The sequence below is a fragment of the Perca fluviatilis genome, chromosome 2 (assembly GCF_010015445.1).
Source record: "Perca fluviatilis chromosome 2, GENO_Pfluv_1.0, whole genome shotgun sequence".
Classification (NCBI taxonomy): Eukaryota; Metazoa; Chordata; class Actinopteri; order Perciformes; family Percidae; genus Perca; species Perca fluviatilis.
The window spans coordinates 22,188,151-22,245,337 of record NC_053113.1 but is presented as its reverse complement, the minus strand read 5'-3'; the positions used below and the strand labels follow the sequence as shown (position 1 = coordinate 22,245,337).

The 57,187-nt window shown below is 40.4% G+C and overlaps 2 protein-coding genes across 9 annotated transcripts; one reads left to right on the top strand and one right to left on the bottom strand.

Annotated features, from left to right (window-relative positions):
- The first annotated feature begins 11,558 nt into the window (after positions 1 to 11,558).
- On the top strand, positions 11,559 to 45,204 carry fli1 (Fli-1 proto-oncogene, ETS transcription factor). Of its 8 annotated transcripts, none has more exons than XM_039790251.1 (10): positions 11,562 to 11,782; positions 13,626 to 13,737; positions 23,256 to 23,467; positions 23,795 to 23,946; positions 25,049 to 25,252; positions 32,442 to 32,510; positions 40,530 to 40,589; positions 40,942 to 41,001; positions 41,771 to 41,818; positions 41,967 to 45,201. In XM_039790251.1, exons 2-10 carry the CDS (start codon positions 13,672 to 13,674, stop codon positions 42,494 to 42,496), a joined length of 1,401 nt encoding a protein of 466 aa, XP_039646185.1. In that variant the 5' UTR covers positions 11,562 to 11,782; positions 13,626 to 13,671; the 3' UTR covers positions 42,497 to 45,201. The 8 variants fall into 8 exon arrangements, with proteins under 8 accessions (XP_039646239.1, XP_039646185.1, XP_039646202.1 ...); XM_039790268.1 differs by having other exon boundaries at positions 11,563 to 11,782; positions 13,626 to 13,710; XM_039790240.1 differs by having other exon boundaries at positions 11,564 to 11,782; positions 23,792 to 23,946; positions 41,967 to 44,945.
- A 4,315-nt stretch (positions 45,205 to 49,519) lies between these two features.
- On the bottom strand, positions 49,520 to 53,797 carry kcnj1a.1 (potassium inwardly rectifying channel subfamily J member 1a, tandem duplicate 1). The gene is made up of 2 exons (XM_039790227.1): positions 53,669 to 53,797; positions 49,520 to 51,630 (listed from the first exon to the last, which is right to left on the bottom strand). Exon 2 carries the CDS (start codon positions 51,610 to 51,612, stop codon positions 50,491 to 50,493), a length of 1,122 nt encoding a protein of 373 aa, XP_039646161.1. The 5' UTR covers positions 51,613 to 51,630; positions 53,669 to 53,797; the 3' UTR covers positions 49,520 to 50,490.
- Between the last annotated feature and the right edge of the window lie 3,390 nt (positions 53,798 to 57,187).

The following is a 57,187-nucleotide window of genomic DNA, read 5'->3' as shown; positions in this document are numbered from 1 at the left end:
ATGGCACTCACCATCACTCACTTAGTAAAATCTTACATTGTTCTTATTGGTCCATCTCTACCAGAATATGTGAAATCTCAAAAATAATGCTTGAATAAATTATCCTCACTACTTTATTTTTCTCATAGTTGACAGCATCAGTGCCACATTCCTCACCAAAAACCACCAGGAGTTTAAAACCATATCATTTAAACTCCGAAAGGTGACAGAAAGGTTTAGTGACAGGTTCATTCTCTACCTTGAAAGATACAGTATCTGGAGTCACGTAGGGGTCATTTTACTCATCCTTACCATCTGTTCCAAAGTGACGATCCCACCATACACTGCAGAATTCAAACCTCATTTAGAATTACTTATTTTTTGGGGCTTTTCCCTTCATTTGATAGTGACAGTGGAAATGTGGGATAGAGATGGGGGATGACACACAAGATGTCAAAGGGTCGCAGGTCGGATTCGAACCCGGGCTCCTGCAAAGGACTCAGTTTACATGGGGCGCACACGCTTACTGGGTGAGCTAGAGGTTGCCTCAAAAGATAAACAATTTTAAGCTATAATTTGCTCAAAGTCCGACCAAAACGAGCAAATATGCTTTGAGACATAAATTCCACAAACCAAATGTTTTGTCAGTGAAACAACGGCAATGATAAATGGGACAGTCCTGCAGCCCTTGTGTTTTCTTTCTCTTGTGACGTTAATGGATCTCTTCATCCAAATGCTTTATTTAAATCAGAACACCAAACCATAGTGCTGTCTGTCCTCCCCTGGTTTCCTGCATCTTGGTGAGCAGCTCCAGACTGCGAGTCCTTTTTCATTTTCCCATTTTGGATCTTCCAAAGATAGCGCTGACAGGTGATATTAATGGTCTTTTATTAGCATCGTCCTGATTGCTACAGCTTTTTGGAAGCAAGAGATAGAGGGAAAGAGCGAGAGAGAGTATAAAGAAAAAAGAAAAAAAGAGAATATGGAAGTCCTCCGCCCACCGCTTCTCACAGGAGATCGCCTCTCTCTTTGATAGCCTTCCCGAATCTGTTCCCCCCATAGAAACTGCCCTGCAGATGTTGTTGCTGTATGCCGACTACAAAGAAGGAGCCCTTTATGAGAAGAACATCTATTTTGGGCCTGAGTGTTTCCGAGCTGTGGTGTTCAGTGAAAGAAGCACAGGCCTAATCTATGTGCCGCTGAAAACTCTGTTTTATTCCCTGCCCATGATATTTTTAGATTAAAGCCCAGTTCTAATGAATAAAGTGAGGATGTAATATTTTATGACAGTATCAATATGCCATCACTGCGGTGGGCTTGGGCTTGGAAAAGCCTGCGTTGCTATTGGCATCAGCAAAGAGAAAGTGGGGGAATATGGGGCAGTAACCTCAGTGAAATAAAGAACATGGAGAAGCCTTTGTGTCAAGCCTGCCTAGATTCATTTAGAAGTGTGTGCCGTTAAGGCTCTCACCCTCACCCACAGAACCGTGACTTTGTTGCACTGTTGACTGTGAGGCAAAGGTCTCGGGGGCAATATTAGCTTTTGATATTATCTTTAATTAAAGCACCAATCCCTTAGCCAAGTTGTCCAAACAGTTCTAAATAGGCCCTGTAAATCAGACAAACATCCTCAATATTTGATAGGTCGAGAGTGTGCACTATAGCCTCCAGATGGTCTGTGTTTCTCAAGAATTTCACGAGGGATGGTACGGGACAGCGATCTTCTGTTCTGAGTGTGCCTCTTGACAGAACGAGTTCCTCCAAACCACATGCTGAGCCGTTGGATTTCTGCCTAGGTTGCTCTCTCTCCCTTTTATTTTCTGTCTCCTCTGTGCGTGGGTTTATCTGTAGGCCACAGTACATGTGCGCATGTATTCTAGTTGGTCATAATTTGTTTAATTATGACCAACTGATTCTGCTATTGAAACTAATACTGCACATTTAGCATTTCATGCAAAAGCCAGCACAGCACACAACACAGTGAAGAGTGACAGAGAATGGATTTGCATGTATTTTACATTATACTTCAAAGACAAGAGAACAAGTGTCCTTTTCAAACTTCTTACCATCTATAATAAGCGTAAAGTTAACATTGCTTGGTAAAATAACGCCCTTATGCTGATTTTATATGGGGGAAAAAAAGATGAGTGTTGTAAGATGAAAGGAAAAAGCAGGACGAGTAGGGAGGGAGAGAACGAGATGCTGAGTCCAACATGCCCCGGTTGATAAGCTGTTGGACTGGCGCCAGAACACTCCCCCCTCTGCCCCCCCCAACACACACACAAACACTCCACCCAGTGGCCATCTTGACCCCCTCCCCAACAAACCCACACACACCACCACTCCAGTGGCGTCTACTGCTTGCTATTCCTCTTCATTAGGGCTCCAGAACGAGATGCTTGTCATGTAATTAGCAGAGGTTTTCTGAATGCCTGTGTAACACACGCTCTCATTAGAGAAGTGAGAGAAGGCTGAGAGGGGAGAAGAGAGGTGGAGAGGCAGGCCTGGGAGGCAAGTAGAGGGAGAGCTATCTGTAAGACAGATGGGGGGAGAGAAAGACAGGGGGGGGAGAGAGAGAGAGAGAAGCATTCCAGAAAAAAAGTGTTAATAGCAGCAAGAAAAAAAGAAAGTGACATGATGAGGGGCTAGATTTCTGATTTGAGTGTGCCAAGTAGGGATGTAAGTGACAACTAGTTGGTCTGGACAAAATGATAACGCCTTGCCTTAATCAACTGGCATTATCATTAAAATTCATAAAAGCACGTAACCATTTTTCTTGCAGAGTCATTCGATTTAAATGCAAAGAGATGAGAATCAATAACAAAAGTGAATACAGATAACAGGACATACTCAAATGAATACATAAACTATAATGGCTATTCCTTCAAAGAATTACCAATTATGTTAATGTTTGTCCCCCTTGAGGTGGCATAAACCTCTTACACACACCACCTAGGATGATTAGAGTTGGTTCATCTGAATTCATCCTATGTGAGAATTAGGGACCTGGTTGTGTTTCAGTATGTCCCTGGTAATTTGTTGTGAGAAAGAGGTATCATTGGCTCCACTACATCCTTGTTGTGTTCACACTGATAACAACATCAGCGCTCTAGTAAAACTGTCGGCTTTGTTCAGTGCATCCAGCCTGTGACGAGGAGTGTGGTTCAGGCTGCAGAGGAAGGCTTATCAGGGTGATGAGAGGGAAGAAGGAGCTGCTTGTCGGTGGCTGCTTTTCAACAGAGTCTGTCTTGTGTCCTGTGTCTGGTCTCCTTCCAGACACAGGACCTTCATCTCCCTACCACCAGACCTGGGCCATAACATATTTGACTACCTATTATGCTTTATTTTTAACCCAACAAGGTGACAGGTGGTGAGCAATAAGTTTGACAAAAACTTTTATCAAGTCCAAGCTCCAATTACGAAACAAATGCTACAAGATTTATTTATTTATTTGACCCAGGTCTACACATTACCTGTATTCTGAGTAAATATTTCTTCCCAAGCAGGAGGATTTAAGGTATCTACAAGACATTTTGTATAAGAATTAGGACTAAATGGCACTTTGATTAGACTGCATTAAGTACACACTTGTTGGTAACTTCTTGTTTCATGTGCTATAACCTGTATCTTTAAACTATCTTTTAAAGACGTGTAATGCCATTGTATATTAGCCATTTAACATGTGTAGTTTATCTAACATGGTCAGTATATTGTGCGATTCCACTTACCATAAATCCAATAGTGTGGGTGTGTTTACTCACTGGCACCTGTTCTCAATAGTTGAATGCCACTGGTAGCTGTGTAACTTTTCCAGTGTTTCAGAGATATAGCCATGGTAGATTAGCTCAGCGCTCCGCACAAATATAGTTTGTTCACATATATGCTACAAATATATATCCTCTGCATGAGCATGTACTGTATGTGTGACATTTGGGTCCGATATGTTGTGGACAAGAGATAAGAGACGGATCACTTTCTTGAGCAGCTCTTTACTGTTCTTCACCACATCCATGTTCCCGAACACTTCATCAGCTTAAACAAAAAAATAATAAAAACAAGGTATATAATCTTAATTTAATACACAAATACAATTTATTTTAAAAATTATTTTCTAACATTTTAAAAAATACTATAGACCAGCCTCACAGTGTGAACATTTAGCAAAACACAGATTTTTGACGTGAAACTTGGTCCGTTTGTTTTGGGTCTGAGGAGATCTTTGTGAATAATTTGGCTCCCAGTAACATCTGCCAACGTCTCGATCTTAAGTTATCACAGAAAAAAGGTGAGCAAAAGTTAGCGGCTGAACTGAAAAGCGTCGGAGAAACACAGATTTTGAAACTGAAACTGCTTTATTCAGTGTTTTTACTAGTTTCAATCACCTGGGTCCGTTTGTTTTGGAGAGAAGGAGACCTCTGCGGATAATTCGGATCCCAGTAAAAACCTCCTGAACGATAGGAATCCTAACCGGGTGAAACTGACTGCAATAATGGTATTCCTCCATCTTTTAGTATTGTTTTGATTCAGAGACCACTAGCGCTAGAAAATTACTTTTTTTTTAAAGACATGAGGGACAAAAACTTGATGTAGTACTGACTTAGAGGATGGGTTGCTATGGACAAAATACACACACAATACACTGGTATGAGCAAATTACGTTTAACCATGTATCCAGCTAATTTAAATAGCTCCCGTTACTGTATTGTGTAAACAGTTGACTTAATTTAATATTTTAAGTGCCGTTTTCTTTTGCAGGGTGCAAATGCTTCCTGAGACCAATTTCCAGACATACCGTCTCTGCGACCGGAGCTTAGCGCCGCCCAAGACGATTGTGATTGGTTTAAAGAAATGCCAACAACCCAGGCCGTTTTTTTTTTTTTCTCCTATCCACGAGTGTATGTATGGAGGGGGCCAGACCTTACTCCGCAGAGATGGCACATAGGTCATGGGGTGTTTATTCAAGGCAGGATGAATATCGAAAATGCTCAGAATGGAGACAAAAGAGCCAAAGTCAGGAGTTTGTCATCAGTAGGACAAATCACATCTGTTCAGAAGGAAGAGTGTGTGGAGAAAATGCAGTGGTTGGTTGCAGTGCTTCCCCAAGGTTGTCAGCAGCAGGTTCTCTGCATGCATTTTTGACTGTAAGGTTGGGTCCAAGCTGTCAACAACGCATTTTTCACCTTCTAGTGCATTGTGGTCACATGAAAAGGCTTCTAGCACAAGCCTGCAGCTCATCATGTGTTTTGTAAGAGAAATCCAAATATTTAGCAAATTGCTTATAATTCCCAGGTCAGTCAGCAGGTGAATCATTGTCTGCCCTCATCAATGTTCAAGAATAGAGAAATGGTATTTCCTACAAAGAGTGTTTACCAAGTGAAAGTACTGGGATAACTCAGTCCCTCAGGTCTAGATTGGGGTTCTCTCTCCTCCACTTTCACTCTCTTACTCCCACTCTCTAGCTCCCTCCATCTTTCTCTCTCTCTCTCTCTCTCTCTCTCTCTCTCTCTCTCTCTCTCTCTTTTTTTCTCTCTATTTTTTTTTTTTTTTTCTCTCACACATACACACACACATGCACAAGCAGCCACGCAATCTCTGGCCCATCTCTCATCACCACTGTCTGGCAGGGTGGTGTTTCTTTGTTTCTATCCAACTTTTCACTCCCAGTCTCATGCGCTGATTCCCATTTCCAACCACCAGCCGCCCCCACTCACCCACACCTCACTCACCCCTACTCCCACCTCTTACTGTGCAGAAACAGGGTTATTTTTAGAGCTCAGTTGATGGTTTAAGGATGTTAAGTCCATATTGTGCCGTGGATTTTCAGGGAGGAAACAGGCGGTTTCTCTTTTTGCCCCCTAACCTTCATTTCATTTCCTTCTCTGCATCCTCTCTTTCCTTCTCAGAAGCCCTCTCTGTAAAACACCCCCTATTAACACACTTTCTTTTTTTCTCTCTCTCTCTCTTTCTCAAGACATTATCAACACACCATCGCCATGCTCTCACCTTCCTCCTCACGTACACAATTCTATCATTTTCTCGTTCTCTTTCTCGTCTTCTTTCTCTCTCTTCCTAGCAGCGAACTGTTTTTCTTCCTCTACATGCAATCTGGGCCTGTCATCATGCAGATTGCTCACCCACTCTGCTGTCTGTCTATGGATGAAGATGCTTTCAGTACGGCACCTCACTGTGCTGTGTTACCAAGCCTTCAGTTTGTGTTTGTGATGTGCGCAAAACATCCCAAAAACAAAAGTGCACACACAATACCGTGTCTCGTAAAATTCTCAGACTACATTGGTAGACTTTTCTGTAAATCCAAACTCTGGTTTTGTACACTTGTCACTTGTATGCAGGCTGCTTTTTGTCAAATAGAGAATTCTAAAACTATACACCTAAAGATCTTGATACAAGAATCTTAGAGGTCCACGTAAGCTCATAGGAAACATTATTTTATTAATAAGTTGTTTAAATTACAGTTATGTGAGATAACTTAAAGTTTCAAACGTTTGTAACTTATTGAGAAAAGTTTCAAGCACAAGCCTGACAAGACACACTGCTGCTCTTACAATTGTTTCATAGCTCAACTCTGCCCTCTATCACTGGGTCTCTGAAATGCAGATACAGTACATCTTCAACAATCATTTTATCAGTAGAATGATCCAAGCCAAAATCTAAATGTCTGCTTTGTTTTGAATGAAATTCATGTGAAATTTTGATGTTTTTTTTTGTTTTTGTTTTTTTTACATTTTATCTGTTTCTGTACTTTGCCAAATTGAAACAGAAATGTTTAAACCTACTTTTTCCTCAAACACTACCTGACATACAGTTTGAGCTGTTGAGGTCTTCAATCAGAGAGCTGGCATGGCCACCTACAGGCTTCTGTGCGTCTCACCAGCCGTCTCAAATAGCCCTCACCATATGTTAACACTTTACTCCCCAAATACCCATGATGACAGCGTTGCTCTGTCTCTTTAAGACCCGCCGTGGAATGCTGTGGTTTTGCCTAGGCGTTTGGGGTAGTGCCCTCACCCACACATAAACACAACCCTAAAAAGTGACTGTGACTCACTCTCCTTCTCGCTGTCCCTCTCCTCTTTCATTCTCAGATGCCTCCCTATCCTTGTCCGCCCATGTGAGGCTGTTTCTTGTATTGTTGCGACCTGTACATTAATTCTGCTTCACTTGAGTGTTTCAAAGAAAACAAAGTCCTACTGCCCTCATCTATGTAGCTGGTACTGTGTCAGAGCACGGCAGCATATGTTTCCTGTTTCACATGTTTGTTTGTGCCACAGGTAAAAACGCAGTTTTGTTATCTTTGGCCCTAATGATCCCACAAGGCAGCTTAGAATAGGAAACAAATATCTTATCATGCAGATATTTGGACACAGTATATGTTGTTTTTAGATAAATCACAGGTACACGTATCAAATAACATTTAAAAAAAAAAATTAAAACTTAGGTTTCCTTAAAAGCTTAAAGACTTTTTAAAATAAAACATTACCTGAGCTCATCTGCACAAAATGTTAATCATCCCTGCTTGTTCATAATGTCTGCCATTTTAAACAAAAGGGTACCAAAGTCCTCAATTGGCCGCTTCTAGCTTGAGCCAGAGAGCCCTCCAGTGGTCAGAGTTGGCAGTAGCTTTCCCTATGAATAGGATCAATAGGCAAGCTCCCTTTATTAGATCCAGATTTGACCGTCTGAAGGCACAGATGAATGATTTTTGTAGTCTGGTGAGCAGCCCACATCGAGTTCAGCCTGTCAGACATGTCTGGGGGGACGTGGGGGAGGAAAGAGAGACACAGGCCTCAAAAGCCTTGAGAATGCGGGACAGGGGTGAACCCTAAACCTGAGAGCTCAGCCCGGGCTAGCAGCCTTCCAGGGAACAACACTTTTCTTATTGAGCCAGCGGGCCAGACCCAAATGAGAGGTGACAGCATATTCATTTCACTCTGTGTTTTTCTTTAAGGGCTTTTTAAAATGCTGCTGAATGATGAGCGGTCAGTGGATTTATAGTGCAAGGGATGATTTAGGCTTTCTAAATGGCACTGCTTTCCTCCTGCTCTTGCTCGCCCTGCTTTTTTCCACAAGAGCAGTCATTTTCAGAGGCTTTATTTCAGCCTTATGTTGTTCATGTAGGGATGACTACCTCCTGGCAACCGAGATTGATTTAAAACGTAAAGTGAGCACCTTGTTTCCCATGCCCAGTCTGGACCAGAGGCAGGGTGTGTCCACACTTACAGCTGAATTGACAGAAGATAAGTGGTCTGGGAAATCCATGTATACACTGTCAGAAAAGAGAAATTCACTGTGTTTTGTAGTGTTAGGTAGTGTAGTGTATATGGACACACTGTAGCTGTATAAAGCAGAGAGCCAGACACTGACCCAAATACACCCTCTTTTCTTTTGATTAAATGCATACCAGAACATATTATATGCAATGATAACATGCATTTCGTCTCGACACCACATGTCCTTCCACAAACCACCACTCTCCCAAGCTCTCATCTAAGCACAACCCCCGGGGGCAAGAATACCAAGACTGAACGGCTGAGGTCACATAGTGGATGTATCCGTGGTTTGCTCTGGACCTGATGAGTGGCAACACATCAGGAGGCATTGGGAGGTCGTTAATTTATAGGGATGCTATTACCTTCATAAATGCTTGCCTCATAAAATGACTGCCTTGCTTTAATTTAATACTTCCCCTTGCTAATTATCAGCACACACACAAGTGGGCTGCTGTCTGCACTCTGTGTGAGCTTTTTTCAATGGACAGGCGAGAGTTTTGACACGTTTCTTTGAATTTTGTTGTTGGGTTGTATCTTTTAAAGTTTGGCAAATCACCACAACTCTGTTCTTATCTTTGTCTTGCAACAAAAGAAGCTGTAGCTTTGGCATCATTGCAGTCTGTCATAGTGTAGAGAGGGGGTGTCTGTTGTGTTACCAACACATCTCCTGTTTCTCAATTAGGCCTCGGTTAAATCTTTAAAACTGTAATTCCATACATAAAAAGGATACAAATATTAAGAACTCCCACTCTTTTTTTAACATGAGCCCTGTGCTGTTCCATGTCTGGCCCATGACTGCCTGGAAGCTTGCGTGAAAAGATTTGCTACTCTGCCCTGCCTTCTCTGGTGCCACACTGCCATTTTCTCTCTCCCAGAGGAGCAAAAAAAAAAAAGGGTCTGGAATGAGACCGATCTCCATCTTCAGATCATCTCTCGGTTGCTCTTTCAACTAAATAAATAACTCATTACAGTTCAGAGTAAGGAGCTTCATTTACTCTGGGCGATGTAATCGCAGATGTCTGTAGGTTGCCCACATCATCTCAAATATAAGTGTTTTTGGTGGAATCCCAAGAGAATGAACTCTGAAATGTTAACATACCAGTGAGGAAAGACTGCCAGTGGACTGCATATGGGAAACTGTTGACGGCAGATTGTTTGGCCTCACTGCAAAGTGAGATTAAGTTTGCTAAAAAAAATTTAAAAAAACAGCAGTACAGAAGGAGATTCTGTCAACAATATGAAAGCATATATATTCTAAATAATCCTGAAAGACAATCAACAGGGAGTCTTGTGTGAGCCCCAAACCAAGAGGCATAATTACCCCACAGCCACATTCCACATGTAATGTCAATACCATGGCAAAAACAAGAAGTCCCGGATGGTGCAAGACTCAAGAGTTGATGAAACAACCAGACAATTTGCAAATATATTCAGGTTTTTTTTCAACTCCTTAAAAAAACTCAAGAAAGAGTGTTGACACATAGGACAAAGCAATCAGAATGTTGACAGTCACAGTGGATCAGTTGAACCACCTTTGATAGGTTTAACAGGCACTAATAATTAACTTATATATATATATATATATGATATGATATGAATTGACTTAGTGTAGGTCTAGTACTGACACATAACAGTTATATCCGAAATTTCTCTTTGTCTTCTTTTCAGTGCTGTAGTAGATAGCAACCTGTTTCTTCTCATTCTAAAGTGAAAATGGGATTTAACTTAACATGTGATGTTTTCAATGCTGATGGCACATTTGAGAATGAGTTCTGATAGTAAGCTCTTGACTTATAACCATCAAAAGCTGCTTTTGGTTCATGGATACACTTCACTTAGTCTGGTGTCCTACTAAAACAGCTAATGGCTCTACCTTTATTAATATTAGTATTAATATTAGCTAATCATTTTTTTGGAGAATTTAATAGTTGCTGTTCAAATGTGTTAGAAAACTTCTTCTACTGTATCCTGAGGAAGGCAACACAGCAGTCGCATGAATGCCATTTTTCAGTAAAACGGATGTTGGGATTTCCGTCCATTGTTTCTTGCTGGGAACACTATTATCGGTGTTGTTGTTTTTAATCATTGCATTAGGAAGCGGTGCCACAAACAGAAGGTCTAGCCGGTGATGAAAGAGACGACCTTTTTACCAGATGACCCCCAGCACTGTAACTTCCAAATGTTTCCAGACTTTTTTCTGTCATTACCTCACTATTTACCAAAAAATAACACATAAAGTAGGCTAATCATAATCAAAAAATATTTTTATATGATGGATGCGTGTTGCAAATGAGCAAATGAAATAGGCCTAAAGTACAGCAACAGATCCCACAACTCACACTCATCTTTGGCATGTGTTAGGGCTTTCCAATGCAAAAAAAAAAAGAAAAGAAAGAAAAAACGTTACAGGCGACTTCTCTGTTTCACTTTGGTTGCTCTGCGTGAAATAGCGACCTTGATGAGGCTGTAAAATGCTATGGTTGGGCGACTTTCCTTACCGTGAATTGCCCCACATCCTATGGGGGACTCTTCGAAGATGAGGGCAGCAATGTGAAGGAAATGAAGTTAGTGAACTGAGTGGGGTCAACTGAGCAGGAAAAGACAAACCCGCTGCAGAGGAACTCGTGCTGCTGGTTGTATTCCTGCGGGAACTGTCACCATGAGGACAGACAGGAACATGAATGAATGTCTGCAGAGAAACTCCTGAGTGCATGTTGCCGATGGCTATTAAAATTAATTGTACTGATTTAAAGTCAACATAATAGCAGGTTATGTATTCCTACTTGCATGGATATTTTGCAGAGTAGGCTGTAGAGGTGTGAAGATCAAAAAGATGCTCTATATGTTCCAGATATATAGGCTACAGCAGATCAAGCCTGGTCCTTGTGAATGATCTTTTATGGGGATTTAGATGTATTATGTCGTTATAATACATCTAAATACAATTGTCCACCTTTTATTTGCGGAGAGAAGGTGAAAGAAAGTACAATTACATTTCTTAGAGGAATATTATGTTTTTGTAATGATGTTTGTGGGGCTTTTGAAGTTCTCTGACTGTCCACAGAGCAGTTTAACCACATACACCACCGCTGTTCCGATATCTGCAGTGTTGTGTGAACTTAATCACAAATGAATACTAATAACTATTGAGACATCTAAAACTATATGTAGGCTATACAGACTTTTTTTTCGACACTTTCCTTTACCAAAATACGTTATAAAGCAGATTTATGACGCTCTTACTCTCTCTGCTTTCCCCTTATTTCATGGTTCAGTGGCCTCACACGGCAGGCAAGGGGAGGTTTTCTCTCGCTGCTCATTGGTCGCGACTCTCCCATCTCAGCAACATTTCCATGCATACACCCGGCGCTCCTTTTCAGCCCCTTTCAAAAATAACTCACTGTCATCATTATTAGAAAACGGCTTTGGCTTTGCCTGGACGGGACTAATTGTTTAGAATTGGCGAAGGAGTGATTTGATCGAAAACGACATAACGACCGAGAGAAAAACGACAGGTGAGTGAGAAAAATAACACTTCGCGTTTGCTGAAAGGCTTTTCTCAGACAAACTCTGCAGCAAAGGTGTCCATGCAGGAGGACTATAAATCATGTCCACTTGTTTTATTGTTATTGTTGATAGTCACATTGTAAAAAAAAATAAACCAAACAGATTGATATATAAAAAGAGCGGATGTTTCGGAAAGTGTATGAAACTGCCTCTATTTCTAATATTGTGTGTCTTATTGCAGTCTTGACATTTAACTTTTTTTTTTTAAAGGTCTGAGTTAAATATGGGTTTTGCAATGGAAAAAAAATACAGAACTATTGTGAGATCACCTCTTCGCTGTATCACTTTAGAGGGTTTTAGTCTACATGTAAGATGAAAAAAAAAATGGAATGCGTATTAGCTCAAAATCAGTTGGCTCTCGTTTATGATGGATAACAGCAAGGTAAGATGCTTAAAATGTAACACTAGAGGGGTCCCGGCCCACGGGGTTGTCTCGGAGGGAGGTTCACGCCGTTATTCACCAGTCCTCCTCTGCCTAATTGGCTGCAGATGCGGTGTCCTATGCACTTTTTACCGCGTAGAAATTGGATGCATTTGGGGAACTTTATGAGGCGAGCCCTGCATTTGCCTGCAGGAGCCGAGAAGACAAAAAAGCAAAAAAAAAAAAAAAAAAAAAAAACACATTGGTCCTCTACATTAAGCCGTGCCACGTTCATATATAACCCCTCTCTTTCTTGGCTAATTTATCATGGGGCAGGAATTCAATGAAAAGAAGTAGAAAAAACTTGGACGTGAAATTGTGCTGTAAAAAAAGATAAATTATAGTGCTGTTAAACCCCTGAGCGTGTGTAGGAAGGTATAAGTCCCCTTTTTTTATTGTATAATTTTTCTCTTTTTTTCCCGTTGAATTTCCCTGTCAGGTATTGGCACAAGATCACAAGGGCGCGTCTGCATCTAACACTAATTACGCTCAAATGCAGAGTCGGTAAAAGGTTCACGGTTGTATATTTATAATCCTCCTGACAGGTCAGAGCACACATGCTACTGAACAGGAGAATGATGTCCCATAGGCCTTGTTAAGATATGTTGAACTTTAGTGGTGCGTCCTGCATGCCAATATAGTGGTCTATATACGTTCATTTGCTTTATCACACAGTCTATATAACAACCATTATGCCGCTGCCTTCCTAATAATTGCACAAGGAGGGAAGGGCTAAAGACACCGTCCTCTAAGTGCCCTTTCACCCTAGACTTTGTAAGCTGCACTTATTAAAGCGAAAAGTGTTTCAATATGTGGTAAGCTTTAGGGGAAAACGTGATGGGGGTTGGGATGGGGCCCTCTTCTTCTTCTTGCTGCCCATGCTCCTATTGGGCGACTTGGAGTCATTCATCCATGTTACCAGTAGGTTAGTGGTGTAGGCTATGCATTGGTTTTGTTAATGTACGCACAGTGGTAATTAAAAACCTACCCGTGTCTAATACCTCTGACCACCGTGGAGAAAAACGAGGCATCGATATGAATGAATCAAATGGTTATGTGTACAGTCAGACATACTTTGACTTTCCCTTTATTTTGATGGAAGTGGTTACCCATGTGTAGAGGTTCACAAAACCCGCGGTACTGTGTGTATGTAGGCTACGCTGTCCAGCACGCAGCTGTCAAGTGTGTCTTACTGACAACAAGAAAATGCATTTGTGTTTGTTTTTTTGTCGTTTGAAAGTTTAACAATATTTCAGATAACCAATAAAATAATAGGCTACATATAGAAATAAAACAATACAATCGAAAAAAAGAATACTATGTTATGTTATTACGTTATTATTTATTCTCTATATTTTCCTTTTTCTCAGGGCCCATTGGACACTGAGCACCCTTGGGCCTGTCTGTCAAGTAGACATGTTTCAAACTGTCCCTGACACGTCGTCTTACGTCAAGGTAAGACACCACCGTCTCTTCGATCAGGTAATGTTGGAGGGACAAACTGGGGGTCCTTTCATTTTTTTTTTTTTTACTCAGGCTGTGATGTCCAACCATATCTCCTCGTATTCAAGTCATTCCAGTCTTACAGTGTCTTAGAGTGTAAAAACAATCAGTGATGATTATCTATAATTATTTCTATTAGAAATAAGTATTAGGCTACATGTTTACAGTTAATTTGCTGATGCTGATTTTAAAGGATACAAATAAAAAAAGGCTTCTTCTTGCAAAATGATAATTAGAAGAGCAGAAGTAGCTTAGCACAGATGCCATGCTTATTTGATTGCCACCTTGTTATGTAGTAAACGGCTGCATGTTTACGCTGTAAAGTCACTTGTTGAAATGTGGCTATTTTGTGGTCTATCTGAAGTGCCAAGATCGATTCCACTTTTGTCGATGTTTTTTTTTGTCTTAAAAATGCTGCTGTTATGGCTCATTATTATGTTTGACGTCATGAATCTCTTCTCTCTCTCTCTCTCACTCTCTCTCCCTCTCTCTCTCCCCTCCACAGTCCTGAGAATGTAAATAAAGCAAACAGCACACATCTGGTTTTCACATAAAAAAACGGCATCGCGTCACACATGGCGCAGCGTGAATACCTGCAAATGCTACATTTCTGAGGCACTGACGCCATTAAATATTTTTTATATAAAACCTTGTGTATGACCATGTAAAGTTTACCGTGTACTTAGTTAGTCAATTAATCTGGCAGTATGACGTTTTGCTCACATCCATCATAATAATCCTCCGAGGGTGACTGCTCGGATTGTGCCTGATTAAAATGAGCCATTGTGCAGAGGCGAGCTGAAGTAATATCTTCATAATCAAGGAATTTTTCCAAGGGCGACCTGTTAATGTTTTGAAGACTTATTCCCCCTTTGAATAAGGGCTCTTTTCATCCAGCCACAGCGTTTGTGCCACTGCAGAAAGACTCGGCGTTTCAGGCCTCAGAACAATTCCTGATTTGTTGTGAGAGTTGAATAGCGCGGAATGTTTGAGGAGAAAATATGCTCTTAATTGAGTCTTTCTGCTTTGATTTGCTGTGGAAATGCAGCGTAGATTATTTCTGTTTGTTCTGATTCCAATAATGTTGTTTTTCTTATTCTGCTCGGATTCAGGGTAGCGTGTATTTTTTGCGTGCAAGTGCTGCACTCACTGGCTCACTCACATTCAGGGAGATATTGGTCAGAATGTGGCACGCCTCAATACAAAATCTAAAGAAATATTCCTCATTCAAGCGAATCCACGGCCCAACATTTGGTTTTGTTTGGTTAAGGCCAGGCGAGACTGGAACTCTCCAATAAAAATAAATCTCAAATTAATTATGGCCTAGAGCGAGGGGCCAGACAGTTCGTGCTTATATGTGCTGCAGACTCCATTTTTTTGCCCTCGGTATTTTGACCGAGAGAAGGAGTGATCTGAATACAAGTCTGATGTCTAATAAACAGCAAAGTTAGCAGGCTCACATTGACTGGGGCTGTTTTTTTATTTGGAAAAGTCTCTCACAACACTCAGCACTGGAAGTAATTCCCCACCCCACCTTTGACATATCAAATGAGGTACCCATGTGCAACCTACCATTCGGAGACTACACTATAAATGTTTTTTTTGTTTTTTTAAACAGAAAAAACAAGCATGTTGACTTGTTTTGAAAAAGTGTCTTGAATACAATACACTGTTAACAAAAATGTGCCTGATTAAAGAAACCTCATACAGTTTATGTCCCTGTTTATACAGTATTCCCCTTTTGACAGATTGTTTGGATTTGTTTGGCTTATGCGAGAAATAAATACTAGTGTACCAATACTCACTTTCTCTAACCAAATTCACCATACATCAAATCTTCCTATGAGCCTAACAATTGAAACACGGCTCAACATCAACGCTGTATAGTGTCCGCCCACCTCTGGCTGCTTGCCCTAGCGGAGAGACAGAGGAGCTACTGGCTCATGGTGTAAGGAAGAAATGTCTGGCTGTCTAGTTTCAGCGTCAAGCCAGATGTTTTGTGGTTCACTGTATAAACCAACCTGCATCTGTTTATTGGCCTCCCAAAATGTTTGTTACCACTGTATTCATTATGGTCTTGGTAGGTCCTGGACCCCTAGTCTTCCTAATAGGTATGAGTGGGATGGCAGGTATTTTAATACAGAGAGGGAGTGATCTTGTCTGAGGCAAGCTGTTGGCGAAATGTTGTTTGATTAGAATATCAGACTTGGCAGGTAAACACAAGGGGTTTGTGTCATTTGAAAAGCATCCTGGAAAGTATGTCATAACACTGCATGGACTATAGTGGAGGGTAAGCTTTCCTTTTTATTAATGGAACCTAATGACATGAATCCAAATACCCACATCACAGTATAAAACAAAAAAAAGTGGGGTGTTTTAAGAGATGTGGTTCTATTACTGGTCATAAAGCCCTGTATGGTGAATCACCAACTCTCCTAAATGTGCCACTTTATCACTAATCTTCCTAAAATAAAATGCCTCTTTGAAAACCTCAGACATTGGAATGTATAGAAAAACAGAAAAATAAAGAAACCAAACCAGTCACTGAAGAGTTAAACAAGGTGTCTCCCTTAATTACACGAGTCTGAACTGGCCTCAGGCAGGAGAAGCCTTGACCCTTAGCAGGATCCAGATGTGGTGGTCCCAAGGGTGGGGGCCCTCAGCCCGACCAGACCCCCAAGTCGAGAGCAGACAGGCCGGCCCTGCTGCCAGTCCTTGTGGAGGCGCAGTCTCCGTTTGGCCACTCGAACCCCAACACTGCAAAAAATATTCATCATCATCATCATCATCATCATCATCATCATCATCATCATGATTTCAACTAAATCGTAGTATTGTTAAGCGTTATAAAAACTGGCAGTATAATGAGATACATTCACTTTGGTTCAAAGAAAAGTATTTTCCTATCAAATGTGATTTTCTTGATAGTGATGAATTGATCGCTAAACTACTCAAAATGAATAACTGAAACAATTAAAATAGTATAATCTGGAACGTGGATTTCCTTTAAATCTAAGTTATCTACTCGTTCGATTTACATGTTGTATATATCACTGAAATGCTGAATGTGCTGTGAAAATGGACGTTTCTTGCAGTGTTATTGGTCTGGTCACGTTCTGAGCTGGCTCCATGTCTAGCATCTGCACTAAAATTATGCTTGAATTGATGAGGGCAATTTCATAGAGCAGACGAAAAGAAAAAAAAAACCTATGTGGGGGTAGGGATTAGGGGATTTCTCTTTTGGGGGCTCAGGCGAGTAGATACATCATTGAATAACAATGGCAAATTCAATAAGAACAACAATAATAAAAATAATATTAACAATTTGCATTTGAGCCCTCTTTTCAAATGCGCTTTTTTTTGTAATGCAGGCTGCTTTCATCCATTCAGTTGTGCGCGGAACAGCAGACGCACACGTGTAGAGCAGACCCTCAGACTGTAGTGCGGTTAGGAGCTGAATGCTTGGGTTTTATTAATGGTGTCTCAGGAAAACTTCACAGAGAGTTGTAACATTAAAAAAGACATGGTTGCCACAACTCCTGCAAAAGGTGTTCAGGTTTCTCTCCTGTCTTGATTTAGAGCATTATCAGCAGTAAGTCTGAGAGAAACATCTGAAACTTCATTTAATGTATCACTTCCACTATGGAATTTAGGATAAAACAGAGAATATACTGATTTACAGAGGGATGGAGGCATGGCGAGATGCACGTCTAAAGTGTAGGCGTGAACCAAAAAAAGCGCTCTAAAACGTGGGATCACATAACTTAAGAGTGTCCTGCGACAGTAAACCTCATTATCGAAAACCTCAGTTAAATGTGTGCAGAAATAATTCATAAGTCGGACAAATAGAAAACCCTTCCACACCATATGTGACACAACTGGGAAAGCAAAACACGAGCCTATTCAGGCTACACAGCAATGGCTGTGCGCAACGCAGGCAGTCATCCTGTAAATATTTCCGAGCAGAAAAACATAACAGTGGAGCGAACACTCAATTGTTTTCCCTGCTTATCTCTCTGGGACAGTATCCTGCTTTTTTGAAGGCAGGGCTTTCGGTGACACACAGCTTCCTTCTCAACCTTCTGAACAGTGGTGACTTCACTTCCCAAATTTAGAGGAAAGAAAAAACTCAATCCGGTAAAAGTGTCTCTTTCTCTCCGCCGCATACCGGGGGCTGGAATTAATTCAGGAGCGTGTCATGTTTGGGATATTGTCGGGGTCCGCTGAAAATTGCGCAAAATGGACGGAACTATTAAGGTAAGGGTGGAGAACGGGGTGTATGAGTTTGTGGGAGACTGCTTTTTCGGAGTTGCGCCTCCTTTTTTTAAGCAATGGGTTGAAATGCCCCTCTGTGTCGGTCTGTGAGCTGGGACCTCCAATCTGACGACGATGAGCGGCTTTTTTCTCTCGGTCTGAAAGCGGTAACCAGATTTCCTTCGTTTTCCTCTTTCTTTGAAAGTATCCCTTTCTCAATAAGCTGCCTGGTTGTGAGGATACGCTACGGTGTGGATTCAAGGCTAAATCAGAATCACGCTTTGGATTTTGGGGACCAATAAGCGCACAATTACGCACCTCTGGAAAGACATAAAGGAGTGGCTATTTATTTCAGAACCTACGCTGAATGTACTTTGATATAGGTATATGTAATCCACGAGTTCAACGATTTGGTTTAGTCTGGGCAGCGGGGATTGAGCAATAGCCATGGCAGGATGTGCCGCTGGATACGATGTGTCGAGCTGCGCAACAGCGGTGTGGCACGTCGCCCGGCTCGTTCCGAAGAAACTGCCGTGGGTCAAAAAAGTGTGGTGGATTGGTTATTTACACAAGAAATAATCTATCTTTCTCTTTGTTGCTGTTGAATATTGTAACGTCTCACCCTCCCTTGCGCACAAAGTTTTGTGAAAGTGTAAGGAAAGCTGTCATTTGGTAATTGCATGCGGTAACTGCTCTGTTTGCAACACTTAAAGCCCACATGCTTTACAATGATACCTTGGCTTGATCCTTATATAGTTACACAACTGTTTTGAAACGGTATGTTGGTAGTCAAGAGCGCTGGTCTATATTAACTTTGGCTACTGGCCCCCGACAGTCAAATTCCAGATGCATTATGGCTGCAGCCACCAGATGTTGAATGGCAAGTCCCTATTAGTTCACCCTGCGATGCGTTCAGTCTGTGTCCTCCGGTGTAAGCTCAGAAGAATGCAGCAGTCTGCATTTGCTCGTATTGTTGCTGTTTCTTTGAGAAATGTAAAGTAACGGGTTTGTGGCGGCTGGGTGTGGTGTGAGTTTTGGAAGAGTGTAAACGTTGGCCAGACAAAAATGTCAGGCTGCATATAGTCACTAAAATCCCTTCATTCACCGCTCACAGCGCTGTGATTGTTTTGTTATGTATCGGGGACGAAAGCCATGCTGCAGGAGGACATTAATGTCTCAGACTGGATGTTTGTAACAAAGCAAGAGGTTTGTGATAATTAATGTAATCATAATTGAATCCTTGGGTGTAAATGACTGGCTGCTAGCTGCATTCCTGCTCGCTAAAAGAAAGGAAGGGCTCTCTAGCCATGAGAGCTTCCTGCTCCACACAATCTTTTCCTGACAGGTTTCCTCTTCCTCCTTAAACAAAGGACAGGAATGCCCCCCTCTGGGTGGCTCCTGCTAGATGGCTGTGTGTGTGAACGCCAAACAATCACACGTGAAGTCTGGACGTGGAGCTATTGCATATGTCTGCTCCAGGCGCGTCGTGACGCATTTGGAGAGATATACTTGGTTGATGTAAACCGAACAGAGGTGGCTCCCAGCAGGTGTCACACGCACACAATGCTTCTAATGGTTCCGTTTAACAGCTTTCCCCCCACTCTGTCTGTGGCACTGCAAAACGATATATGGCAAAAATAGAATTCAGATTACTTATTTATGTTTTCAGAAAAAAAAATTATATTAAGAACAAAAAACTTTTTTGACTCAGGACTTGTATAGAGTTTTAAGTGATTATGTTGAGATATGGTCCTCGGGAGTAATTAATCTAGATTAAAAGTGGAAATTTATCTGTGGACATTGTGAGAGACAGAAAACCGCCTGTAGCTCTTTGGCAGTATGTGTATGTTCCATGGAGATACTGGAAAGAAGGCACTGGTCTGTCATCCTTGCAGCTTCTCTTCATAAGAGTGGTGTGATCCTATTTAAAAAAAAAAAAAAAAAAAACCATCTGCAATCTTAAATAGGCACACACCACTTGCCAATCATAGTTTCAATTGCACAGGCTGATATGTCACTGTAAATATAACGTGCAACAGTCATAATAGCTCAGTAAGCCCTTATCAGGCTGCAATGAGACATTCCCTCACTCTTCTACACTTTATCATCCACAGACTAGCTGGTGTGTTCTGCTCAGATAGTGAGTCCTGCTGCCAGGGTTCAGACTATGATGGATCCACTGATGAAATCACTGGAAAATCTAATTCTGGCGAGATGGTTAAACGCTCCAGAGAGGTTCAGCTTTTTTAACCACCCATTAACCTTAAGAGTAGTATTTCATTGACATAGTAGTATAGGCTTATACAAAACATTTTTTTTATTTGATATGTCTCATAGACAAAGCTGGTTCTAACTGTGTGAAGTAAAAAGATGTATCTTGTGTTTTAGAAGGAGTTTGACTTGACTCACTCCTCACCACATTATTTAAATAGAAGACAAGTGCTTTTTATTCCAGGGTGTCTACAAGCTGTCACACTTTGTAAATCTTTGTATCCATACTTTGATTGGTGCAGACACAGACAGTAGGGGGTGTGTGGCATTACAACCAAGGGCACTACAGAGCAATTACAAATTAAAACCTTTTTCCACTGCGAAGGTCAACATAACTTGAGAAAATGAATGATAAAGAGCGAAGGCCTCACCTGTAGCATCTGCGATGCTTTCAAATATTAATTAGAAGTATTTCAACTTTAGTATGCTAATTAAGGAAAAGCACAGATTGAGTGGCTGCCAATCAGTATCAAAGTAAAACTTTTGCTATAAAAAGAGACATTTATCATCCAAACAGGGATAAGTGAACTATTTCTACTTGTATGAAATGTCTTAGAATGGAATGATACTGAAGTTATGTGAGATCCTGAGGATTTTGCTTTCATGAAAGCAGCATTTTAGAGAATGCAAACGGCTACATGTTGGAAATACTGATCAATGAATATCAAGTAGCGTTTTCCCCCCGAAGCAGATATGTGGCATTTTGGAATGAAATAATTCAGTCCTCAGGAATTAGACACGTCTCGTTCTAAGCTGTGCCATCAGATCCTATCAGATCCAGATGTGCATCAGACCCGAGCCTAATCCCCAGCAGAAGCATATGACTGTAATGATTTCACTTGATTTTCTGACTCATTGTTATTTTTGTGTTTGTATGTTTTTAACAATGATGGATGGACCAATTATAAGAAAGGCTGACTCTTTAAGTTATTGATGAGCAGGATCCCCATTCGGTGCCAGCTAAAAGTTGCCTGGCACCGGTCTGACATGGTGACATTGCCCAACTGTGTTCATTGTCAAACACTTAGTGGTGACAACTGTATGTTAAAAAGTAAACCTCAAAGTACACAATCCATGCTTTACTTCCAAGACATTACACAAGGAGCATGTTGGAAACCACGTAATATCTTGGCCAGCCGCAAGTTTCTGCATTTGTTTTCTTTAATAAACTTACATTTCTCCAGCTGAGCTACAGCAGAGGGGTCAGTGTAGCAATGACCCCCCCCGCTTCTGTTGAGTCTTCAGCTGTGGAGGGAAGCCCAACGCTCAGACAAGACAGACACATCAGGGCATGACAGGGAAGTTTTGGGTCCAAGTTAAGAACTGATAATGAGCAAGAGAAAATGATTACACAACCAGCAATCTGGAAAGATTTGGTTTAGAATATTTTTATTTGTCAGCCCATACAGTAAACATGAGAGTTTGAGAGCCATTGCTTTTGTTTGTTTTTGTTTTTGTGATCCAATGTCCAACCTTTACTGGTAGAACAGCTGTATGTATTGAATGATAATGTCGGTAAACCAGTACGTGGGTAAAGCCGAGCTTTACAACTCTGTCATACTCCCTGATTGAAGGCATCCTAACATCAACAGGAAGCTGCAGTTGCTCCGTGGGCTGTGTACACAAACTACTTAGGATGCCAGACTACGATATGACCCATAACTACACATAATTGCTGTAAACAAAAAAATACACAAGAGATTGAAAATTTGACATCACAGGTTTCCGGGTAGTGTAAAATGAAAGACTGGAGTTGTATTTACTCATGTTTGTGAGTTTATTGTTATCATTCTTATTACACAACTATGTATTACTACTGAAAACAATTTGATATTTTTGAGAAATATGCCTCTTTGCTTTATTTGCAGAGAATTAGAAAAACAGACTGATACCACTGTAATATCTGTCTGTTAACCCTTGTGTTGTCCTCAGGTCAAATTTGACCCATTTTTAAAGTTTTTTATATCAGAAATATGTTTTTTTTTCATCCAAACTGCCCAAAAATAACATGGATGCATGGAAGCACGTTGTGTGGAAGCCATAAAACATTCTTCGCAGGTAACATGAATGATTAATTCCATTGAATGTTGGGTGTTTTATTAAATTTTATAGCATTTAAAAAAAAAGAAATGGTTTTACTAAACTTTGACATAAACTGTGATCCACTCAACATCCTCTGATCTTAACTGTTAGTCAAAATAATTGATAGTTTCTGTGTTTTTTAAACAAAAAATAAATTAGGTTCATTGACCATGAATTTTAAAAAAGCGTTGGGGGAAAAAAAAGTCACAAAAACGTTTTAAAAAGTGTCAAAAGCACAGAAAAAACGTCGGAAAAAGCGCCCACAAAAGGTCATTTTCAATTTTGACCCAGAAGGACAACAAGTTAATGGTCTACAGGAAGACAACACAAGGGTTAAATAAGAAACTGCAGCCAGGAGAAGGTTAGCTTAGCATTAAAAAGCAGGGGGAAACAGCTAGCCTGGCCATGTCCAAAAAATAAAACGCTTGTGAACCTCTAAAACTCCTCAATTAACACTGAATATCTTATTTCTTTTATATGTACAAAAAAGTGTAAAGTTGTGTGCCAATCAACCAGCAGACTCCAGGAAGTCACTGTGCCCAAAATATAGCACATAAGCCCACGTAAAACCATTTGTAAACTTTAGAAGTGTTGGTAGGTGTATTTTGTTACATTTGGATGGAGCAAGGCTAGCTTAGTCCTCCTGCGTCTAGGCTTTATGCTAAGCTAAGTCAACCAGCTGGTGGTGGTAGCCTTAAGTGAAACGGACAGACTTAACTCTCTACAAGAAAGCAAATAAGCCTATTTTGCAAAATATTGAAGTTTTTTTGTTTTCTTTAAATGTATATTGTTTAGGCTGGCTGTATACAGCTTATTTGGGAGCTCACATACTGGCACTTTAAAAATGAGTTGAGAAAGACATACCAAGTATGTGTTCCTTCCACCTACAGGAGGCGCTATCAGTGGTGAGTGAAGACCAGTCCCTATTTGAGCCTCCGTACGCTGCTGCTGCCCCTCTCCCAAAGACAGACATGACTGCATCTGGCACACAGGACTACGGCCAGACCCACAAAATCAACCCCTTACCCCCACAGCAGGAGTGGATCAACCAGCCAGTGCGGGTCAACGTCAAGAGAGAATACGAGCACATGAATGGATCCAGGTATGGCATGAAAACCACTTAACTTACATGTTTAGTGTTTAGTGAGATATGAGTTGTATCTATCTTTATTAGACATATTAGACATTTGATGTTTATTACTACAGCTGCTACTATACATATTGTCATTTGTCATTTAACAGACCATTTCTTTACCAGAGCTAACCTTCACTTGTTGCCTCTAATCTTCAGTGAACTTTTCCCTGGCTAGCGTAGGGCTTATCTATTCCATTCCAAAGTCAATGACTGAAAAAACAACAACAAAAAAACACCCAATTTATTTTGCTAAATATTATTTTTAACTTCCTCGTATGTGTGTTTGTGTAGCAGGGAGTCTCCAGTGGACTGCAGTGTGGGTAAATGCAATAAGCTTGTGGGGGGTAATGATGCATCTCAGATGAACTATGGAAACTACATGGATGAGAAGAATGCTCCTCCCCCCAACATGACAACCAATGAGCGGAGAGTCATTGTACCCGCAGGTATGTAATGACAGAAAGTATTTATATATTAAAAATAAATCATATCTTACATGATTTGAAGGTTAAATATGTGTCTGCATATGTCTGTATATCCACTGCATATTTATACAGGCGCTAAATGTTTGAGGTGTTTCACTGTGGTGCTGCTTTGATTACAGACAGAATCAGTCTCTGTTTTGGTATAATTTTGCCAATGCTGTAAATGTTTTATTAGTCCCATTTTGATTTAGCTGTTTTGCAGGGTAAAGCATTGTTCCAAAGTTTTACGTCACTCATGGGAGCACGGCTGAATGCGTGCAGGTAGAGATGTCTGTTTGTCTGCCAGGCCTATATATTTCTTCACTGGTTTCACAAATTTGATCTTTCTGTATGTGAAATAGCACAATTCAGGGAGTAACAAGTGCAGCTTCAGGGTTATAGCCTTTAGAAAAGTAATTTTAACACGTAAGTTAATTACGTTGCTACACGTAAGCCAGAGAGCCAAAGAGAATGACGGTGCTTTCCCAAATCGAATGGAGCCGTGGTCAACTTTCCATTGTAAAGGCTATTGTATTCAAATGTTAGTGCTAAACTGATGCAAACGTCCACTCATCTATTAACTGAATAGAAGCTCCACATGGAGGCCCCTCCTTAACCACAAGTGGTAAGTTTGGGGTTTGGTTTCCAGATTGGCTGTGCAGTATATCAGACTTGGATCAAGTAGTACTTGCAAATGCAATGCAAAACACACTAAAAGTTTGAACAATCACAGGAAGGGATCTCAGAGTGAATATACTACTCTGTGAAAGATTATTTACCAGAAACCTAATATGAGTCATCTGGCAAATCCTATTCATTTGGTTAAAATAAGGCAAAGAATATTATTATTGAACAAGGTCTGCTACTGATACATAATTTATACATTGGCCCCCTGCCTTTACCTTACTTGGATATGATGGTCTCCCAACTCTGTCTTCCCTGGTGTCTGTCCAGTAACAATTAGTATGGAGTCAATAATAAAAAATAAAACCTCTTCTCTCTTCTTCTTCTTCTTCTTCTTCTTCTTCTTCTTCTTCTTCTTCTTCTTCTTCTTCTTCTTCTTCTTCTTCTATGTTGCTTGCAGACCCCTCGTTGTGGTCTCAGGACCATGTGCGCCAGTGGCTGGAGTGGGCCATCAAGGAGTACGGCCTTTTAGAGATCGACACAGCCATGTTTCAGAACACAGACGGCAAAGACCTCTGTAAAATGGGCAAGGATGACTTTCTCCGGCTCACCACCATGTACAACGCCGAAGTGCTTCTCTCTCATCTCAATTACCTCAGGGAAAGTAAGTACACTTTGTGCAACTCAAGTGCTACTAAACAAAAAGGTGAATTGAGAGGAACAATGGATTGAATGAAGTAATAGGGTTTTTAAACAAATGTTGGACTCCAAGTTGTTTGACAATTGATAAAAAACAGAAGAGAAAATTTACAGCAATTTGACAGCATAATTGATAAAAAACAGAAGAGAAAATTTACAGCAATTTGACAGCATAAGGACAGTAAAAGGACACTATTTTTGGTTGTACATCCTGCTGTTTGTGCTGAAGTTGAAGTCTGCACTGGCTTCCATCTCATGCCAAAGAATGGAATTGAATCAACTTTCAGTCAAGACACAAGTCTTTTTTTCATATACTCTTCCCTACTTTTGGATGAGAAGGGAGAGTGAAAAAATGCTAAACCCCAGCAAATGACATGACACTTTGTTTGTTTTGTCACCGCACTGTAGTCATATTACCGTCAATAAACAATAGAATTGCTTTTACTGGAAACTCATTTCTTTATAATGGCTACCCAGTATTAAGCAGAGCTGTGGAAACCAAAGGGGTTTCTCTCCCTTCTCGAGATAACCATCGACTACACCCCCACTTGACTTTGCTCCGCCTTATTCCACATGGTCCAGAAAGATGAAGCCCAGGTGCATTGCCTCAGGAATCACGCAAGGCCTGTGTGTTCAGCACAGTAAAGAAAGTTGATCTGCAATTTGCAATGGAGGCAACTAAATTTGAGCCTGTTGCCTTTGAAGAGTTCCTCGGTGCAATCCTGCTTCATATGTTTCGGACGGGGAAACAAAGCCAATTTTTCTGAGGCAGTATGCAAATTACATTTTGATATAAGATGTAACATCTGGCATGCCTGTTGCTTTGAATACACAGTGATGTCTGGTTCAGACAATAGCTATGTCTACCATTTACTATAAAAATAAGCAGATCAGGAGTAATGTGATTGTTGTACATACAGAGAACAGTTTGTCCCATCTTTGAATTCTTTGCATTACAGTATGTGCTTTAAAATAGTGAGAGCTGTTTCTACTGTGGCTGCAGAATATCATGACAACACGCTGGGTGGAGTGACCGATGGCTCAACTAAATTTAACATTACTCCCAAAAAAATTGCGATGGGCCTCCGTGTGATGTAATGGGAACTTTATTTTGTGGGTGTCAACAGTTTTCTCTGTGCACGGCGTCTGGGCAGAGAGAGATGCTTGTCATGAGTATAACAGCCTCATTGTGCAGCACTGCAGCGGGTGGATCCGTCTGACTGCCACTGGGCACACTCCGCAGAGCAGTTTTCATTATGGCCACTGGCTGCGTGACTTAGCCACGGCTTAGGCGTGCTGTACCGCGACTCTGCCCATTGCTGCCCTTTTTTTCGATTTAAACCCTGTGTGTTTTGGAGACAGAGGAGATGTCTCGGGAATCCTCTCCACTTGCCAGTTGAAATTACTTTGGATACGTTCCCAACAATCAAAAAGATGAATGCTCCCGTCCCGTGCCTGCACTGACTGACCTGTTTGGGGGCAGCTCTCTGAGAAGCAAGCAGTGTGTATTATTGACACTGGGAGCCTAAGGGCAAGAGGAACCATATTAGTAAATGAACGTCTAAGGAAGACTGAGATGGAGGAGGAAGAGGAGGAGGGTTGAGGCTTTATACCGACCCTGCAGGGCTGATGATTTGGAATCTAAAGCCGCTCTCTCTTTTCCCCCCGCAGCACAAACAAACACAATCATAGACAAGGAGTAACCCCGTCCAGAAAATAGACCTCTGGCTTCACTCACGAGATTTGGAGCTGAGCCGAGCTTCGAGAATACAGAAAAAGAGAGAGGAAGGGAAATACTGAGCCAAGCCCTGGAAGTATTAGTGATTACATGTCTTCCTCCAATCCCATTCACCACTCTTCCCTGTATGACCCCCATGCTCCTCCAAAAAAAATGGATGGTCCAAAGGGCTACTACTGCAATCATTTCATACACATCTGTGTGCATCATGTGTGCGTTTGGTTGTTTATTGAACCTCTGATTAACATTCCTCAGAATCACTAAGCCCTGTACGTACACTCGGCACGGGGCAGGGACACACATCCCCACCCTACAGCCATACCATAACAAAACATTCCTGCCACGTCATGTGCGTAAATATCGTTCAGACACCACACTGGTGCAACCGCGGGCACAATCTGAACATCTGTCTGGCTACCCAGCTGCTTGCAGTAACAAGGGTAGTTGCCCATGCATTATTTTGGCCTCACTGTTGGTCACTTATCCAGATTTTTATAAGTAATGGCCGCCCGCACCCCAATGTGCTTTCAATTTTGGGTGCAATTTGAGAATTTGTTCAAATTAGTCTGTCAGGGAGGGACCGCGGACTGTTTGCTTTATCGCACCCATGTAGGTCGGTTTGATACCACATGTGCTGGAAACGGAGCAGAGCAAAAAACCTCAGACAACGAAAGCCGTATCCTCCAGCAGACAGAGATGTGAGAAGAAACAGGGAAAAAAATGGAAAGGGGAGTGAGGAGGTAAAGTAAGGAGACAGAAAACTGAGAGCAAAACTACTGTGGATCTGAAGAAACAGAGGAGTAGACACTGGATGAAGAAATATGCCCTTGACTGAGAGGTTTTACATTTGTTATTTAAGGACATGGGCAGGAGTGTGTGAGCAAGAGAAACAATTATAGAGAGTGAGTGTGGGACCAAAAAAATAAGTTCAGGGGGCCGGGGGACTATTTTTTAGAAGTGCGTGGAAACGGTCCAAGGGGGTCATGATATACTGTTGTTGGAGAATAGCAATAGTTCTGTTTCCCAGCTGTCGCCGTTGCTTGTGTGTCTGGATGGATTTACAGTGAGGGAGTCAAAAAAAAAAAAAAAAAAAAAAAAAAAAAAAAAAAAAAAAAAAAAAAAAAAAGAGTCTGGGCTTCTGCACTACCGCTGATGCTCGCTCCAGAGTGGGGGACATTCTCGAGCCCTCAATAGTTTATACAGACCATAAACATCTGGGCTCGAAGGCTGAGTAGGGAAAAAGGAGGTCTGGAGAACTCTCTCTCTCTTTCTCTCTCTCTCTCTCGCTCCCCTTTCTCCCCTCACAACATTTTTATTGAGCTCCGCTTGCATTAGTTCCTTCTATTGGCAGATTATCACTGGTGCACAGGGGCTCAACAGCCTGGCTGCGCGCCCTTTACTGTTAGCTGTCCGTCTCTTAGCCACCATTACCGAGCAGTCTGCGGCTGCTCACTTGACTGCTGGGGTTTAAGCACTTAGCACTACAGGAATTTATGTGCATATCACATTTGCATAAGTGGGGGTGGATAATAAGCAGTTGCTAGTCATGTAAACACTGAGATGAGCTCAGCTGTAATTGAAGCTAGCTGCTTAGAGGTGCATAATAATTGCACTTGCAACCCAATCGTCAGATAAGAATGTTCATTTTGGGACAATTCTGCAAAACGTTGATTCACAGTCAGTGATGTTTTTTAACGTAAATCCCAAAGTTTTTTAAAGATTACTTTTTGGGCATAATCCCAACGTGTTTTAGAAGATCCGCCAACACACCTTTACAACATCGGAATTGGTGTCGCTGCGTCCAAACATTCCTGTAACTTTCCGAAACTGACAATCTGAAATTCACACAAACTTCATGCGATTGATCAGGTGTGAGAGAAAGTTTTTTTCATTCTTCTTTTTTTCATTCTTCACATGTCTATTTCTGGCACTTTTCTGAGCATACCAAGGTCTTTAGGTTAGGTAACTAAAACAATTGGTTAAGGTTAGGGAGCTTTCAATTTTGGATCTCAAAAGATCATCAAAACAATGTTGACCATTGGTAGGAAATGGGATGTGAACCCCTCCACCGCAGCCTCGCTAAAATGTTTTGTTACAGCCTTAACATCACTCTACTTACTTGTTCTGTCATTTTTAAACAAACAACCCATTATGTCCTTCTTTGGTGAGATCATTCTGGAATACCCATTTACCGGCCCAGTAGCTTCAGAAATTACGTTCATATTGGGCGATTCAGCACCGCAAGATTTATGTCCAATGCCAACATTTAGTGCCAATGCAGGAAGTATTGTGACCTTTATGTAGCAAGGTGAGAAGCAAAGTAGACTTCATGGTGTTGTGTATGTGAATTTCATATGCGAGTTTGTGCCAAGTCACATACCAGCAATGAATGTTGAAAAAAACACGGTTCTTTCCCCAAGCTTACCCAAGTTTTTGTGCCTAAACCAAACCAAACCTTAACGATAGTCTTAGTAGGTCAGAAAAATATCATAAGAAACATTTTTGTAGTATGACAATACTTATGCAATAATGCATTTCAGTAACGTAAGGAGCAGTGTAAGTGATTACAATTTAAGTTCTTGTTCTACATTACTGTTACTAATCTCAGTGACAATTTGGCATTTTTATGGGTCAGCTTGTTTGCTGTTTATTGAAGGATTTATATCCTTTATATTCAGGACGGGGGCTGGAGGGGGTCTTTGTTAGCCTCTCGTGAGCCTTAATTCACGAATCACCTGATTTTGGTCAGGGTTGGAGGTGCTCTGTGCATTATTCCGCAGCTCGGTCGCATAGGCATCTCAGCATTAACGTTTTTATTTCATTTTTATAGGCATACCTGTTATTTGTCAGGGCTTTGCATCTTCAAATGCATTTTTGTGATCTCACAAGTGTTAACTGTCTGCCTGGGGAGAGAGCAGACTGCACTCATGGACGAAGCTCACATATCGTACAGCAAAAACAACAGTGGGCCCCACTGTTGTTCTTTTTGCTGTACGATATGTGAGTGTGTAGTGCTGTTGCTGAAAAGCTGGACACAGTCTCTGGAAATATTGGATTTCATCTCTGGTTTCGCTCGGGCAAAAATATTTTCACTAGAGTAATTAGTAAAGTAATGCAAATACAACATAAATAATTGATTACATTTTTAAGTAACTTTCCCAATACTGCCAGCAAACAATGTCATTGTCACAGTTGGGGTGTCAGCTAACAACACGCTCATGGGTCGTTTTGGAAGGTGATGACACATAATCTCTTTTAGTTTGGATGACTTGTTGGAAATATCTCTCATGCACTATGGATGGCTGGTATGAAGACGGGCAGTGGTGCTACTCAGTGCAGCTTTATCCTACAGAGCTAAAAGGATGACTTACTGTTTGTTGGCTGGAGCCCATTTGTCCTCCTTGAGGTGGCAAGATTCCCAAAACTGGGTGACTGGGACCCTCAGTTTGACGGCAAAGCTCAGACCACATGTTTGAGGCAATGGCATCATATAGCTCTGCGGAATAAACTGCATGGGCCCGATGGAGGTCAATCACAATGCTTAATTAGCCCTTAAAGCTCTCAACATTATGGCCATGCAGAAACTGAAGGACAGGGCATTTTGAAAGAGCCATTGGTGATAGGAAGGAGAGAAAAGAAAATTGTTTGTGGATGTTATGTAATCTTACAGACTCTAAGCAGATGTGACTGCAAAGGGAAAGAGAGAGTGAGGGTCTTAAAGGCTGAACACTGGCCAGTCCTCCCACTGTGCTGTCAGATTACCAGGACGTTTGTTTTCTAAGAGAGGAAGAAGCCGTCCAAATAAATAGGCAGCACAGCCAAGACTCCCTCCACCAAACTGTGTGTCAGCTGTGGTGTCTCTCTCTCTCTCTCTCTCTCTCTCTCTCCCTCTCTCACTCGCTCTCCCCTACTCCCTCACAAACTCTCACTCTCTACAGCAGCCCTGGGTTTCTCTGTGGGATGGTTTGAGGTTTTCTCAGCAATGCTGCCTGTTTGCCTGTCTGGGTCAGCCCACATATGTGGCACACAGCAGGAAAAGGGTTAACAGCCCCTTCCTCCTCACTTCTCTCTCCTTCTTTTTCTGTATGTCTGTCTATCTTTCTCTTACACTTTTTCCCCCTCAATCCAAAGCTTTTGGTGGCTTGCTTGCCCCTGTGCGCTTACACTCTGCGTGTGGAATTATTTTTGTACGGGGAGCTGCGTTTGATTGCTGTGCAGGGACCCTGCCTCATACAATGGCTCCCCTGTTCTGAGGCCCCCAGGTTTCTAAACTAGACCCAGAGCATTGGGGGTGCCGTGGAGTAGGTAGTACTGGGAGGGGTGGGGTGTTAGGAGGTTAGAATACATTTGTGGAGCACCCCACTTTCCCCCCCCCCCCAACCACCCCCTAAAAAAAAACAGACCCCTAGTCTGCCACCATGGGCCCCTTCATCCCCCCAACCCCATCGCCAGCAGCACAGCAAGTTAAGTAGGAATCCTGCATCGAATCTCAAGAAAAGCCCATCACAAATTGAATTTTGCTTTGGAGTTTTTTGTTCTTTTTCAGAATGCCCCCATTCAGAAAAGGTATCTTCCTTACTCAGCATCTCTCCGTAGCCGTCTTTGTGCTAAATCTTAACACTCACCATGCAGTAGCTGCTCTTGTGTTTTCTCTGTGCATTTTTGGCTCTGTTTTTCCACTCGCTGATTTATGCCTTGGGGCAGCTAAAATTAAGAGAGCATTTTGGTGCCGCCCAGGGTGCCTGTGTAAGTGGAGGAATGCAGCACAGAGTTCTGCTCCATAAGGTGAAATAAATAGGCGGCCATATGCAGACTCTTGCCTCTCTGACTTTATTATTCAGCAATCAGGTTTGCAGTTAAAATCCTCACAGGCTACAGGGTTTTTCCTACAATTTAAAAAGACAGACAGTGTGCTGAATTTGCTTATTTGAGACTAGATTTATGTATCATGAATTCTTTTCTTTCTGAGATTATTTTTGAAGACAAAACAGGAAAACAATTCAAGAAATGAAATGGGCTCTATATGAGCTGAGCCATGTACTGCCACCTGCTGGCTAATGATATACATTTTGAACTTTGTGTCATAGGCTTCAGGGTAGGGGTACACTTTCAAATTACAATTTCCCTTACAGCAAAGTTATCATGATTAATATACAACTCTGTAAATATTCTGGAAGATCTAATGACACTAATAATCACAATGTTAATGCTGAACCTTATAAGTGAATTACTGTATAATGTGTACTTTTAATCACTGGATGCTCTTATGTAGGAATGTATGAAAGTTTGCATATGTCTTATTCAGGTTTTTAAATGCTGGTTTTAGGTATAATCGTTCGTCTTTATGCATTACAGGACTGGTGGATGAGACATTGTTTTGTCTTACTATGCTCTCTTTTGTCTCACTTCATTACAGGTAGCTCATCATTATCCTACAATGCACCATCTCACACAGACCCATCCCCACGTCTGGCTGCCAAAGAGGGTAGGGACACATATTTTTTTCATATCCTAATATCTATCTGTGCATATTCGGGCTAATGTAACAGTTTTATATCAAGGGGGCAAAGTGAGAATGTTAGACTACCTTAAAAGATAAAAAAGAAGAATGGGAGACAAAAACAGAGAAAAAAATGTATTGATGAGAGCTCAAATTCTGCTTCACAGTACCTGCCAGCTTCAGACGAGCAGATACAAACAGATACACACAAGCGCACACACTTGACAATACAGACCACTCATACGAATCCAAAGTGCATGCAGTCACCACATGCCACAGACAAAGCTCTGTGCAGGTGCACCTTTTGTGTTGTTGAAAAATATGAGCCAAGCTGCTACAGCAGACCACGCTATTCAGAATCGCTACCTGAACGTTGTGACAACACATAGTAGCTCCAAGGGTGGTGTCAGAATAGAGGCGTATTAACAAGACAAAAGCAGTGTGCTGATGAGTTCAATCTACAGCAGCAGGGGCAAGAACAGGCAGTGAATGTGGTGATTATGGGAGAGAAGCAGGAGGTAAGAAGTGTGAATGAGGTTGTTTGTTTAGATAGACAGGCATCAGGAACAGGTGCTGAAGCAAGTGTGCGGTAATCATGGCAGAAGAGCCTGATTGGCTGTTTTAGACCAGACTGGAGTGGGAAGGAGAGCGTGTGTGTATGTGTGTGTGTGTGTGTGTGTATATGTGTGTGTGTGTGTGTGTGTGTGTGTGTGTGTGTGTGTGTGTGTGTGTGTGTGTGTGTGTGTGTGTGTGTGTGTGTTTTGTACTGTGTGTATAAGTGGATTAATGGCAGAGAGGATGACAGAAGGTTAAAGGGAGAGCAGCCATACTTTATGTGCTGGATGGACTGTTGTCATTGTATTAAACTCGCCACTTCTTGTCATTTTGCACTTTCACACATTTTCCTCTACAAAATCCATATACAATACACTGTGTTTATGAAATTTGGTTATGAAATACAGAATGTAATGTACCACGTATTTTATTTTTCAAACAAGAACAAAAATCTGTACATTAGTTAAGGTTATTCACTCACTTGTTTTGAACACAAATCAACTTGACTCAAAAATGTAATTCAATCCATTTTTCTTGATATTCGTCAAGTTACTCTTTTTTGTCAAGATATAGACACTTCTTTCTCAAAAGGCACATTACCTGAAAATAAACAGGACAAACTGGTATCAGCTCACCTTATCTTGAGATTTGTCATGGAGAGTTTATTTTTTTATAAATGTGAATAAGATTTTAGGAATTAATGTAAACATAAAATACGCATTTATATGGACTTTTGGTTTGTGTTACAGTATTATCATGTGAGCTGCTTGGTGATTGTTTTTACAGGTGTCACAATTACTGGATCCAATTTGTTTGTTGAATCCGCATTTACATTGAGAAATCTGTAGTATTGTATAAATGCAGCAAATGATACCTGTTGCATTGTTGGTCATTTTGCACCAGTATATTCTTGCAAAAGCAAAGCTGAGTTTCTGAGAACAACGCCCAGAGCAGCTCTGGATGATTGTCTCTTTCCTCTGGATATGTTCACTCTACAAACATTATTTTGTGCTGACACAACACCATCTAGGCGAAGGCTGCATCTTTGAAAGAGAAAGAAAAAAAAGCTGCACATCCTTTACATCGGCTATATGGTGTCACCACCATAGACGGGAGCAAGGACTGCAATAACAGTGATAGCCTTGCTCACAGGATGAGGGGCCCTATCAAGGCAGGAGGAGAGGAAACACTAAGTCTGATAAGTGTCCAAGAATGCCCTCTGCCTCTCTCTATCTGCCCCAGTGGTGAGCATTAGCAGGCCATGTTCTAGCCCGGCTTCAATGCCAATAGACCAATGGGCAGGCCAGATACGATTCTGCTCAGTCACCTCCGACCCCGGTCTTCCTGGTTCTCAGCGCCAGGTATTTGGACTGGCAGGAATACAGGGTCACTCCCTTCAACAGCATTTCCCTTTCACAAGAGGTGACTTCTATTATGGGCTCCTGTAACACTGACTGTGCCTCTATAGTCGTGTCCTGTGATCCCAGCCAATGAACAGCTGAGGAAAGCCTGCCTCTACAACAGGGTCGATTTTCAAGAATTTGGAAATACAACCAAGTTATGAGATTGATATCCATCCAATTTAAAATGAATTGCTCTGTTTTGAAATATTTGTACTCACCCTAAAATGATGAAACTTAATAACCACATTAAATATTCCAAAGTGTTATTTTCATTCTTTCATTTGCAAAATTAAGTGAAAAGGTGAAACAATATGAAGAAGAAAAACATCAACATTGGAGTTGGGAGTTAGTGACTCAACAATAAAAGAAGTCTAACTTCAGGAAAAGCCTTTATCGACATTGTCTCAGATCAGCATTGCCAGATGTTCAAGTTCATATTGCCTTTCGAGAACAGTCAAATACCATACAGACTCTTTGGGGTAGAGTAAGCATGAGCATGCAGCAGGAGACAACCCTTAATCTGCTCCAGACTCTGTGGTGTAAAATGCAATGTTATGAATAAAAGAGAGCATATAAAACACGGAATGCAGCAGCTATGAAAGGCTGTGTGTGTGTGTGTGTGTGTGTGTGTGTGTTGTGTGTGTGTGCGTGTGTGTGTGTGTGTGTGTGTGTGTGCGTGTGTATGTGTGTGTATGTAGCTCTCAGTGTTTATCTAAAGTCTATGTCTACTGTGTGTATGTGGGTGGGTTCCTGCATGTCTTAATGTAGCATGTGTTACAGCATGTGTTACAGTGTGTATGTTGAAAAGTAAATGTGTATTGTTTGTGGTAATATCTTGGCGTTAATGTTTGCACATTAGACAGCTTTTTTCCCCTGAGTCTTTTTACCTTTTTCAATTATTAGCTCTTGTTTTTGTCGCTGCTATGACATTCTGGAATTTTATAATTGGCAGCAAGGACACTCATATTCTCCGCTGCACCTCAGTGAATAAGGAAAGATGATGATTCACTCCTGTGAATGTTTTTATTTTGCCAATTCAAAGTGGCAATACAACTATAAGGGAGCCATTAAGTGTATAAGCTGTCCTACATTTATGACTTTCAATTGCTTCCCTTTGCATTGCGAAAAGAAAAAAAGAAAAGAAAAAGTAAATGAATGATGCAATTCTCTCTTTAGAACACAAACAATAACGTTATATTGATAACTTTCATATGTTTATGTACAGCAGTGTTGCAGTCCCCTGTTGCACTGGACATATTTTTCTGATGCTTCTCTGTTCTGGTGCATCCACTGTCTCCTTACCTTGTCTAACTCCTGTACTTTGCTATCATTCTCCTCCTCTTATGGGTCCTTCCTCACACAGATGGCTTTTAAAGCACCTGTATTACGGGTATTAAAAAAAGTTTGCCTTGTCTGGGTCTCTCTCCCTGGCTCAGACTCCAGGTTAAAACAGTCCATGACTCGACTCTCTCCCTGTCCTCTTTTTCTCTGTCTATCTTACCCCTCTCTGCTCAGTTGTTCTTTCTCTCCGACTCATGTCTCCCGCTGTCTTTCTACGTCTCTCTGCCTCTCTCTCCCTCTCTGTCTAGCACTCAGGCCTTGTTTTGACTAACTGGTCCTGCAGTCAAAGTCTCCCAGGAGCGTGCACCACACCCCAGACCAGAGTGGAAACTGGCTCAAGTCGCAGTCAGAGCGAGGCCTGGAAAAATGAAGGAGAGAGAGGGGGGAGGTTGGGGAAGAGGCAGCTCTGTGTGTTCACATTTGGGTCTGTGTCTCGGTTTGCGTGGCTGGCTCGCCCCGAGTACCCCCGGCCACTTGGGCTTTGTTAAATTTACATCTGCTGCTTCTTCTGCACTTCTGCACTTCTGCTTCCCTACCTTTCACTCACTCCAATTAACCCCAACATGAAGTGATTGTATTGGTAAAAACCTTGAATTGTCTCTATTGTTGCCTTGCATGCTGGTAAAGGGAAAATTGTTTTTGAAGCTTCTTATTGTCTGCCAACAGCCACAATAAGGGTGTAGAAAAGATGTGGATGAGTCCATATTACTGGGCATCTCCTCCAGCCCATACCAGACAGTAGCAGGGTTTGCAACCATATTGTTTTCTTTTCAAATTACAAAGATGTGCTTCGTCTGACTTTTTTTCTTCTCTTTCTCTCTTCTTTCTCTTTCAAGCCTTTTTATGGACTTAGTCACTCTGTCTCCATCCTCATCTGTCTGCTTCTCAATAATCTTTCTATTTCTGTGACTCCCTCACCTTCTCTCTCATCTCTCCTGCATCCGTCTCTGCTTCTACCCGACCATCTCCTCTACTGTGTGTAACCCCTCTCTGTACGCAGCCTATGGAGGTAGCCCCGTTTTGTATTTTTTGGGGTGGTGGAGAATGGATGTAAGGCGGGGGAGGGGCTGGCGGTGAGTAGAGGGGAAAAAAGGGCCAGTAAAACAAAGAGAGGTTGTCTGCAGGCGAGGCAGGCAGGAAACGCAAGTCTCCCAGGACTCTCCCCCAGTTACTGCTCCTTGGCTATCCTGCCGGCCCACACCAGATTGAACCTGACAGGCCTGCTGAGCCACGGCAGCCCGTTTGTTATTTGTCCCTCTTCTCCCTTTTTTTTGTTTCTCTCTATTACACTCTGATTTCTTTCATTCTTTTGATCATATTCTAATTTATTCACTTTTCTTTTGCTTTGTTGAGAGCTCATATCCTTCATTTCACTTCATCCATATGTTTTTGCCCCATCACTTGTATTGACTTGCACTATTACTCATTTGGAATATCCCACTTTTTAGTCACAGAGACCAAAATCGCTCTCACCTGCAAACAGGAATAGGCCCTTTGCTGAAACATCTGGGGTTAAAAGTTGAAAAGTTAGACATCACGAGGTCCCTGAGCAGCAGGAAATTTCCATCGGAAGATTATGAAATGAGTAAAACAATGAAACACTTATGTGGAAGGTTTACCAGGCAAACGTTGCTTTAATAGTTAGATAGATAATAATCTAGGATTCATTTGAATTTTATTTAGAAAAAACCAAGATGTCAATTTGTCCTGAACCATAGGAGGGCAGTATTGTACAGTGTTTAAAGATGGTCGTACATGAGGTGGCAGCCGATGATGAAAGTTGGTTGTTGTCACTGGATGTTCCCCTGGTGTGGCTGTATGAGATTATATGGGTCAAGATGGCACACAAAGCCGTAGTGTGTATTGTAGTGAAGACATTTATTTGTGTCCGACACATTAAGTCTGAAAAGCCGCTCTTACAACATGTCATCTTTAAAGTGTGTTTTACATACCAAATTTTTGAAGCTTTTTTGAATAATTATCATAAATAAAATATATTAGTACATTTTCTAGTCTTTTTTTATTCAATGTTCGATAGCTTATCAGCATGTGAGTTATTTGACTGCCCTGGTTAAAACACAGTTACAGTTTTTTACAATCACTTTGGCGCTAATTTCAGAACCTTGACGTCATTTTTCAAAACTTTTTCAATTGCTTGGATACAATACACATAAACCTAAGATCATTTGTTTATTTAACAAAGATCATCTGTTCAATAAGACACAACTTAACATCAAAGTACTACTATTTCAAAAAGCAATTCACACATTACATTTCAGATGATTGTCTTTTCATTTCATTACAATCATCTAACTATCAATCGATACAACTACTCAAAATGATAAGTAACTGTTGCATTACTCTTAATACATAGTTGTATGGAAACAGACAAACAATATTCCATGTTTAGATCATGAAAGTTTCAAGATAACGAGATTCATTGTCACCAATTAGTGTGGAACATGAACCAATTAGACTACATAATCTGTGGATGTAATATTTCATCATCCTTCTTTACTGTAATGTATTACTGTTTATCAGACACGGTTTCTATGCTCCCATGTACCACCTTTAAGACTATTTACTGTATTGACAGTACTGCACTGTATGGATGCGGTCTTGGAATGCTGCGCACACACAACACACACACACACACAACACCACACACCACACACACACATACAACACACACACACACACACACACACACACACACACACACACACACACACACACACACACACAGGCCAGCAGATCAGACTGGGGTTGTACTGGGCAGCTTCCAGGTATGAATGTGGAACTGTGTGAATGTGACAGGTTGTCGTTGCAAATGAGAATTTGTTCTCAATCAAAATACCTGGATACTGTAAATAAAGGGTAAATACAATATATATATATATATATATACACACACACACTTGTCTGCCTTTTTGCTATGTTTTGTATTGTGCTATGGAACGTTTTTTTGTATGTCCTGAATAAAGAAGATGATTATAGATAGATAGATAGATAGATAGACTTGTACAACATTGGTCTGTAGTATTCTCTCTACTACTGCAGTACTTTTACAGGGATATATTTATATGTAGTACCATAATGAAACATGTATCACCTATTTTGTACTACAATATTTAATGATTGTACGAACGATGACACAGTGAAACTATGGGTAGCTTGTGTGTGGGTGATCTAAAGTAACGTTTCAATGGTATTTCACCATAAATTAGTTTTTGAACCGGTGATTGTGCAAGTGCAATATTTCTTTAAAGCTATGAATGCACAATGCAATGTTTTGAACATTGGATAGCCTGTGTTACAAGTGATGACCGTTTTGAGTTTTGTGTCTAGAGAAAAATGACATCAAGGTTCTACAAAGTGATTGTAAAAAACTACATATATATAATATAATAATAAAACTATATAATAAGAATAATATGCATACACACATATTAATGTCTGGCAAACACCTACACACTTGAAAGTCTGGGAATAACACACTCAATCACTTCTGAAATGACAAAACATATTCTAATGATCTATTCAGGTTGATAATAATTTATGCATGTTGTATGTAAAACACATTGCTGTAAGCCATACCTTTTCTATGTTTGAGATGAGGACCTGATGGTCCTTATTAGCCACATAATGCTTCATATTTATTTACATACTTATTTTACACTGGCCAGTTATTAGTAGTTAGTAATGTGGAGTCTTCTTTGTTGCAGTAGGTGTGAGTGTTGCTCATTCTCCTACATTAAGATTTATGGATTTAAACCGTCAACTTTGATTGTGAATAACCTGCTTCTCAAAAATTCAGCCAACACTGATGGGAAATGGGATTGTCTCTTGACCTTCCAACAACTTCCTTCCAAGCAAAAACCTCTGTCATCACTATTACACTGTTTCTATCTGCGGCCCTCTGGAGAAACTGCTGACAAATAGATTTGCAGGTCATGATAACACTGTGAATAGTCAATAGTACGTTACACAAAACACAAGCTTATCTAGCTACAATATGTGTCACATTTCCCTGTTTTCTCGCAACTGATTGAACTGTTTCAGCCCGCATAAATATAAACAATTAAGGATGCTGGCCAGGTGCACTGTGAGTGTACCAAGGTGTTTTTGAAACATTGCCAGGGGAAGAATACATCCTCTGTTTTATCTGCTCGTGTCAGATTGAATGATTGTTACTGGAACCTGTCCAACTTCACACTCAGTCAGGTTTGAACTGGCAGACACACAGCATAACTCATGCAAACTGGGCCAGTTTGGCTGTTTGTCAAGGTTTCATAAAAGCCGCTTGTGTGGGGAGATGGGTGAGGATGAATATCATGTGCATGTATTGTGTGTGTCTGTGTTATACGTTAATTTGCACCAGTCCCTTTATTTGTGGCCAGAGTGTTGCAAGCTGCTCAACCAACTGTGAAAGATTGTGCCATCTACATTTAAACCATCACAGCGAGCCAAACAAAACCACATTACCATGTCCAGATATCCTGTGAGGAGCATCTTGAACCATGTTTGATAGATTTATTAATGTTATTTGGCACTGGTCTCCCTGTTTTTTGCTGTGACAGTTGCAATCCTGTGATAGGCTAGCACACGATGAGCTGAGACGAGACACTTACTGTAGTAACAGACACACAGTTTGATAATAATTCTAAATAACTTTGTCTTCCCTTCTTTCCTCACTCTATGTCAGACCCTTCATATGATGCTGTAAGGCGGACAGGATGGTCAAACAACATGCATAGTGGCAAAGGTGAGGACACAAAAATAATTTTTGACTCAACAATACTTATAAGTATCTATGGCTGTAACCTACTGAGAGGGTATGGTTCTATATTTTCACCTGATGTGTTGAACTTTATCATCTGGTAGGCTACTCTGGTTAAAACACCCAGATTAAGTCTACATTCCACTAGCAGTAGTTCCAACATCCACAGAGTAGAAACGTGTAGGACAGACTCCTAAAGATTAAAGCTTTTGTTGTAGGGAGCAGGAACAGACAGACAAGAGAACTTAGTCCAGCTGCCAACTACTGCCTTATTTACTTTGGCCTCCAAGATGTGTCACATGGTTATCTGTATCACTGATTGCTTCTCTCTCTGCAGGTTCACCGGTGGTTACACAGAATGTAACCAAGTCCACTGAGCAGCCCAGACCTCAGCCAGGTAAACGCTTACCTGGTGTTTTTTATTTATTTATTTTGCAGCATAAGCACGGGATTAGAGCTAATTCACCAGCATGGATATCAGCTTCCCTTTATGCCAGTTGGCACGTTTAAAAAAGTTCTCTTTACGTTGATAGTCAAGACAGTCAAGCTTTATTATTCTATGTTCATAAGATAATTGTAAGATTGTAAGATCTCTAAGATGTGTAGTCTTTGTATTTGCTTCTTTTAATGTTGCATTGTTGTAAATTGGTAGTAGCCAAAGGCCTAATGTGTAAAAGCTAATTGTAAGTAAGCACAAATCAGGGAGATTAAAGTCGTCAAAGCCTCAGAAAAGTGAAAAACAATTGCTTACAAGTGGTTCAAAAGCAATTTAATAATGGACTGTTTGGAATACAGCCTACCACAAAGCTTTGAGTGTTTACTAGTATGTGTAGTTTTTTTCTTACCTCTACACATCTATTAGCATGTGTAATTGGTTTTCCCGAACAGCTAATTATCTAGAGGAGCACAGTAATCCAAACACACTAATGGAAGAGTTTATCACATTATGCTTTTTCATTTTGTCATCGTTTTGAATTATGTTGCTTTATGTACCCAACCTAAAAGGGGACATTATGAGCAAAAGTAATGTGAGTGATCATTAATGATATTATCAGCTGTTGCTCAGTGACGTGTTTATTTTGTCTTCAGTCTTCCATATTAATTAGTTTATTATATCGTCACAGTAATCACTGTGGAGACCAACAATGCCCTCCTTTCGTCCACAGATCCTTACCAGATTCTGGGTCCCACCAGTAGTCGCCTAGCCAATCCAGGTAAAATCAAGTCTTTATAATGCAGTTGTCGTGGAAATGTCCTTTTATGCAGGCCTCACTGTATAGATAATGAGTTGTGAACGGTTCATAATGAATGCTCTTGGATGAGGTGGCATGTTTGATCACTATTTGTGTATGCATCCATCAGGTTCAGGCCAGATCCAACTGTGGCAGTTCCTCCTGGAGCTCCTGTCTGACAGCGCCAACGCTGGCTGCATCACCTGGGAGGGTACCAACGGGGAGTTTAAGATGACGGACCCGGACGAGGTGGCGCGGCGCTGGGGTGAGCGCAAGAGCAAGCCCAACATGAACTACGACAAGCTGAGCCGTGCACTGCGCTACTACTATGACAAAAATATCATGACCAAGGTGCACGGCAAGCGCTACGCCTACAAGTTCGACTTCCACGGCATCGCTCAGGCGCTCCAGCCGCACCCCACCGAGTCCTCCATGTATAAGTACCCCTCGGACCTAGCGTATGTGCCTTCCTACCACGCCCACCAGCAGAAGGTCAACTTTGTATCCCCACACCCTCCATCCATGCCCGTCACCTCCTCCAATTTCTTTGGACCCACCGCTCCGTACTGGAGCTCGCCCACCGGAGGCATCTACCCCAACCCAAATGTTCCCCGCCATCCTAACACCCATGTGCCATCCCACCTGGGTAGTTACTATTAAACACCCCACCCTGACCATCCACCACCCTCTAAAACCTCTCTTTGCCCACAACAAAGTCCACATTGCTGACCAATGACGGCGAACCAATGAAAACTGAGTTGATTGAGGCATTTGTCCTCTGAAGAAATTTTGCTCCTAAATGAAGGATAATAAAATTAAAGATTTTTTTTTATTATTTGTAAGACTCTATAAACAACTGGATGCTATGGTTCAAAATGGAATACTACTTACTTTTACCAGTCTAGCAACTATTTGTTAATGCTTTTTGGACGTGCGTCTGAGTTTCCTGTGCCTTTCTCTTTCCCATCCTCCTGAAAGCTGCATCTACAGGTGTCTTTTCCAAAACCTCCCCAAACCAAAGCAGGAAAGGAAAACAACTTGAGTCCGTCTCCCTCCTCGCCACGCTACAGTACCAGACATGGGCCTATTATTTATGGGTCTCAATCTACATCCTCCTCAGTACATTATGAACATTACGCTTTAAGCATCTGCCTTTTCTGCTTGTCTACAGTCTTGTTGGGGCTTCTTATTCCCTTCACATCAAATTTTCTTTTCCCACTGTCTCCGTCTGCTCGTATGTCCATCTGCATCTTTTTATATGTGTGTGAAGAGTCTTCCGGAATTCGCTGGACAAGGAGGAGCTCTCAATAAGATGGACTTTTCTCAGCACTGAATGAAATTTGGCAACTGGAATATGCCATTCACAATTTTATTTATCCTCCAAACTGGAAGGCTAGAGAAGAGTTAAATGCCAGAGAAGGAAGCGCTGTATGTTTTGCTGACCTGGGTCAACTCATTTACTTAAAATGCTTTTTGTGCGTTGTGTGTGGAGTTCAAGATGGGCATGTGTATAGTTGACTCCACTGTGCTGGGGAAGCTGAGTCAAGATGTAATTGAAGTAATTTGCAACAATAATTCAACCCAGGTCAGATGTTTTCAGGGGGCCACACACTAGGCTATTAAATGTTTGCCATGTTGTTGCCTTTCAAGCAAGCCATTACCAGATGTTATGTTGCTCGACCATGTCAGTATTAATGTGAATGTCTTCTGGTTTGTGAAACACACGTAAAAAAGCGATACCCTGCAGCAAAATCAAACTTTGTCAGATGTTTTCGTTTTGTTTAATGAAAAAAAAAACTTCTCTGAATCTAAAACATGAAAGTGCCTTTTTTTGCAGATGTGATTATGTAGATGTTATCTAAACAATAAGACTGTATTTTTTACCCAAAGTGACTTACAGTGTATCCAGTTTTAGTACATTGCATTATGAGAAACCTAACCCTCACAGTGCCTTAACTGCTGTTTTATACCATATGTTTTCAAGTCATTATACACAAAACAGCATTACATCTTAAAAGGCGTAGTAAGATATGTGTTCATCATTTCCATGTCTCACAAGAAATCTGACAATTTTTGATTTTGAAGTGCACTCTGTCAATAACGGCTGCCACGGTGTCTCCTTCCTCTTTGTAGGCCAGTCAGGACCGTATAGGTCAGCACAGAGTGGCTTAGCAGTAATTCATGTTAATAGACAGTTAAGATGCATTTTACCAGGGCTGGATCCTAGTTTGAGAACAGCAGCATGTGTGTTTGAAAGTTAGTTTCTCACTGATCTAAAGCCCAGCAAAATGCACATGAATCTCAAGTCAGGATTTCATCATCATGTAATAGTATCATGTCAAAACATATCCATCTTCAGGTGTTCAAAACTGTTAATAGCGAAAGTATTCCTCTAGAGTAACTGAAAATGGACACTTGAATATAAATTACTTGGGAATAAGTAGTTTATCAGAGAACAAAACCAATAAAGTATGACGATATGAAACAAAGAAATCCTCAGATTCGCAAACGCTGTGCGTTTGTCAGACCTATTTTTTATTATTTTATAAGCATCAGTCAACTAGGCATTAAAGCAACTTACTGTATAAATTATGCAGAGTTATTTTCATATGTGACACAGTATAAAAAGTCAAGAGAATTAATACGAGTTGACCTCGGTCAAAAATGCAAACATTTTAAGTCCATTTCTGCTAAGTAGTTTGTTCCGCATTTTAAGCGTTTTTATATCTGTACATTTGGGCAATACATTTTTAACATTTTTTTTTATTGTTATTATTTCTGAAATTTGGTTGTAACATCCTAAGTGTCGTTATGCGCACGAGATCTTTTCTTGTATTCCCAAAACCACAAATGCCTGCTTGAATCATAATCCAACAGCCAGAAATTCTGTATATGCAACATGTGATTATGATGGATCTTTTCCATTGTGAATCATGTTTTATACCAAAAAGCCCTGAAATTGATAGCTTATCCTGAGCATTAAATCATTTCAGGTATGTTATGCAATACAATACAAGGAGTATTACAGTAATATCCAAAACTAGCTTCTCCTGAAAGTTTATAGCTTTAAAAGAACAAAAAGGGAACTTGTCATTTGTAGCATAAAGAAAGTATTGTAATGTACCCTTAACTTCCATGTTTCACAAGCATTATAAATGAAAAGGGATCTGTGCTACTTCATATATGCAATGTATTTTGGATATCAAATATATATATATATATATATATATATATATATGTGTATAATTTTACAATTAGCCAATGTATTATTATTATTATTGTCATTCCTGCAATGTATGAAGTGATACCTTTTGAAAAAGGGCTTTTGTATAGGAAAATGTGACAAAATAAATGTTTTTACCTCTCAAGTTATGTTACATTGCCTGCCTGTGGCCTCACCAGATGAAAACAAAGCTGTATGTCTTTTAGTAGCCCCTTTTGAGAAACCATGGTCTGCAAAAGTAGTATAATTATGATTGTGACATTTTGCACAATACTTGTTTCGTTGTGTCAATGTTCTGACAGCTTATTACACATTTACAAAGGGTATTATTCCTGAGCCTAGTTACATTTGTTTATGACTACTGTGCATAACACTTGCACTCTTGTATTTAGCTGGAAATATTTATATTTGCAGATAGAAAACAGCTTTTCTGCCACTTCTTATTTAAGCCAGTTTTGTTTGTATCTGCATCAGGATAAAAACAAAGCATGCATTTTAAAAGATTATTATTATTTATTATTATTATTATTATTATTATTATTATTATTATTATTATTATTATTATTATTATTATTATTAAGCCATTATGGCAAGTTGTTTGAGCTTTGATATCAGACATCAGGTTCCTCCACTAGTTGGCTCTTTGTCAGTACTAGTTGGACAGTTGTTTGTTCTAGTTGGATATTTTGTTGAACTTGTTGAACAAAATATTTTACTGTCACTTTTTTTCAGCAACTTGTGGAACATTTGTCCAACTAGTCACAGCAGAAGCCTTACTAGTAACGCCGGGCAGCGTACTAGCACCAAAGTCCAAACTAGTCCACTTTTTGACACACTAGTGGTCCTGTGGACCTGTTCAAGTTAACCAATGACATTTTAACTAGTAAACTTGAATTTAGAGTATGCAAATTTAGGAGCTACAATTCTCTGCTAGTGAGAACCACAATTGCTAGTGAAGCAATACACTTTTTTTACCTTACTAGTTAAAAGTGCTCTGAGCGATGTTGGGTGCGTTACTTCTTGTTGACGTTCAAAGTATTTTCAAACAAAACGAAGACTAGCTCGCTCCTCCCTCCTCCTCATCCCGTTCCCTCCCTTCTGTGCTTCAGCGCACTAATCCCCTGCCCAAATCCTTCTTGTCTGTTATTGGCTGAACACTGGAACACGGTTTGTGTATGTTTGCATGGTCCAGGTTGGACCACTTTGTTTTTGTTGGCGTGTGTGGACCCTGGGCTGTCTACAGAGACCATGGTTTTTTTACAGGGTGTTTAGGGGACCGGCAGCTCGCGGATAGTGAGGAGATGTTTGCTGTATGTGACAACTAGTGAGCCTCAAAATATTTACTAGCTAACTAGAGATGTCAAAAAGCCTAATGAGATACATTTTGACTTTATTAGTTAACTAGTGCGGTCCAAAATGTTTACTATTTAACTAGTGAAAGCCTCTTTTGATCTTAGTTAAAGATGCAGTAGGTAAGACTTATAAAACTTTCTGTCATATTTGCTGAAACTGACCCTATGTTCCAGTAGAACTACATAAAGCAGTAAATAAAAAAAGAAAGTCCAGCTCCTCTGGCACCACCTCCAGCCTGTAGTGCGATTTGCAAAAATCCACAGCTCCCTGTTCATTTACACCAATCAGGGCCAGGGGGCGTAACTAACTGCGTTTCAATCACTGCTCAAGCACACCATTCATTTTACATTGTGGGGGGAGGGGCTTAGGAGACTGTTTGGCCTCTAGCAGAAAGGGGGGGAGGGACTGAGAAGTTGTTGATGTTGCTTACTAGTAAACTAGTTGAAGCCTCTTTTGATCTTACTAGTTAACTAGTGATCCTCAATATTTTTGCTAGTTAACTAGTGATGTCAAAAAGTCTACTACACTAGTGAGATACATTTTGACTTTACTAGTTGTGAAGTAGTAGTAGTTAAGTAATGAGGAGGCACAAGGGGCTTTAAGGCTTTCTGTTGGCTCTCCAGTAAGAACTCCCTATAGCCGAAGTTTAAACCTCTAAAGCCTGAAGAACTTTCCCTGTTGATATCGGCAGCTCCTTAATACACTATCCAGAGGAAAACATGAATCTTTTTTATATTAACCACAATGACAATAATTTTCTGTTTAATAATTCTCTGCTTGACGTATGTTTCCTTTTTGTCTTTTTCACAGTAAAAAACAAATATATGCAGTAATTTGTATTTCATGAATCATGATCATGAATTATAGCATTAGGACAAAAATATCAAGACTACTTAAATTGACTTCATTTTACCTCAAACTGCTTTTGTTTGGCTGTTTTGAAATGAAAAAGGTTTTGCTGTTTTGATATTTCAAACAGTCTTAATAGCAACATTGGCACAAAGATATCTCTATTATTTATGTTCATAGGTCATTACATGTTTGAAGTGGCAGATTTACCATTATAAAGTCAACTTTAGTATGGGATCAAATGTCATAGGATCAATTCCTGATTGTATAGGATCCTCATTGTGAAATATGGTATGTAAAGACATACTGTTAGTTGTTTACAGAGACTAAATGATAATTTGGTTGGCCCGTGCTGGATTCAGGGTCCTGGCTATCTAGTTTAAACACTGACCAGAATCCTTTTCCTGCCTGCTTCATTTGCATGCTCAAAATGTCTACTAGTTAACTAGTAAGGGGTATTTTTGACCTTGCTCGTTAACAAGGTACACATATTTGATCTTACTAGTTAACTACTAAGGTCCAAAAAGAGTCACTACTTAACTGGTGACACTGACGTTTTCCTCACTACTAGTGGAAGACATTTTGTCCTATTAACCCTTGTGTTGTTCTCGGGGCAAATTTGACCCGTTTTCAAAGATTTTTATATCAGAAATATAGGGTTCTTCTTTAACCTAATTGCCAGAAAATAACATGGATGCATGGGTGTACGTGGTATGGGACCCATACAACATTCCTTGCAGGTAAAATTAATGATTACTTTCATTAAATTTTGGCTGTTTTATTCAATTTCATAGCATAATCTTTTTTATAAGTGGTTTTAAAACAGTATCCTGCCTCAACTTTGACATAAACCAGTCTATGATCCATTCAACATCCTCTGATCTTTACTACTACTCAAAATAAGTCATAGTTTCTGCCTTTTTTTAAAGTCAAAAAGTTGGTATAGTGTTAATAAAATTAGGTTCATTGACCATGAATTAAAAAAAAGTTTAAACAAAAGCGCCGAAAACGTCGGAAAAAGTGCCAAAAAAAGTTCATTTTCAATTTTGAACTGGAAGAACAACAAGTTCATGGTCAACGGGAAGACAACTCAAGGGAAAGAGAACATACACTCAGTTTCTGGTTAATTTGGTACACCTAAAGCTCTTGTACAGCAGTCCTGCAATAAAAAAAAAGTAAACTGTTGATATTGATTTGTATTGTACAGTATGTATTGCATTATACTTAGAGACATCTTTTTATCACCCTAATTACCGCATATTAATGATGATAGAATTAGCACGGTGTTTTAGCTGACTGTACCTGACAAACTTGCAACTGAGTATAACCTATTTGAATTCAAATTAATAATTTCCAGTGGGAAGACAAGGGTGGAAGGAAGCTGCACCATAGCTGCTTATTTTCGAGATGCCAGATTTTTGCCATAATGATCACAAGTTACATTTTATCATTGTAAACAGAGATAAACTCTGTTCACACCCTTTTCCATTCCATCAGGTTTTGAATCAGCAGATCACACAGCCAAAAACTATGAGCGAGGGAATAGGTGTAAAATCGCTTTAGGGTGGTGTGCTTCAATTTGAAAGTATCCTCAGGATTTGAGTCTTTGCATCATTTCAGTCTCTCTCTCAACACGGCTTCAAATGATAGGTGTTTGTGTTGGTCATTTAACAACTGGTGTGTATGCGTAGTGTCTCTGTTAAATGACAGCTACAGCAGTGCAAAGTGTTCTATTAGTTTGCATGAACCATGTAGACAAAAATACACATCACAGACACATCGAACAGCCAACAAGGGACAATTGTTGCCTTGTTTTTTATCAGAATATATCTGTAAGGCATCACCTTTACTGCCGCTTAGTCATTCCACATCATTCACCTGAGCCCTGTTTATTACTCTGTCATATGCTACAGCAGCATTCCTGCAGACACATAAGCACATGCAGTTTTTTAGTGAGGTCTTGGTAAGAAAACCTGTTAAAGCTTCATGCAAGCGTACAGTATGTACTGTTCATTTCCTGAAATGGAAAGTTCTCTTTTCATGTTCAAAGCCTGCAGTCAAAACAATGGATAACAAGCAATCTCCCAAACACTTCCACTCTGTTGCGTTTGAATTGCTGTTTACTGTCAAAACTTCACTTTGTTTACCGATAAAAAGCCGTGACAGACGTTGGCACCTCTCATTACCTGCTTTGACCTTTTTGATCACAGTCCTTGTATAACATTCCGGCTTGGTGAAAATAATACGAGGACACAGACTGATATGCAAAAATGTATTTCAGTGTATTTTTCCCCCTGAGATCAAATACAATAAGACTTAACAAAGATTGATTTTCATAAATACAATGTCTTCACTCACAAAGAAAAACACAGCTAGCATACATAATGGACTTTATTTGGGGAAATTCATTTTGATCATTTAGGGGTTCAGTGCCTTGCTCAAGGGCACCTTGGCAGTGCACAGGAGGTGAAGTGGCACCTCTCCTCTCTACCAGTCCACACTTCGCACCTGCTACCCTCATGTTATCAAGCCAAGGCCCTACGGACTAAGCTGCTGCCACCCACTTTGAAAAACGTGGCCTGTGAGCCCAACCCTAGCTAGTGCTTCAGTGTTTGAATAGTTAAGCATACTCTATTGGTTTCAAGTGTCTCTTTGTGTACAACAGCCTACAGTAACATGAACTATTGAACGAACGAACAGTGCATTCAAGTGGCTAACAGTTTCACACAAGACGATACATTCGTTTTGCTGCCTCTCAAACTCAGTAAACCTGATGTATACAAAGCCAAAGGTAAATTAGAACCACTCATCTTCATTTAAAGTAATATCACATGTGTATATTCCATGTGGTAGTAATGGGAAAACCTTTTGTTTATGTTTTTGAATTGTTGTCTCACCATCATGTATGACCTGGCATCCCTTTTTTTTGGAAGCAGACAGTGGCGTGGTGTGGTTTTACAAACAAATACTTCACAATAAGTGTCCTGACCCACAGACAGTTTTCTTATCTGTGTTAGACACAATACAATAACAAAAAACAAGGCTTTCTTTAGTTCATATTTAAATGCTACAAAATGTGTTGTCTACCATTAGCATAAAACCACCTGCTGCCAGAACCTGTTTGTCCTTTCAAGACTTGAGGAGTTTGTCAGTAAGAGGTATGAGCCTCTAACAGTCTTAATTTGTACCAGTCTTAATTTCCACTGTCCATTGCAAAGTATCTATGATCTCACATCTTGGTTACATTCGGAAGCTCATTAATTTCAATCATCTCAAAGCCCTGGTTGTCATGTCCATCTCTGGAGTAGTGATGATGACCCTTGATGTTGTGGAAACAGGAGGCACAGTGTGCAGTGGCCACTGGCTCCACCTTGGCGAAGTTGGAGAAATCTACTCGGTACTTTCCCTCCTTGCTTCTGGAGATGATGGGCAAGAAGTTGTAGCCCCACATGATCTCCTGAGGAATAAAGGAGGTCCGGACCTGGCAGGCAGAGCTAGTGGTCTCTGCAGTGCAGTCTAGGAAGACGACCAGCTCAAAATCTTGATTGTGGAGCGTATCTACCGCCATCTCGAAGAAGGGGCTGCTCTTGTCGATGATGTGGTAAAGCGTGAGAGGACAGACAAAGAAGAGGTTGTCCTTCCCGGCGTCCACTATAAAATCAATGTTCACCTGGTCCATGATGATTGTCTCCCCGTCAGCTCTGTTTGTTGTCCTCAGCAGCTTTCCATAGATATGGCTTCCAATCATCAGTGTCTTGCGTAGGTTGGCCACTCTGATTGACAGGGAAAGAAAACCGTTTTTGGGGCTGATGACAGCCATGTCACTGAATGAGATGGTCTTAGCCCTTTTTTTGGGTAAAGAGATTTTGGACAGGATGACTCCACACATGCAGCAGTTGATGATGGCTCCGAATACGGCCTGGATAATGACAACGGCCACAGCACCTGGGCAAAGATCGGTGAGTGCTCGGACACCATACCCAATAGTTGTCTGGGTTTCAAGGGAGTATAGGAACGCTGTGGTGAGTCCATAGACACCTATAATACATGGACTGTGGTTTGATGGGGGGTTTTGCCACGTCAGGTCTCCATTGTTGAGGGCAATCCAATACCACAGCAGGCCAAAAATGAACCAGGTGAGGGTGAAGGAGGCGGTGAAGACGAGGAGGACATAACGCCACCGGATCTCCACAGAGGTGGTCCAGAGGTCAGCGAGGAACGATAAGTGTGTGCTGTACATGATATTTCCGAATTCAATGTTGCAGTGACCATCTTTGGTCACCAGTCTGTTCCTGCGGCATTTTCGCTCTGCCAGCCAGTGCTCGATACGTTTGTTCACAAAGCCAAACATTTTCTACAAGCCCCCAACCTATAAGAAAATACAACAGGAACAGCATGTAAGTACAGAGTAGAAAACAAATCATTAAGCTGTTGTGTGAAACTACAAGAAGTTAGGATGCACTACTAAGGAAAAGCAATTACAATCTGCTCATAGCTGATCCGTCACTGCACCTGGGAACCCCACTGAACATTTGCAGTCCCTACAATGGCAGACAATGTCCATATATAAATGTACAATACAGTTCCAATAAAATCAGAGTCAAAAATGCTGATAATAACTTGATAGGGCTTTTCATCACAGTCCCCATCATTTAACCAGTCAGCCAGTCACAGGCTGACTGGTTAAAGTATTTAAGATCAATCAACCTTAAATACTGTAATGTACTACAGTAAAAATAAAAAATAAATATCAAGATGACACTGCCGGTCTGGTGCTCAAATGGAGGTGTAAGAAGGTGGATATGCAAGCACATATTTTGCTGAGGACAAATAATGTATATATGCAGTTGATAGTTTCATTGGAAAGTTGTTCAATTAGGGCAATTTTATGTATCAAGAAAACTTATTTCATAATGAAGTCTGGTGAGCACATTTCCAATGTCTGTATACTGTAAGTTTCTTTTCTGTTTTACTGCTTCACGTTTTGCTCTTCTTCCTGACTCTTACTGAGGACTGCTTATGCACAGTCTCACAAGCAGCTCTCTCCCACTGCAGTTTTAATCCACACTGAAAGCCTGTAATACTGGGTGGATGCAGCACTGCAGTTAAGACCTGAAGTTAGAAAAAAGTTTCCAATGAAGTGTAACACATAAGTGTTCCAAATAAACCACATTATTTTGGTCACATGCAAGTGTCTCAACACAACGATCAGCTTTGTTTACTTGGTTTCAATGCTGCAAAAATGAACGTGGCATTGCAATAATTTGGGCAAACCCAGCTAGAAGGCCAGCTGCTCACTGACATAACAATCTTTGACTTTATTCAAGCTCTGAGTTCTCATAACTCTGGTGCTTGATGGGTAGTAACTGGCAGTATTAGCTATACAGAGGTTTCCAAACAAGAATGGCCTCTGTTCTTGCCAAGTCATGCAAACTACCCATTTGGATCATGGCGTGCTTGTTAGTGAGTGTGAAGTAGAACAAAACGATCAGTACAGCGAGCTCATGTTTTTGTTTTCAACTCATCATGGGTCACATGCAGTCATATTTGCCAAAATGAAATCTGGTATTCGCTCTGTGTAGCTTGTTTGCAAATTGTAATCATTTTATAAGCAGACCTAGTCATTTCACACCTAATCATTAGGTCAGCATGTTTACATACTTTAAGATAAGTATGTGCTGAAATAATTTCAGGTAGTTAGTATTTAAATTGTATGTTTGGCAAGGTACTAGAGAATAACTACCTTTAGAAATGGAAATGGCCAATGTGAAAAAAGTCAACTCTTAAGGAACAACCACACACAGCTTTAAATCTAAAAGTCTGTCATGAAATGTCATGATTCAGATTCAAAGCATTTCAACCTATCCAGAGTTTGAATCACAGTTTCAAAGTAAATCAAAGATTAGCAATCACTCTACTCTACTGACAATAGTCAGTAAAAGTAAAAAGTAAAGTAAAAAAAAAATATATATATATATATTTTTTTTTTTTACTTTTTTTTCTATTTTTCCTTTGCACAGACATTTTTATCACCTTTTGATCACCTTTAATGCTAGTCACTGACTTACTATATTTAGCCATTTTTGCTGAGATTAAGATATTACAGTCAAAATGCACTGGTTTATTTACAATAAATGTCTTTAATGTTTGAAGCTTTGAGACTAATCTGTTGTTCCTCGATTTAAATTGGATACATTTGATACCTTTGATTTTACTGTCTTCTTACTGCAGACTGATATATTCCAATTCCCACTTTAATATAGAAAGTCTATTACAGTAGAAAAAACAAAAAAATAGGCACGTAGCATGCTTAAGTATAAGTAATAGTGCTGCTTCTGTCTACAGATAATGAAGCTGACAATAAAAAATTTTAACATGACAGTGAACGTTGTTTAGTCTTAACTCACCTCTGTAATTTGATGAATAGCAAAGTCCAGCTCGCCCTTCTCTCCTCTCCGTTGGTCTTTCTTGTTCACAGTTGATTGGACAGTGTAGGTGTGTTCTCTAATGCCTGTTGAACCAACACCTGTGTGCATTTATACGGTCCTGTTTCGGTGTGTAAGAAAGCAATCAGGTGATGTTTATACCCACAGAAACATCAAGTATCTCTCCACCCCTAAACACACACACACACACACACACACACACAGTCATGCAGGCACGCACGCACGCACTGACGCACTCACGCACGCACGCACGCACCCTCACACACACACACACACACACACACACACACACACACACACACACACACACACACACACACACCGTACACACACACACACACACTCTGTCTCTGGCTCTAATAGGATGTTTACCCCACAGATGCCTAGCACCAAGGGCCAAGCTGACCTGTATCTGCAAAACTCCCAGTCCACCACAGTTTAAGAGTGATTATTTTGTGATATTTGAATTTAAGCTTCATCCCAGTTGCACAGACTTTGGAAAAAAAGTGAATGTTGACAATGTATATGGAAAACCTATATGTACTGCATCTGCTTGGTTCAGTTCTCTGCGACTCTATGACAAACATATTATGTGTTGTTATTTACTGTAGACACACAAACCTTTCTTGGCTTGTTTTGGGGAAATCTTGTTTGTTTCCAGTTGTTGTCAGTGTTAAGTAGTGACTGTCGGGAAGATGTGAGCTGTGAGCTGCAAAGATGATTTGAGTCATCTGGAGGAAGGCACTTCTCATCACCTGATATCAATAATCTGTTACAATAATCATGTAGAATAATGTATGTGTCCTAGAAAAGAGCATATAACTCACATCTGTTTATTTATGTATTCCTCCACTTCTCTGAAAATGATCACCATAAAAATATGTTTAACAAATCCCAGACACAGTGTTGTCACTATGTCTCCAACATCAGTGTTTCAGAGCTCAGCACGGCACAGGTCTTCCTCCAAGCAACAAACATTTACCTTTTCTTACCCACAACCACAGAGCTGTGTTGTGATTAATTGTAGGGATCATATAACATAAATAGGTGATGGAGTGAGACAACAGAAGCTGCAGAGATGAAAAAGAAGATGCTTTAGATCCAAACATATAGCTTTCCTGGGTCAGCCAGGAACCAAATCAGTTCACGAGTCCAAGATGTTCTGAATGCTGAGGGGAGACAAATTGTGAATTGTGATGGGAGTCATTTTTCACCTCAATTGTTCCCTGCAAAAAAGTGACAGAAAAGGCTGCAGTATTACTTACATGCAGCAGAATTTGTATGCTATTGACAGCAACAATACAAAACTGTTGACACAAAACAAGATTAGGCTTGCCTGTTTGTTTTTTCTTTTCTAAATCTTCGCTATTGTAAAAGGATGAAAAGCCCTTTGTATTTAAGCTTTTTTATTCAAGAGGTGATTTGCCCATGTGTTTAAACAACACCTTAGTTTTTATTCCTTTTATATCAGACAAATGGCCTGTAAATAGCCATTGGGGGCATATGGGGCTCCAGCCCGAATGTTTTCTGAAGAGTTTTTGGGATTTTAAAATTCCTTTGTTTTTGTTTTGTTTGTGTGTCATTTTCCTTAGTCTTTCTGACTGGACTGGCAAATCAACAGAGCAAACGCCCTGTTACTGGGAAAAAATATCGCCTTTCATTCTGTGAACTAAACCTATTTTTAGTAGAGTTCAAAGAGTTACAATTAGTAATGTTTACGCAAAATTCCTACCCTGCCTAAGTTATGTAAAAAACAAACATCAGACAATTGTTTGCCTCGTTTTAGGTGGCAATAGTGAGAATCCTCAACATCTGTTTTAGTTCTGGTTTCAGAATGACGAAAACAGTTGGAGAACCAATTATAATAATCACAATTACCATCTGTTTAGCCACATATTTACACAAATAAGCACAGTATTTTTTTTATTCATCTCTATTATATTGTTTGATAATATATAAGTCACACAGGTTTACACAAAGTTAAACTTGGAATTATATATTTTTTGCCACTTGGGGGAATCAGAAACAATTTGTGAATTATGATCTCCACCTCCTAAAGATGGAGATGATCATTTAAATGTTGCTTTTAAAAACAGTAACTCATTGTTTCTTGGGGGAGTTTGTGAGAATGATGTACTATATTTGAATGGGTGAGAAAGTTTAAGAAAAAAAAAATCTATGGATGGTAATGATATTGATATGTCACTCATAAAAGAAGTAACTGAATATGTTCTCAAACGATTTACCTATATATGTAACAAATCTTTTGAAACTGGTACTTTTCCTGATAAAATGAAAATAGCTGAAGTGGTTCCAATTTATAAATATTGGTGACAAGCATATTGTTGCAAATTATAGCTATTATACCTGTGTCTTTACTACCTCAATTTTCTAAAATACTTAAAGGGGTGATGGAATGCAAAACCGATTTTACCCTATCATAGTTGAATGAGGACAGTTCGGTGGGTAAATAGGACATACATAGAAGCTCAAAATCCCATTGACACCCCTTTACTATGAAAATCTCATATTTTGAAACTGCTGCTGAAAACGGGCGAATCCCAACAAAGCTGGAAGTTGACGTCAACCTCCCAAAAACCGGAACCTTTGTCAGCCCATGGGTGTATTAAGAGAACGGTCACGCCCCAACATTTACATAGGCTACACAACTGACCTGAGATCAGGTAGTCTTCTGAATCTAGCTAGGTCACGCAGATCTCTGCTATTCCATTACAAAATTCACTTCTGAAACTTTTTTATGCGAGAAATCAACCATATAAAGCTCAAATATGGGCCGCTTTATGAAAATGGATGGCTAATTGCAAATTTTCTCAGACTGTGTGTCGGAGTTTAGTGCCGGTGTTGGTGCTGCCTGGGTTGCTACATCGCCGCCCTGGCCGCAGTGTCAGCGAGCTTGTTACGCCCGCAATCTTTTACCGCAGCCCGCAGGTTCCAGTTAATCTTATAATGGGTATGTGTGTTGAGTTATTTAAACAAACAATCGGGGAAATAAACACCTCTTGTCCGCGAGTCTCATTGATAGAGCCGCGGTGAGATGGAGTCCATCAATGAGAGCTAGCTAGCCTCCTCCTAACTCTGACATTCACAAAAATACATTCAATTGAAATCCGAAATCGGACAAGTGTTAGCTAAGCTTTGTAAGACCTTGAGGAACCTGTAATATTCATGCCGTGACGAAATTCAAACTGTAAATATACTTTTAGTTATGCGAAAGTGAGCAAGCTGCGATATTTCCCCATTGTAATGAATGGGACATATAGCAAGCAGCTGCTCGTCCTACAAAGACGCCTTGCGTTCATAAAAATGCCTTAAAATCAAATCGGACACAACGGTTAGCTTTATAAGACATTGGGGAATGATGTTGTATAAGTGGCGTGACGAAATTCAAACTGTAAATATAATTTAGTTATGGCGACAGTGTAGCTAGCTAGCTGGGGTATTTCCCCATTGTAATGAATG

Bases quoted from the DNA above. Each gene is read 5' to 3' on its own strand.
- kcnj1a.1 (XM_039790227.1), bottom strand. From the start codon at position 51,612: ATGTTTGGCTTTGTGAACAAACGTATCGAGCACTGGCTGGCAGAGCGA.
- fli1 (XM_039790240.1), top strand. From the start codon at position 13,672: ATGTTTCAAACTGTCCCTGACACGTCGTCTTACGTCAAGGTAAGACAC. The intron at 32,511-40,529 runs GTAGGGACACAT...ACTCTATGTCAG, and splicing joins ACGTCTGGCTGCCAAAGAGG to ACCCTTCATATGATGCTGTA. The intron at 41,819-41,966 runs GTAAAATCAAGT...TGCATCCATCAG, and splicing joins TAGTCGCCTAGCCAATCCAG to GTTCAGGCCAGATCCAACTG.